This window comes from Lolium perenne, chromosome 2, assembly GCF_019359855.2.
Source record: "Lolium perenne isolate Kyuss_39 chromosome 2, Kyuss_2.0, whole genome shotgun sequence".
In the NCBI taxonomy this organism is placed as follows: domain Eukaryota; kingdom Viridiplantae; phylum Streptophyta; class Magnoliopsida; order Poales; family Poaceae; genus Lolium; species Lolium perenne.
In genome coordinates, this window is record NC_067245.2 from 43,328,723 (window position 1) to 43,400,811 (window position 72,089).

The following is a 72,089-nucleotide window of genomic DNA, read 5'->3' on the forward strand; positions in this document are numbered from 1 at the left end:
GCCTTGTTAGTTCACTCAAATTGTTCGTAACCGGGGACACGGCTAAAGGACAGAGGGTTCCATTTGCAAGCATATGCAAAAGGAATCACTCGAAAATGATATGTAGAACTCATTTTATGGTCAAATTACTCTATTTGTAATTCTGCAAAAACTGTGAATAACAGTTGTGCAGAAGTTACATGCAATGTGTTTATAATATTTTACACGGTTCACTGATTCCAGAGATATAAAATTTGTAATTTTTTGACAAGCAGAGCTCCTGTTATGAATTTCGCAAAGCGGACTGCAGAAATTCGATTTAAACGAATTCTAGGGTTGGTACTGGACATGTGGCACAACACGATTGGCCAGTACCTCTCTGTCTCGGATTAGCGCTCATGGCTCTTGGATCTACAATAAATTGAGTGACCAATATCTATTGACAGAAAAGGTTAAGAAAAACAAAAAGAAAAGGGGTGGACCTATGTGGCGCTGACTGGGCAGTGACGTGGCGACGACGTGGAGGTGATGTGGCGGCAGCGATGTTGGTGCGGCGGCGGCGAGAGTCGGTCGTCGATCGGCGGCAGCGTTCCCGGCTGCTCTGCGCGTGAGAGCGGCAGCTCTGCGCTGCGATCCCGGGCGGCGGTTTCTCTTCAATCGGCGGCGAGGCAAGAGGCGAGACGTCACGACGGTAGCTGGCCGAGCGCACGGTGAGGGCGCGAGCGCGGCGACGGACGCGGCAATTGCGGCGAGGCGACGAATGGCGCGGGCGGCAGCGATGCGACATCGGCGAGGGCGGCTTGACGACGCACGTCTGCTCGTCTTCGATCAGCGGCCGCGGCGTCTTCGAGAGAGGAGTCTGGAACTGAAAAAGAGCGGCCCTCGCGCGCGGTTTATATTTTCGGGTCTTTGTCGCGGTTGGCGATACAAATCAGAAAAATACAAATAATATATAAAAATATTCAGAAAAATAAAATCTTATAATATAAATCTTCCAAATGTTTGGTGTCAATTTTCCCGCCTTATTTCTTCTCGCCAATTCTTCCCACTGCTTCCCGCCTCTGTCTTCCCCCGCCTCTTTTTGTCCCGCCATTTCTTCCCACCGCTTCCCGCCATTTCTTCCCGCCACTGTCTTCCCGCCATTTCTTCCATTTCTTGCCGCCACTTCTCACTATATATATGTAGCCCGGCTTGGCCAGCATCATCATATCTCTACGATCACTCATCACTCTCCCATGGCTTCCACCGTACCCACTCTAACCTACGAGCAGGCGGAGGAGCTTTGCGCCTCGAACTACCCTTGCCCACCGGGCTATCGTGTCCCCGCCGGCTGGAGCCTAAACGCTGGAGGCGTGCCGGTCCCTCCCGTCCCTCAGGGTACTGCGCGCCGGGCGGCCATCACGAACCACTACTACCTCGACCTCACGCTGGAGCAGTGGCTGAATACCAGCAGGCATCCCGACAACCAGCAGACTTGGGATGCCTTCTTCATCAATCGGCGTGAGAGGACGCTTGCCAGGTATGAGGAGGACGGTCTGCCTCCTGGGAACTTCCATGAGGCCGGCCGTCAGATATGGTGGGGCGGCCGGACTCTACAGAGCGTCATGGACTACATCAGAGCCGGCGATATCCCCCGGATGCGCTACCCTCACTACCTATCGAGGTTTGAGCCATGAGCGCCTCCCGACGACAGCGACTTAGAAGGTGACCACTACGAGTACGACGACAGCGACTATGAAGACTACGAGTATGCATATTTTAGGCCTAGGAAGGAGTATGACTAAATCACTCCAACATTCCAAGATGTACTCGTAGGCCTAGACATGTCCTTCACATCATTGGCTGTAGTTCAAACTTCATGTATCGTTAGTGGTATCTTGAATCAATCGAATCATTCGAAAATGGACACCAAACACATCACAGATAATATAATTCACATGATCCGTAAAAAGTTTGAAACAAATTTTCCTCAACAAAGTTTGGTACAATAAATTATTGCACATCACTTTTTCGCTCGTGTCCCTTGCTTACGATTGTGTCGTAACCATGGAGTATCCTCATCAATTAAATTCATGCTTGGGTCAGTGTTTCACCAAACTTATTATAATCTTCTGACATGTCTGTCTTGTCCTCCACTCCCAAGATGTTTCTTTTCCCTGAAAGAACTATGTGGCGCTTTGGATCATCGCATGATGTACTCGTTTTCTTATCTTTCCTTTTTCTCGGTTTGCTACTCATGTCCTTCACATAGAAAACCTGAGCGACATCTTTGGCTAGGACGAATGGTTCGTCAAGGTAACCAAAATTGTTGAAATCCACCATTGTCATTCCGTATTGCTCGTCCACCTTTACCCCACCTCCTGTCAGGTTGAACCATTTGCACCGAAACGAAGGGACCTTAAAGGAGGGTCCATAGTCAAGTTACCCTATCTCCTCTATGTAACCATAATATGTGACCTTTTTCCCATTGTCGGTTTCTGCATCAAAGCGGACACCACTATTATGGTTGGTACTCTTTTTATCTTGGGTGATCGTGTGAAATGTATTCTCATTTATCTCGTACCCTTGGAAAGTCGATATAGTCGAATATGGTGACTTGGCCAACATGTACAACTGATCTTCAACATCATTGTCACTCATTAAATGTTTTCGCAACAAACTGCCGAAAGTCTCCATGTGGGCCTTTGTAATCCAGGAATCAGGCTTCCACGGGTTTTTTGAGCGTAAAATATTCTTGTGTTCCTCGAAGTACGGAACCACCAACCTGGAATTTCGTAGAACTGTGTGGTGTGCTTCATTCGTAGAATGGCCATCCATACATATTGTTGATTTCCTTCCAATCGTGCCTTTCCCACTTAGTCTCCCCTCGTGTCGCGATTGAGGAAGACCTATCGGTTTAAGGTCAGGAACAAAGTCAACACAAAACTAAATTACCTCCTCTGTTCCATAGCCCTTGGCGATGCTTCCTTCTGGCCTAGAACGGTTACGAACATATTTATTTAAATACTCCCATGAACCTCTCAAAGGGGAATATATTGTGTAGAAATACAGGACCGAGAATGGAAATCTCTTCGACTAGGTGAACCATGAGGTGCGCCATAATATTGAAGAAGGATGGTGGGAACACCAACTCGAAACTGACAAGACATTGGACCGCATCGTTCTGTAACGGTGGTAGATCTTCTGGATTGATTACTTTATGAGAGATTGCATTGAGGAATGCACATAGCTTCACAATGGCTACTTGAACATTTTCCGGTAGAAGCCCCCTCAAAGAAATCGGAAGCAATTGCGTCATAATCACGTGGCAGTCGTGAGACTTCAGGTTTTGGAACTTTTTCTCCGCCATATTGTATTATTCCCTTTATATTCGACAAGAAGCCAGACGAGACCTTGATACTGCTCAGGCATTCAAAAAAGATGATCTTCTCTTCTTTGGTAAGAGTGTAGCTGGCATGACCTTGAAACCGTTCTAGATGTCGGTCTTCTGGGTCATTCAAACGTTGTTGGTCCTGTCGTGCTTCCTTTGTATCATTTGTCTTCCCATACACGCCCAAGAAGCTTAGCAGGTTCACGCAAATATTCTTCGTAATATGCATCACGTCGATTGCAGAGCGGACATCTAGGACTTTCTAATAGTCTAGCTCTTAAAATATAGATTTCTTCTTTCACATGGGTGCGTGGCCGTCAACTCCCTGCGGAACTGATTGTCCACCAGGACCCTTTCCAAAGATGACTTTCAAATCCTTGGCCATATCAAATACATCAGCACCAGTACGTTCCGTAGGTTTCGGCCGCTGATCTGCCTTGTCGTTGAAATGTTTGCCTTTCTTTCTTAAGTTATGATGTCAGGCAAGAAATCGACGATGCCCTAGGTACACAATCTTCTTACAATTATCCAAATATATAGTTTCAGTATCATGTAAGCAGTGCGTGCATGCCATGTATCCCTTATTTGTCTGTCTCGAAAGGTTACTAAGAGCAGGCCAATCATCGATGGTTACGAAAAGCAACGCTCGTAGGTCAAATTCCTCTTCTTTGTGCTTATCCCACACACGTACACCAGGTCTGCCGCACAACTGTAAAAGTTTATCAACTAATGGCCTTAGGTACACATCGATGTCGTTGCCGCGTTGCCTCGGGCCTTGGATGAGCACTGGCATCATAATAAACTTCTGCTTCATGCACAACCAAGGAGGAAGGTTGTAGATGCATAGAGTCACGGGCCAGGTGCTATGACTGGAGCTCTGCTCGCCAAAAGAATTTGTGACATATGTACTTAGACCAAATTTTAAGTTCCTTGCATCACCTGCAAATTCTTTGAACTCTTTGTCGATCTTTCTCCATTGCATTTCATCAGCGGGGTGTCTCAACTCCCCGTCCGGCTTAAGGTCCTCTTTGTGCCATCGCAACAACTTGGCATGCTCTTTTTTCCTAAACAGACGTTTCAACCGTGCTATTATAGGAGCATACCACATCACCTTGGCGGGAACCCTCTTCCTGGGTTTCTCGCCCTCAACATCGTCACCAGGGTCATCTCCTCTGATCTTATAACGCAGTGCAGTGCATACCGGGCATTTATTCAAATTCTCGTATTCACCGCAGTAGAGGATGAAGTCGTTAATGCATGCATGTATCTTCTGAACCTCTAAACCTAGAGGGAAGACAACCTTCTTTGCTTCGTACGTACTAGCAGGCAACTCGTTATTCTTTGGCAATATATTCTTCATAATTTTCAGCAACTTTTCAAATCCTGAGTCAGATAGACCTTCATGTGCCTTCCATTTCAGCAAATCCAGTGTGCAGCCCAGCTTTTTCAGACCATTATCGTATCCTGGGTACATCGAATTTTTGTGATCCTCTAACATGCGATCCAAATTCTCCCTCTCCTTTTCAGTTTCGCAGTGTCTCCGTGCATCAGCAATAGTCCGACCAAGATCATCAACGGGCTCATCACGTGCCTCTTCTTCACCTTACCCTTCACCTTCCCCTCCTTCAGCATCCTCCATGAAAGTATCATCGAAATCAGGATAGTTGTCATCATCCCTTCTACATTATCTTCCATTCTAACCCTTCTTTCTTCATGCTTGGTCCAACAATTATAGCTTGGCATAAAACTGTGCCGAAGCAGGTGGACGTGAATGGTTCTTAAGAAAGAGTAACCCTTCTAATTTTTACAGACATCACATGGACAGACGATAAAACCTTGTTGCTTGTTCGCATTAGCCACAGCGAAGAAATCTTTCAAACCCGCAATGAACTCGTCACAAAGTCGGTTACCGTACATCCATTGCTGGTTCATCTGCATTCTTATTATATAAAGTAACCATCATGCATTTGTTAAACTAACTAGCTAGAAATAATAGAAATTAAACTATGAACTATACATGCATATTTATCAATGACACATGAAAGGTTCAAGTTGCTAACCGCGATCGAGGAGAAAAAATAAATGAGAAAGCTTAAGTGTGGCTCAGACACTTCATATCATGTTTGTTTTGTGTGAACACAAGTGCCATCATGCTCTTAGGCATTTCATCGAACACCTCTTGTGCATTAGAAGGTAAAAGCCAAACCCACCACCCCTTGTGAATAGAAGTGAAACACCAAGTGGCTCACACACAAGCCAAGTGTGCTGCAAGCATTATTTATAGTGGTGGGCCTTTAGTCCTGGTTGGTATGGCCAACCACGACTAAAGGTGCTCGGGCCAGGCCTAAGAACCATTAGTCCAGGTTGGCCAGAACAACCGGGACTAAAGGCCTGGCCATACACCCGTTGTCGATGGAGGCCGTTGGTCCCGGAGCTTTAGTCACGGTTCCCCAGCAGAACAGGGACTAAAGACACTATTAGTCCTGGGCCAAAATGTTTGGAGACTAATGGGTTGGGATGGAAGGCCTCTTTTATACTAGTGATAGATCAGAAGAAAAAGATAAAAAAAAAGAAGAGAAATCATGATGGAGTAAATCCATTGGTTAGCACTAGGGGTGGGAAAAAACCGATGACCGAAGATCGAAACCAAAAAACCGAGACCGATACGCAAAAATACCGATACCGAAATGACCGATGAAGAAATTGGGTAGAAAATTTTATAGACAAAATTTAGTTTGGTCAATCGGTTCATTTGTTCCAAGTAACCAAATAAAGCGACTAACCGAATTTTACGTGAGACTGTCCCAATCTTTAGAATTCTATGATATGCATGAGATGTGGTATTTTTGAATGTTGATCAAATTTCTCTAGGATTTCTACATTTTTGTTTAGATTGTTCAACATTTATTCCTGCCAACTGATAATAATATATGCAATGAAAAATGTCCAAAATACAAATTAAATGTTGCCACATTTTTAGTAAATAATGTCTAATATTTGTGTTGACAACATTGACCATGATGTTTGGTGATGTCTACGCACGCTTCTATTCCTGTAGAAAGTGTTGGGCCTCCAAGAGCAGAGGTTTGTAGAACAGCAGCAAGTTTCCCTTAAGTGAATGACCCAAGGTTTATCGAACTCAGGGAGGTAGAGGTCAAAGATATCCCTCTCAAGCAACCCTGCAATTACGATACAAGAAGTATCTTGTGTCCCCAACACACCTAATACACTTGTCAGATGTATAGGCGCACTAGTTCGGCGAAGAGATAGTAAAATGCAAGTGATATGGATGAATATGAGTGGTAATAACAATCTGAAATAAATATGGCAGCAAGTAAACATGCAGCAGAACAGTAAATAAACGGTAATTCGATATTTGGAAACAAGGCCTAGGGATCATACTTTCACTAGTGGACACTCTCAACATTGCAATCATAATTGAATATAAATATAAGCACTTCATCATACTACTCTCTTATTGGATAGAGAACTCAAATTCATTGGGCAAGTGTGCAAAAGCGCACCTCAAAGGCGTATTCCCAAGTACTAATAAACACCCCACACCGTCACCGTGAGCATTCATAGGAGGTACTAACACACCACAATTCATAACGGAGTTACACATGGCGCACACACTGTCACCATTACACCGAGGTCACAGTAACCCCAAAGTTCACATAATTAAGCACTGAATAGCATATGACATCTAGATTACAAAGCTCATCATATGGATCTCAATCATGTAAGGCAGCTCATGAGATCATTGTATTGAAGTACATGGGAGAGAGAGATGAACCACATAGCTACCGGTAGATCCCTCAGCCTCGGGGGAGAATTACTCCCTCCTCATCATGGGAGACAGCAATGGCGATGAAGATGGCGGTGGTGTCGATGGAGATGACTCCGGGGGCAATTCCCCGTCCCGGCAGGGTGCCGAAACAGAGACTTTTGTCCCCCGAAACGGAGTTTCGCGATGGCGGCGGCATGACAGTAACTTTTCTGGAGTTTCGTCAATCCGTGTCGAAGTTTTAGGTCACGAGGGGTCTTATAGGCGAAGAGGCGGCGCAAGGGGGCTCCTGGCCGGGGGTCCCACCCCATAGGGCGGCGCGCCCCCCCTCTAGGCCGCGCCGGCCCATGGTCTGGGGGCCCCAGGCCTCCCCTCCGACTCTCCTTCGGTGTCCTGGTCCGTCTCGGTGAATTATGATGTTTGGTCTTCGTTCGTCGAATTCCGAGAATATTGCCCGAACAGCCTTTCTGGAACCAAAAACAGCAGAAAACAGGAACTCGCACTTCGACATCTTGTTAATAGGTTAGTTCCGGAAAATGCATGAAATCATTATAAAGTGTGAGCAAAACATGTAGGTATTGTCATAACACTAGCATGGAACATCAGAAATTATAGATACGTTGGAGACGTATCAAGCATCCCCAAGCTTAGTTCCTACTCGCCCTCGAGTAGGTAATCGATAACAAGAATAATTTCTGAAGTGACATGCTACCAACATAATCTTGATCAATACTATTGTAAAGCATATGAGATGAATGAAGTGATTCGAAGCAATGGTAACGATAATGACTAAACAACTGAATCATATAGCAAAGACTTTTCATGAATAGTACTTTCAAGACAAGCATCAATAAGACTTGCATAGGAGTTAACTCATAAAGCAATAGATTCTTAGTAGAAAGCTTTGAAGCAACACAAAGGAAGATATAAGTTTCAGCAGTTGCTTTCAACTTGTAACATGTATATCTCATGGATAGTTGTCATCATAAAGCAATATAACAAGTGCAATAGGTAAACATGTAAGAATCAATGCACACAGTTGACACAAGTGTTTGCTTCTAAGATAGAAAGAAGTAGGTAAACTGACTCCACATAAAGTAAAAGAAAGGCCCTTCGCAGAGGGAAGCATGGATTACTATTTTTGTGCTAGAGCTTTTCATTTTGAAAACATAGAAACAATTTTGTCAACGGTAGTAATAATTCATATGTGTTATGCATAAGACATCCTATAAGTTGCAAACCTCATGCATAGTATACCAATAGTGCCCGCACCTTGTCCTAATTAGCTTGGATTTTCATGGATTATCACTGCATAACATTTGTTTCAACCAAGTGTCACAAAGGGGTACCTCTATGCCGCCTGTACAAAGGTCTAAGGAGAAAGTTCGCATTGGATTTCTCGCTTTTGATTATTCTCAACTTAGACATCCATACCGGGACAACATAGACAACAGATAATGGACTCCTCTTTAATGCATAAGCATTCAACAACAGATAATATTCTCATATGAGATTGAGGATTAATTTCCAAACTGAAACTTCCACCATGATTCATGGCTTTAGTTAGCGGCCCAATGTTCTTCTCTAACAATATGCATACTCAAACCATTTGATCATGATAAATCACCCTTACTTCAGACAAGACGAACATGCATAGCAACTCACATGATATTCAACAAAGGTGAAATAGTTGATGGCGTCCCCAGGAACATGGTTATCGCTCAACAAGCAACTTATAAGAAATAAGATACATAAGCGACATATTCAATACCACAATAGTTTTTAAGCTATTTTTCCCATGAGCTATATATTGCAAAGACAAAGAATGGAATTTTAAAGGTAGCACTCAAGCAATTTACTTTGGAATGGCAGAGAAATACCATGTAGTAGGTAGGTATGGTGGACACAAATGGCATAGTTTTTGGCTCAAGGATTTGGATGCACGAGAAGTATTCCCTCTCAATACAAGACTTAGGCTAGCAAGGTTGTTTGAAGCAAACTCAAGTATGAACCGGTACAGCAAAACTTACATAATAACATATTGCAAGCATTATAAGACTCTACACTGTCTTCCTTGTTGTTCAAACCCTCACCATAAAATATCTAGACTTTAGAGAGACCAATCATGCAAACCAAATTTTAACAAGCTCTATGGTAGTTCTTCATTAATAGGTGCAAAGTACATGATGCAAGAGCTTAAACATGATCTATTTGAGCACAACAATTGCCAAGTATCAAATTATTCAAGACATTATACCAATTACCACATGAAGCATTTTCTGTCTCCAACCATATAACAATGAACGAAGCAGTTTCAACCTTCGCCATGAACATTAAAAGTAAAGCTAAGAACACATGTGTTCATATGCAACAGCGGAGCGTGTCTCTCTCCCACACAAGCATGATATGATCCAATTTATTCAGAGAACTAAGATAACAAAACGAAAATAAAAGCACACAGACGCTCCAAGTAAAGCACATAAGATGTGACGGAATAAAAAAATAGTTTCACTAGAGGTGACCTGATAAGTTGTCGATGAAGAAGGGGATGCCTTGGGCATCCCCAAGCTTAGATGCTTGAGTCTTCTTGAAATATGCAGGGATGAACCACGGGGGCATCCCCAAGCTTAGAGTTTTCACTCTTCTTGATCCTATTGTATCATCCTCCTCTCTTGATCCTTGAAAACTTCCTCCACACCAAACTCAAAACAAACTCATTAGAGGGTTAGTGCATAATCAAAAATTCACATATTCAGAGGTGACATAATCATTCTTAACACTTCTGGACATTGCACAAAGCTACTGAAAGTTAATGGAACAAAGAAATCCATCAAACATAGCAAAACAGGCAATGCGAAATAAAAGGCAGAATCTGTCAAAACAGAACAGTACGTAAAGTCGAATTTTTCTGGGGCACTTACTTGCTCAGATGAAAATGCTCAGATTGAATGAAAGTTGCGTACATATCTGGGGATCACACACGTAAATTGGTAGATTTTTCTAAGTTACCTACAGACGGGGCTGCTCAATTTCGTGACAGTAAGAAATCTGTTTCTGCGCAGTAATCCAAATCTAGTATCATCTTTACTATCAAAGACTTTACTTGGCACAACAATGCAATAAAATAAATATAAGGAGAGGTTGCTACAGTAGTAACAACTTCCAAGACACAACAAAACAATAGCAAAATAAAAACATGGGTTATCTCCTAAGAAGTGCTTTCTTTATAGCCATTAAGATGGGCTCAGTAATTTTAATGATGCTCACATAAGGATGAGAGTTGAAGCAAAGAGAGCATCAAAAAGGAAGTATGAAACAAATTTAAGCCTAACCCACTTCCTATGAAAAGGAATCTTGTACACAAATAAATTCATGAAGAACAAAGTGACAAGCATAGGAAGATAAAACACGAGTAACTTCAAAATTTTCAGCATGTAGAGAGGTGTTTTAGTACCATGAAAATTTCTACAACCATATTTTCCTCTCTCATAATAATTTTCAATAGCATCATGAACAAACTCAACAATATAACTATCACATAAATCATTCTTATCATGAGTCTCATGCATAAAATAATTACTACTCCCAACATAAGCATAGTCATTCTTATTAATTATAGTGGGAGCAAATTCAACAAAGTAGCTATCATTATTATTCTCATCATCAAATATAGGAGGCATAGTATAATCATAATAAACTTTATCCTCCATAGTAGGTGGCACCAAAATACCACTATCATTATAATCATCATAAATGGGAGGCAAAGTATCATCAAAGAAAATTTTCTCCTCAAAACTCGGGGGACTAAAAATATCACAACCAGCTTCCCCAAGCTTAAATTCTTCCATAGCATTAGCAACAATGGTGTTCAAAGCATTCATACTAACAACATTGCCATTAGCATGCATATAAAGTTCCATAGGTTTTTTAATTTTCTCTTCAAACACCTCATGTCCTAACTCAAGATAAATTTCATAAAGATCTCTAATTTTTTTGTTGTTTTCCATTAAGCCTAACTAGTGAAAATAAAAACAAGAAACAAAAAGATGCAATTGCAGGATCTAAAGAAAATAGCTTCGAGCACTCACACACCGGCAACAATGCTAGGAAATAGCTTAGTAGTCGGAGGATGTGAATACCTTTTACCTTACCTCCCCGGTAACGGCGCCAGAAAATAACTTGATGTCTACGCACGCTTCTATTCTTGTAGACAGTGTTGGCCTGCAAGAGCAGAGGTTTGTAGAACAGCAGCAAGTTTCCCTTAAGTGAATCACCCAAGGTTTATCGAACTCAGGGAGGTAGAGGTCAAAGATATCCCTCTTAAGCAACCCTGCAATTACGATACAAGAAGTCTCTTGTGTCCCCAACACACCTAATACACTTGTTAGATGTATAGACGCACTAGTTCGGCGAAGAGATAGTAAAATGCAAGTGTTATGGATGAATATGAGTGGTAATAACAATCTGAAATAAATATGGCAGCAAGTAAACATGCAGCAGAACAGTAAATAAACGGTAATTCGATATTTGGAAACAAGGCCTAGGGATCATACTTTCACTAGTGGACACTCTCAACATTGCAATCATAGTTGAATATAAATATAAGCACTTCATCATACTACTCTCTTATTGGATAGAGAACTCAAATTCATTGGGCAAGTGTGCAAAAGCACACCTCAAAGGCGTATTCCCAAGTACTAATAAACACCCCACACCGTCACCGTGAGCATTCATAGGAGGTACTAACACACCACAATTCATAAGGGAGTTACACACGGCGCACACACTGTCACCATTACACCGAGGTCACAGTAACCCCAAAGTTCACATAATTAAGCACTTGAATAGCATATGACATCTAGATTACAAAGCTCATCATATGGATCTCAATCATGTAAGGCAGCTCATGAGATCATTGTATTGAAGTACATGTGAGAGAGAGATGAACCACATAGCTACCGGCAGAGCCCTCAGCCTCGGGGGAGAACTACTCCCGCCTCATCATGGGAGACAGCAATGGCGATGAAGATGGCGGTGGTGTCGATGGAGATGACTCCGGGGGCAATTCCCCGTCCCGGCAGGGTGCCGGAACAGAGACTTCTGTCCCCCGAAACGGAGTTTCGCGATGGCGGCGGCGTCACAGTAACTTTTCTGGAGTTTCGTCAATCCGTGTCAAAGTTTTAGGTCACGAGGGGTCTTATAGGTGAAGAGGCGGCGCAAGGGGGCTCCTGGGGGTCCCACCCCATAGGGCGGCGCGCCCCCCCCTCCAGGCCGCGCCGGCCCATGGTCTGGGGGCCCCAGGCCTCCCCTCCGACTCTCCTTCGGTGTCCTGATCCGTCTTGGTGAATTATGATGTTTGGTCTTCGTTTCGTTGAATTCCGAGAATATTGCCCGAACAGCCTTTCTGGAACCAAAAACAGCAGAAAACAGGAACTGGCACTTCGGCATCTTGTTAATAGGTTAGTTCCGGAAAATGCATGAAATCATTATAAAGTGTGAGCAAAACATGTAGGTATTATCATAAAACTAGCATTGGAACATCAGAAATTATAGATACGTTGGAGACGTATCATTTGGTCATGACCGAACCCGAACCCAAATTATTGGGTACCCGAATTTGTCGGCTAGTAAAACGAGCAAGTATATTTCAGTCTTCATTTTTTATGAAAAAATTCTAAATAGACCGAAATAAAAAAAAACCGAATTGTCGGTCATGATCAAATGCCCACGCCTAGTTAGTAGATAATACATCCATTCCAAAGCTTACAGCTTATATTATTTTAAGAAAGTTAAACTATGTCCAATTTGACTAAGAGTTAGCCAAAAATTATGAACATGCAAAATACAAAATTAATATCGTTAAATAGAAAATGAAATATATTTTCATATTGTGTCTAAAAATATTATATTTGGTGATAGATCGTTCTAAAACTTTGGTCAAACTTTGCTTGGTTTAATTTTTTTAATAAAAAAATATAAGCCTTAGGGTTTAGGATGGAGGTAGTACTAATATAGGTCATGTACAAGAATAGATGTCAGCGTGAGCATGCACTCGCATTAGTTGCAATTGTTCGCAATGGAATTTTAATAAAGAAACAAAATAAAAAAATAAATTTATAAGTCAAAAAGAGACTCATTACAAATGAAAGAAGTACTCTGAAAAATTATTCTCCTTTTTATTATATGTTAGATTAATTCTAAAAATTTGGATTTAAATTTGAAAACTCCAAACAAAATAATCATTTTTATTTGACTGTGTTGCAACATCTCTTTCTTAGAAAAAAATCTAGTCCGTAAAAATCAGGATGTTACAATTCTACCTCCTTACAAGAAATCTTGACCCCCGAGCTTTAGCCTAAGAGAAAAGATTAGGAAACACTACATGAAGAGCATCTTCACGTTCCCATGTCACTTTCTCCTCACTATGATTGGTCTATTGAACTTTGCAGAATTTGATCACATTCCTTCTAGTTGGGTTTAACTGCCCATCCTAAATATTAACGGGGCACTCTCTATAAGTCAAATCATCTTGAAATTATATGATATCTACATATGTTTTCTGAGCCTCTTGCGCTGGCATATCGAAAAATTTCTTCAACTAGGACGCGTGGAATACGTTATGCACTTTCAAAAGCTTCTCTGGTAGTGCAAACTCATAAGAAACCTCTCCACGCAGGGCGGTGATTGTAAAAGGTCCAATGTACCGAGGTGCCAACTTTCCATTGAGTCCAAAAATTCGCATCCCGCGAAGCGGGAATACCTTCAATACACCTCGTTACCTTTCTGAAATGATAACTAATGTCGATGTCTGTCTGCATAGACCTTCTGTCTACATTGGGTGGCTCCTAGCCTTTCCTGAATCATCTTCACTTGCTTATCAGCTTTCTAGGGTATCAGGTCCAAATACTTGGTTCTCTCCCACCTCATGCCAATTGAGTGGCCACTCATGTCCATATAAGGCTTCAAATGGAGACATCCGCACGCTTTCTTGGAAGCTATTGTTGTACGAGAATTCTGTGTATATCAAACTTTTGTCCAAGTGCGTTGATAGGTTAGAATGCATGTCCTAAGCATGTCTTCCAAAATCTAGTTCACTCGCTTAGTTTGTCCATCAGTCTGCGGATGGTAAGCGATACTGAAATTCAGCTGTGTTCCTAAAACGTCATGTATCTTCTTCCAAAACCTCGAGGCGATTTGAGTACCTAGATCAAACATAATGTTTTTAAGAACTCCATGTAGGCAAACAATTCTGGCTATGCAAAACTCAACTAATTTATCACCCTTAAAAGTAGTCTTCAATGAAAATAAAATTGGCTGACTGGGCCGATAGATCCACGGTGAACCAAATAGAATCATATCCTAACGATGTTCTAGGAAGGCCTATAATGAAGTACATCCTAATTTCTCCCCATTTGCACTCAAGGAGCTTGACTGGTTGAAGTATTCTTGCAGGCTTCTGATGCTCAGTCTTGACCCTTCGGCAATCATCACATCGTGTAACATACTCGGTAATCACATGTTTCCCGCTTTGCCACCGGAAACTATCTCGAAGATCATGATACATATTTGTACTTCTTGGGTGTATGGAGTATGCTGATTCATCCGTCTCCTTCATGATTGAATCCTTGAGTTCCTTTTGGTATGGCACCAATAAATGATCTTGAAACGAAATATTTCCCTTTTCATCCTCATTATAGTCAGGTACTTCTCCCGACTTGATCTTTGCTCGAATATTTTCGAGTCCCTTGTAGTTTTTCTGATCCTCCCTAACTTGATCTTTTAGAGTGAACTTGACATCTAGCACATCTTCATTCTGCTCACATTCAAGTTCAACTTCCTAAATTCTTCATGAAGATCTGGTTGACCTTCTTGAATCATCAGGTTATTGCAATAAACATTTCTATTCAACGAATTAGTTGCCACATACTAGGGTGATAATTTATGATATTATTGTAATCCTTAATTAATTCTAACCATCTCCTTTGTCTGAGATTTAAATCTGGTTCAGTGAAAACATACTGTAGAATCTTATGATCTATGTATATCTCGCATCGATTACCAGTAAGGTAATGTCTCAAGATCTTCAAAGCATGCAATACAACAGCAAATTCTAAGTCATGTGTCGGATAGTTCACTTCATGGGGTCGTAATTGTCTTGTTGCATACGATACAACCTTGTCTTATTGCATGAGCACACAACCCAAACCTTGTTTAAAAGCATCACAATAAACTTCAAAGTCCTTCCAAATATCTAGCAAAATTAGCAGTTGAGGATACGTCAGTCTTCTCTTGAATTCTTGGAAGCTGGTCTCATACACCGGTGTCCACTCAAACTTATTCTCCTTTTGTATCAACTGTGTCAACGGTCTTGCGATTCTTGAGAAACATTCTATAAAGAGACGGTAATATCCTGCAAGTCCGATGAAACTTTGTATAACTGACTCATTAATCAGTTGCTTCCAGCTAAGTAACGACTCCACTTTAGCCGGATCCACTGCTATCCGTTCAACTGGGATGTCATTACTAAGAAAGTCGACTTGTTTCAACCAGAACTCGACATAGAGTTGATGTTCTCTAAGCCTTTCCAAAACAATTCGAAAGTGTTTCTTGTGCTCTTCTTCATTACAGGAGTAGATCAACACAACATCAGCGAACATTACAACAAACATATCCAAGCAATCCATGAAAAGAAATCTTCATAAGATTCATGAAGTAAGATGGTGCATTCGTGAGTCCAAATGGCATCACCAAAAACTCATACAAACCATACTGAGTAACAAAAGTTGTCTTGTGTATGTCTTCTGATCGAATCTTCAACTAATGGTATCCTAGCCTGAGATCTATATTTGAGAAGACAAAAGCTCCTTTCAGTTGATCAAATAAACCATTGATCCTCGGCAAATGATATTTGTTTTTATGGTTACTTCATTTAGGGCTACGTAATCCACACACATGGGCATGGTACCATATTTCTTCTTCTTCACAACTAACACACCGGTGCTACCCAATGTAGGGTGCTTGGTCTAATATATCCCTTCTCTATAAGTTTATGAATTTGCTTCTTCATCTTAGCTATCTCATTTCTTTGGCAGTCTATACGATCTATTTGCAACAGGAGCGGTGCACAGGAACTGACTCGATGGCAAACTATATCTCACGATTTGGTGGAAGACTTGGCAACTCTTCCGCAAAAACATCTGGATATTCATTAACCCCTCTAACATATTCCACAACAATCTCCTTCAAGCTGTCGAGCTTCCTGTCTATTGCGGTATGGGTGATAATTCGGGCTTGTAGTCCACACCAGTTATTTCATTACTTGTTAGAGATACTGCTCTAAGACCACAATCTATCATAGTTTCTGGTTCCGTAATCAGTTCATGCTCATATACCATTTCTGTGAGAAGCGGAACTTAACTTTCTGACCCCCCCTGTGTTACTTGTCAATCCCAAGATCAAGTTGACGACATAGCGAAATGAATATCAATTCAGAACATTCAAAATAATAATTATTACAAAGTTTGAGGCATATAGTGAAATTTCTGTGACATTTATTACAATCACAAAGTCACAACGGATAAATAAACGCGAAGTGACTCCATCTCAGCCATAGGCAGTCGATGTTGTCCTCGAGGCCTCACTCCTCAGCATCGTCATATTCTCCATAGTCCTCGACATCTTCAAGGTACTCTAATTGTCAACAAAAGTATTGCCATGGATACATAAAGTACTCAACACACCGCCTCGATCGAAGACCTAATATATCTTCATGAAAGGTTGTATGGTTCTTTTGCATAAAATACAATTTTATTTGCAATATATTTTGTAAAAGCAGTTTTAGATGAAAACGTGTTTTATAATGCGTGTAATATTTCTCATCAATGTGATTGTCCTCTACAACTCACTCACGTATTCCATAGGATTCTAAGACAAGGATAGAGGTAAAGAGTGAAATAGTCAGAGAGGTTCATGTATGTCAAGAAGAATTCATGCATGATCGTGAGCATGGTTATTCGAATAGTTTTAACACTGAAGAGGTTGTACACTTTGCCTACACAACACAACCCCGTCATTCTGCCCACCAGTGGCCGCTGATTTAGTACATACCACTTGGTGTACCAGCAGAGGGATTGTGACAAGGTCTTCAGTGTAGCAACTGGATTGAATTATTCTCAACTTGATACACAAAATTATAGAAGTGAATCAATGGAATGATTAAAACAAGATAGATCAATTTCATTGCATCAATTTCATTGCATCAATTTTCTTGTATCTTGAGGGTTTTTGCATCACTAAAAGAATTCTTATGAGACAGCGGATCTTGCCCAACTCATTAAGATACTACATAAACATATTTTTGAAGTTAGAATATATACATACAAAACACATGATAACCAGAATTAAAATGTTTAAGTACAAGTGAAATGTGTTCTTACTTAGAAAGGAAGGAGCATTATTTAATCTATTGGACCAAATATTCCTATCAAATTCTTATGTGTCACCAAAATACCATGCACGTGATTTACTTCATAACAAAATCCGGTAATACACATCAATGTATAGAGCAAACAATACACTAATACATATATACAACATCTAACATGTAGATCTAACAATCTAATCCTAGCATACAACATAACATATAAATCACTTTTTTTGTCAATTGTCGATTATTTATCAAGAAAGAATCATAAAGTAAGTAGATCTGACTCCTTCAATTATTTACGTGTAAGAATCGTGTTCGATATTTGTCATCCTCCAAATTCCTTTCGCCTTCGTCTTTATCGAAGGACTTGCCGGGGTATGATGGGAAGGATCCGGGTTGATGGTCAATAGGTGGGAGGGCAACTCCTCCGTGACCGGAGATGCTTGTCCCTCCTCCGACACCAGATGTGCCTTGTCAACACGGCAATAGGGGCGAGCAGTCTTCTTGTTGCGAACCATGTCTAAGTGGTGTGTGTCTACTGTCGTGGTGGTGTGTTCCAACAGGGAGACGACAAGGGGCTTTATGTAGCACGACCGAGGAAGCCGAGTCGTAGGCGACGCGTACGTGGTACGCGGGAGGAAGGCGAAAAAGGCTACACACATCGACAAAATGCCAGGAGTCAATACACAAGACCTTTTGTTTGTTAGCATTTGGGATGAGTAGAAGAAAATGAGATGAACCCATTTAAAAAATTATCACAAAAAGTTTATGCGCGGTGCTAAATCATGCAGTCGCGTGCGATGCTGGACTTTTGTATTGACGCTTATTAAGGGTAAGCCGTGTGTGAAATTTCTGTTAAGGTCCGAAAATTATGTGCATTGTATGCCTTCCGGGATCTACCCGTTAATAGAAACCACACAAAAAAAATGGGAACAAATATTTGCCAACTGGTTAAGCGGCCCAGCAAATTGAGATGGGGTGGGCTGGTTAAGCGACTCGAAGGTTTCAGAATACTGGAACGGTTCGAGTTACACTGAGTAGAGAAAAACTAGACTGGTCCGACTAAACATGGAGAATATTGATTTTTTCTTTTGAGAAAAGGGTGCCTAGTGGCGATTTATTCATTTGAGAGGATAGTTACATCACGAATTACAAATGGTAGAATGAAATTACGGGGATCACCATCTGAACAGATAGTTTCTGCGACTCAAAGGAATTTCCTCGCCAATTCTTGCGCCACCTGATTTGCATCCCTTTGACAATGCTTGAAGAAGATATTAGATATATTACTAGTTTTCACAAAACATTCAGTCAAGATGGCAGCATAAAGGCTCCACACTTCAGTCTCTCCATTGCAGGCTTGAATCAGTCCCAAAGAATCAGACTAAACATGGGGAACATTGTTTGCTGGGTTCACGTGCTCAGAATACCGTTTCAAAAAAAAACGTGCTCAGAATACAGGCGACCAGTGTCGAAACATGCTTGCCGTCGCATTTTACTTTATTGCAGCAAGGGTTTTGTTTGCCCATTTCTTATTTATTTTCAGATAAATCTCAATCTCATTGCCGTTTCACATTACAAGGAATCACCAGGAATAGTCCGTATACCAAAGCAAAAGGAATAAAATACGAGTACTCGCCTATGTATATTCGTGCTGGACTGCAGACATACATTACATATAGCCGTATCCGTATACACCATTAGTATTAAAGAAACATAGAACGGTGGATTAGAAAACAATATGAGCAGGTGCAAGAACAGCACCAGCACCGCCACAAGCTAAATTTGAAAAATTAATTAAGCAACCACTGGTTGGGCGTTATAACACAACAAAATTCTGTACTAGGACAATTGGAGCTTCTACAAGACTGTGCCACAACTCTTCCCACACAGCAACAACAGCTGTAGCACATGTTGTTGATGCTTACACCCTGACAACGACATCAAGGATATGGTGCACTTATGAACAATAGTAAGTCGGTGTATAAAATTAAAACAAATGCTGATGTACACACAGATAGGTATAAGGCTAGATTAGTAGCTAAAGGGTTCAAAGAAATTGTTTTGTCTAGACTATGAGAATACTTTTAGCTGTCAGATTGATGTTGTTTATTTCTGTTTTCAAGGGATGTTGTCTTCGCCAATTGGATGTGCAGAATGCGTATCGTCCTGGCGTTCTTGACCATGAGGAAGAAGTGTACATGAGACAACCACCTACCTATAAGGACAAAACTAAGCCATATCATGTGTGTACGATTAATAAATCTTTCTATGGATTGAAATAGGCTCCTCGAGCATGGTACTCTGGATTGAGAATGAAGTTGCGAGAACTAGGTTTTAGTCCATCGAAAAGTGACACATCACGTTTTCTTCTATAGGAAAGGAAATATTATAATTTTTATGTTCATTTATGTTGATGATAAAAAATTTTGCAAGCTCATCTTGAGAAGCTACTGTAGCACTGCTAAATGATTTGAGAAATGAGTCTGTTTCTTGGTTATTGAGGTTAATAGAGTTGGTAGTGACAGTTTGCCAAGTCAGGAAAAAGTATGCCACGGATATGATGCCACATGTGGGAATGACAGGTTGTAAGGCTGAGATCACTCCACTCTGAACGACGGAGAAGCTATGTATGCATGAGGCAGAATTGTAGAGTCATGTGGATTCAAGTCGCTATAGGAGTATTTTTGTTAGAGTTTAGCTGTATTTCACTCTAACAAGGCTTGATGCATATTTTTCAGTTAATAAATACTACCTCCAATTCAAGGAATAAGGCGCCCTCATTTTACGACTAAGTATTACTTCAAATATATAAAGATTGTTTGTATAAAATTAACATCATTAGTGTTTTTCAATACGAATCCAACGATACTAATTACATATAATATAATCAAGATTTTATGCTCAATTTTTATGGTCAAAGTTCGTCTTGGAATACGCGTGCGCCTTATTTCTTGGGACGGAAGTAGCATTGCATGTTCTTACATTCTCGTACTACATTGCATTGGGAAACTTTAAAGAGGATTTGAGGTTTGTTCGATGAAGTGTAGCCACCGGCCTTAGGATTCGTAAATAATCATCCGCATTGGTGAGTTCTATTTCCGATGTTGATTGGGCAGAATTGTTCTAATGGTAGAAGATCAACAAGAGGTTTCACTGTGTTTTTTTTCGCAAACCTTTTATCACACAGTGCTAAGGAACAAGCCACGGTGTCTGGATAAAGCACAAACGCTAAATATAATTCTGTAGCAAATGGTGCTTATGTAATGTGGACAGAAAAACCCTTACTTGACGAGCTTGATATTGATCATCCTCAAATGTCGTGTTTGTGGTGTGAGAATTTAGGTGCAACCTATCTTTCTTCCAATCATGGGTTTCATGTAAGAACAAAACATATTGGGATTTACTTTCATTTTGTAAGAGAAACAGTTGCACAAAGATTGTTGGAAATTCGGTGATCAAGTTGCGTGTGTGTTACAAAGCCACTACATGTTCGACAACTAGAATCCTTCAAGAGCAACCCTCATCTAGACAACTTTATGAATCAGGTCGGTGGAGATATATGCCGAACCATTATCGCTTTTTGGTTTCTTCCAAGCTTGCAATAACTCAATCATGTACTTATCCGGTCCTTCACCGCCTATTCCAAGGCACACTTAAACGAATCTATTCAGTTTTCCTATACTGTTGTGTTGGTGTTCGATCAGGTGGGTTTTGCCCTAGTTGTATTAAATTTCTTCCGATTTTCCTCAAGTTAACCGGACATCCTTTTCTTAATTAATGAACAAAACAAAGCTTTTACACTAGTGGTACCAATAAATTTGGTAAAAAAGAGAGAGTGTGGAAGCGAATAGGGACAAGAAAACAATGTGAGCACCCCCAGAACAGCACCCCCACCGCCACAAGCAAACCTAAACAAAATTAATTATGCAACCACTGGTTGGGCCATAACACAACGAAAATCAGTACTGGGACAATTGGAGCTCTGCTACAAGCCGGTGCCGCAACTCTTCCCACACAGCAACAACAGCTGTAGTACATGTTGTTGATGCTTACACGCTGACACCGACATCAGGGATATATACAATTTCATTAAGGAAATAGATGGCTCTGAATGGCCGGTGGAGTGTGATCAATCAATTTTCCAGATATATTTATATCCTAACTGCTTGAATTTCTTGCACTGTAGTACAGTCTACATATATACATATCACTGCCGCGTTACAGCTGCAATACAGAACCGCGATTCTCTCTTGTATTCTCCGCAGAATGGTGGAGAATGATTGCGCGCCGGCCAGTTTAGCTACGCAATCAGACGCGGCTGGGCAAGCCGCTTGAGCAGGGAACCACAATTAGTATCTACGACGTGTACAACTGAGCATAATGCCATGTTCCAGTCTTTGACCTCACGTCCGTCGTAACGTGGGAGGAGACCCTGAACTGGCGGAGACATTCCGCGTACGCTCTCGTACCGCGCGCCCGGCCTCCCGGAGCTATATAACACACTTTCTGGTGCCTGGTTTGACGAAAATAAGGTTCAGAGATTACAAAGAGACTATCGATCTAGCAAAGATGGCCAAGCTCGCTGCCCTCACTCTGCTTGCGTTGCTCGGTACCGTGTCGTGCCAAAGCGTCCCTGCTTCTGTTCCCAGCGCAAGCCCGCAGAGCCCAACCCCAACCGTCACCTATCCACCAGGTGCGAGCCCTAGCCCGAGCCCGCTTGCTTATCCTCCTACGCTTGATGTAAGTGTACCAAGCCATGGCTCGCCGGCTTATCCTCCTGCTTCGATGGCACCGAGCAGCGCGCCTACGTACCTGCCTAGCCCTAGTCCAAGCGTGTCAACCCAAACTCCGCCCACATATCCACCCCGCGCAAGCTCACCTGCTTATCCTCGTAGCCCGAGCCCTAGCCAACACACATTTTCGCCTCTGGCGACCCCTAGCCAGCCATCATATCGTCCAAGCCCAAGCCCTCAGAGCCCGAGCCCTAGCCAACTAGCATATCCTCCCAGCCACAGTCCACGGAGCACGGACCCTGCCACCAATTCTCCTAGCTCTAGCCCAAGCTCCCTCAGCCCAGTTCCAAGCCCACACACCAATCCTCCTACCCCAACTCCGTCGTCTTATCCTCCTAGCCCTAGCCCTAGCCCGAGTGCATATGGCCCTGCGCCTGCCGTTTATCCTCCTACCTCAAACTCACCTATTGATTCTCCTAGCCCAAGTCCTGGACCTGATTCTGGTCTCAGTGTCGACCACTACAGCACTTCCTGCCCAAATGCGGAAGCAATTGTCAGGGAAGCAGTGAAGAAGGCCATCGACAGCAACCGCGGAACTGGCGCAGGGCTCATCCGTCTCTTCTTCCATGACTGCTTCGTCCGGGTAAATCTCACCCATCATCTCTCCTAATCATACATGAAAAGAATGAAATTTAACCATGACTCATTGCACAGCTTGATTATATCAGAGTCCATGAAAACGCGTCACATGCATGCATATATACAATGTATAACTGCAGAATTAGCATGCCATATTCTTACATGCTGTCACCATGTGATGATGCAGGGGTGCGACGCTTCGGTACTCCTCAACACGACTGGCTCCGACGAAGCGACGGAGCGGCTCGGCAGGCCGAACCTGACCCTCCGCGGCTTCGATGTCATCGACGCGGCGAAGTCTACCCTGGAGGAGCTCTGCCCGGGCGTCGTCTCGTGTTCCGACATCCTCGCCTTCGCCGGCCGCGATGCCACATACTTCCTCACCAACCTTACAGCAGACTTTGCCATGCCGGCCGGCCGATATGACGGTCGAATCTCCCTGGCCAACGAGACCGTCCCTAACCTGCCCGCACCCTTCTACGGAGTCCAGCAGCTCAACGACAGCTTCGCCGCCAAGGGGCTCAGCCTCGAGGACATGGTCACCCTCTCCGGCGCGCACTCCGTCGGACGCTCCAGCTGCTCCTCCTTCTCCGACCGCCTAACGTCCAACTCCTCCGACATGGACCCCGGGTACGCGGCGTATCTGCGCAAGCAGTGCAGCGGGTATGGCGGCATGGCGGCGCAGGACTACAAGACGCCCGATGATCTGGACCGGGAGTACTACAGGGACGTTATCAGCCATGACGTGTTGCTCGGCTCCGACGCAGCGCTTATGTCCTCGAACGAGACGGCCAAGATGGTGATGGATAATGCGTCTGTTCTTGGGTTGTGGGAGAGCAAGTTCGTGGCGGCCATGGTGAAGATGGGCGGCGTTGGGGCGAAGACCAGCGCCGACGGCGAGATTCGGAAGAAGTGCTGGATCATCAACTAGTGCGGAGACTAATTAGGTCGTTGATCTTTGTCGTGAGCCGATCTTATGAATTGGTTGGTGCCACATTTCGGCACATGCATGCTGTATTGCCGTTCGCAGGGAGTTGCCGAGTTGGTGATACTTTTTGTTACGTTTCCAGTGCATATATAGCTAAGATAGGTTCATAGTTCTTGTTGGATTTAGTAATTACTTTATTTTTTGGCGTATGTGCAATTATATATATATATATATATAAAAACTTGAAATATATAAGGTTTAGTATAGAGGGATCGTAACTTCGTATGTTCTATCCATTGTTGCTATGGGGCCGTATTTTTCTCCTTGACGGATCTTAACGATCATTAATTAATGGGTCTCTCTAGGGCCCAGTCAAATGACATCTGTTTTTTTGTGGATGTGAATTTAGCCTTGTTTCCCCTCCTATATAGTTGGGTCGTCTTCTTGTTCTGTTAATTTTGTTGGGCTTGCTGTCAAGTTCTTGGCTTTGTTGTTGAGTTGTTTGGGCTTGCCTTTAGATTGGGGCCTTATGCTGTTGCACACAATTTTGTCCATAAAATAGCTAACAAGAAACTTTTTTTTTGAGACAAGAAACTTGAAGGTGACAAATCTCAGTGTAAAGTAAGCAACGCAAAGCCTAGCCACTCAGTGTAAAATCGGCAAGGCAAAACTTCAAGGCTACAACCACCAGTAAACACACATAGGTTGCAAATGAGACCCTGAGTAATACCAACACAATTGCTCTATTGAAACTCAATTTCCTATATGTTCTGATAAAAAGAAATACAAAAGAGTTGAAGAAAAGCTTATTATGTGTGCTTTAATAAATAAGTGAAAACTTTAATAATTAAACTGACATGATAATAGATGTATGGCTTACTATTTGTGCTTCAAGGTCATTAATTGTTGTAACCAACTTTTCGATGATTTGGTAGAGATGATACCTTGGTTTCAACCTTGCTGCAATTGGGAGAAAAGCTCAGTTGCAACCCTTGTTGCAATTGAGAGAAAATTCTCTCAGGCGCAACCGTGTTGCAAGGGAGGGGATAACAGATAAATTGCCACCCTCTTGTGCAAAAAGCTCTCAGTTGCAACCATATTGCATATTTGAGACAAAAAAAACTCTCACTTGCAACTAAAAATAAAAAGCAAAAAAGTTGAGGAAAAGCTCTCGCTTGAAAGATGAAAAGGCTCTCGATTCCAACCCATGTTGCAATTACTCCAACTCATAGCATTGTGACTAATTTTCAGTTGACTTAGAATTAACTTAGTTCTGAGTCAAGTGATGTCATTCTCATAAGCTGATTTGTAATTAAAAAATCTTAGTTGCAACTCGTCTTTGCGACTGGAAAATATCTCAGTGGCAACTCGACTTGCAACTGAAAAAGATAGTTGCAACCCGACTTGCAACTGAAAAATCCCAATTGCAACCCCACTTGCAACTGGAAAATTCTCAGTTGCAACTCAACTTGCAACTGAAAAATTCCAGTTGCACCCCCACTTACAACTAGAAAATTCTCAGTTGCAACGCGACTTGCAACTTAAAAATTTGAGTTAAAACCCCACTTCCAACTAAAAATCACATTTGCATCTCCACCAGAAACTCATAGAATGCACAAATCACGATGCAATTCTATTGGTTTTCGATTTGACTGAGCAATGAGTTAGTTCTCCGCTAGGTGAGAACCTAGAGAGAAAGCTCCATATTACAATTGAGAGAAAATCACTCAGTCTAACCAGGTTGTAAGTGAGGAGAAAAATGCAAAAGCTACAAATTTGTGACACGGAGGAAAAAAGAGTTCATGGTTGCAACCCTGCTGCAATTGAGAGAACAACTCTTAGCTACAAATCTGATTCCTAGCATAGTATTCAGCTTAATGAACTAAAGCAAAAAAAACAGAAGACACATTAGAACTAAGGGGTTTTGTACACCATAATCATGAAAAATTCCATTCTAGCAACTAATCATGTGCCTAAGGAACAACCACAACAACTACTAGAACCCCCTATTGAAAGTTAAGGACAAAAAATAACCCTAACTACAAAAATACCTAGCTACCATTCACGTCATTACGAGGGAAGTAGAAGGCGCACGTGGGATTGAATGGATCTTTTCCTTTACCTCTTGATTGTAGAACTGATGTTGCTCGACGGTCACAAATCCGAGCTCTACTCACTTTGGCCTCCCGTGGCGACGAATATCCTCCGCCTTGTCGAGTGACCACGCACGCACGCTCCAGGCAAGCAGTGATACTTCTGATAGCTGGCGTCGGTGCACCGTCCGTTAGCCTCACCGTCCTCAATGTTTTCTCGTGGCCTGAATACCTGACCTGGCAGAAATGGGGAACGACTAGAACATTGTAACGCCTTGGACAACACAATCAAACCATGAACGAAAAACACTAAAGGCCCGATAATAATAATAAACGGCTCAAACACGCAAAATACAGGTCGACCAGCGACAAAACAAAAATGTTGGCGCGGGACAATCGGACCTTCATGCAATGGCTAGTACTCAGCTAGCTAAGAATCAGCTAATCCTTTAATTAATTCTTCTAGATGCTCATCGTCTTCTAAATTGCTAAAACTGAGGTGGGAAACAACATATTACATCACACGGAAAAAAGGAAAAATATACTCGCAAACAAGAGACTAGAACTATTTTTTGGAATGAAAGGAATAAATACTTACGATAGAACAAAGTTTCATGATACACTAGGGAACAAAAGAGAACATTGGAGGGAACAAGAAAAATACACATAGGAGCAAAATCATGTGTGGAACTAATTTTATCATACAAGTAGAACAAACATTTATGAACGCAACTCTCTATATACTAGTGGACAACAGCGAACATCAAAGGGAATAAGGAAAACACACCAGGGAACAAAAGTGTTTGTGAAACTAATTTTCGGAATGAAAGGAACTAATCTTTGACAACAAAGGAACAACTCACTATATATTTTCTAATTTTTTTGAAATAATTGGAAAACATATTTGTTAGCTAAGAATACCGATATTATTTTTGTTGTAACAAAAAGGTAAATCACAGGGAACAAAAGAAGAAAACAACCAGAAACAAAAAAATGTTGTGAAACTAGTTTTCGTAATGAAGGGGAGAAAATCTTTGTTAATGAAAGGAACACATTATTATCATCTGGGAACAAAATGGTACATCACATAGAACATAAATTAAAAATACTTTTAAAGGATTAAAAAATTAATAAAGATGAAAATAGAAAGAAAAATATGAAATTAATATATGAAAGAAAAAGATGAAAACAAAAATATTCCTAACCAGAAGGACCCTGGGTGTTGCATCAGTTAATCATCATCGGGTACAATTTTATATCAAAGTTCTTATAAAAAAAGATAAATACATCGCAACCCTGGACATTTGCACAAAGGACCCTATAATAAAAAAAGGAAAATACAGTTGAAACCCTGGTCCTCTCCACCGGAAACGAAACTGTGTCGCCGTCCACCTTGACCTCACCTGGAGGAAGCACATCGTGGAAACAAGGCGTGGAGCACCGATGAGAATCTTGAGAAGGGGCCTCCATCGTGGAGGTTGAAGACACATCGTGCAGGCGTCTGGAGAGGCTTCTGATACAGTCACAGATGATGGTTGCGAACATGGCCGCCATGTGGTACTCTCCAAGATGCAACAAGAATCTTCCAGTCATCTTCTAGTTGCAGATACCAGCACGCCGGTCCGCTTCCTCCCCTCACGTCTAACCGGCGGTCTGTGATGAGGCGTGGATGTACGTGGTTTGAGTGTCCGGTGTGAGACCTCACGAAATCTCATCCCGTAGGAACTGTGCATTCGTGGCTAGGTGGCCATGCATGGCTGGGCGAAGCTGGCTGGGCTTATCGGCTCGGTTGCCAAGTCGTGCGCAGCGTTGCCCGATGGTCATTAGTGTCTGAGCCAGGCTGGCCATTCGTGTACTAGCTTATCGGATTGGCTGTCGGACCGTGCACACTGTTGTTGAGTCCACGAAAACTATGCATGCATGTGGTGCTGGTACAAGCCATATTTCGACTAGCTAGACATGTCGGCTTCATGTCCTTCTTCGGCCTCTACCCTTGGGTTCATGTGTTTTATGGGCCGATGATGACCCACAAGTATAGGGGGTGTATCGTATTATTTTCGATAAGTAAGAATGTCGATCCCAACGAGGAGCAGAAGGTGTTGACAAGCAGTTTCGGTGAAGGATTCACTGTAGATGCTCACAGACAAGTATTCAGGGGGTTTTGATGTAGCAGTTGAATAAAGTACGAGTAAGTAAAATGCGAGAGTAACAATTGCAGCGAGTGGTCCAATCCTTTTTAGCACAAAGGATAAGCCGGTTTGTTTACTTATAATGACCAAACGTTCTTGAGGACACACGGGGATTTAGTCTAGTGCTTTCGCTTCATATAGCTGATTAATCTTCATTGTTTTGATAAGTGTTGTGTGGGTGAACCTATGTTAATGCATCGCCCTTCCTAAGACTAATACATACTTGTGATTATACCCCTTGCAAGCATCCGCAACTACAAGAAAGTAATTAAGATAAATCTAACCACAGCCTTAAACTCTGAGATCCTGCTATCCCTCCTGCATCGATATACCAACGGGGGTTTAGGTTTCTGTCACTCCGGCAACCCCGCAATTAGCAAACGAGTACAAGATGTATTCCCCTAGGCCCATAAAGGTGAAGTATCATGTAGTCGACGTTCACATGACACCACTAGAAGAATAACACCACAACTTAAATATCATAACATTGAATATTACTCAACCATAATTCACTACTAACATTTAGACTTCACCCATGTCCTCAAGAACTAAACGAACTACTCACGAGACATCATATGGAACATGATCAGAGGTGTTATGATGATGAATAACAATCTGAACATAAACCACGTATTCATAGCTGCATATTTTGCCTAACGTACTGGTTATGTGTATGTTCCATACTGCTGCCAGCTGTTCATTTATTTCTGAACGTATAGTTGATTTAGCATATACGGTCTGATTTTATGCTTAGCTATATGTATAGTTGCTAGACTTATTCCATTTCTTAGTAGCATCGGTTCATTTGTCTCTGTTAGTTTGTTATATTCAGTAAAGCATGCTAAGTTATTTGTAGATCTTGATTAAGCGTGTTTGCTCATCATACTTGTAGACTAGAATAATCGCAGGTTTTATTTTGTTGCCCGTTTGCTCATTAGGTTAATTTAGCATGTAATTCTTTTTGTTAGAACACTCATGTTAGATATTGCACTAATGCATGCTTTTGTTAACATCACCTTACTAGTTCATGCATGTTGGATTTTAGACATTTCTCACTGTCGCATGTGCAAGTTGTTCTAAACCTAGATTATTTTGCGTGCGCATGTATATGACTAGTTAGTAGGTGAATTGTTTGTGCATTACATACAAAGGCTAGGCCAACTATACATTTTTGCTTCAATTTTTTTAAATATTTTAGTTGTCAAAATGGAACGATCCCCACGCCATATGCCTTAGATAACCCAAATCCGGTACGAACTATTCCGGTCTTTTTCGTGTACTCTATGTATGCCGAACGACCGATACACTCCTTTTATTTGGACTTTTTATTTGGATCTTATTCATTTTTTATTTGCATCTTATTCGTTGTATTGCTTGTATTCATTTGTATTGATATTGCTTCGATACGGCGATTAGGAGGGAACGGAGAGTGGTAGAATCACCACCAAGGAAGTGGAGAGCAGGAGTTTGACAATGAAGGCATGCCCTCTCATCATATTTATCCCAGTTTTACAAATTGCATGCTATTTTATGTTTTACAAATATATATACTATTTTATTCCAGTAGCTAGCGTGTCGATTGACACACCAACCTTGATTCGCTTGTCGTCTTTTACTTGATACCCCGAGTAGAGATTATATAATAATCCTGATAGAGTAGAGATGCTTAGCATGCTAAATAATCATTAGGATACTTCATATTGCCTCTTTGGAGGAATTGATCGACCTTCGGGTCAAACATACCCTCTTGAAAGTTGTTGAGCTCGTTGAGCTAGGCTGCTTAGCCGTCGTTGCTTCCTCTACTCTCTCTTCTACTCTGGGTGAAACTTACCATCTAAACATGGCACGGGCGACAACTGAATCAAATGTTGAAGGAGCGATTGGCTGTCCTTCACCAGTTGGAGGGAGCAATCCGTCGTTCGTGCCGCATAAGGGTCCTAATAAGTCTTGGATTTGAAGATTGTGACAACCGTACAACCACATGCTATATGGGCACTGGCCTGGTTAAGTAAGTTAGTCAGCCTTAGGTGTTGATGTCGCCGTACCGCAGATGAGGTGGCTACCTACGGGAGAACCTTCGGCACAGATGGGGGGGCCAGTTTGGGGACGTACTCTCAGTACCGTGCACCATACCCGGTGGGCATGTCACATATATGGGGGATCTAGCTAAAAGACCTTGTCACGATCCCTCTGCCGGTACACCGATTGGTGTGTACTAAACCAGCGGCCACTGGTGGGCAACAAGACGGGGTTGTGTCGTGTGGGCAAAGTGTACAACCTCTGCAGAGTTAAAACTATTCGAATAGCCGTGTCCACGGTCATGGACGACACATGAATCCTTCTTGACATACAGGAACCTGTTTTGCTATTTCCCTCTTCGTCTCTCTCTCCTTTCCTTCTCTTTCCCCTTAGAATCTGAATCCTATGAGATACGTGAGTTGTCGAGGACAACCACATTGATGAGAAATATTACACTCATTATAAAACATGTTTTCGTCTAAAACTGCTTTTATCAAATCTATTGCAAATAAAATTGGCTTTTATGCAAAAGAACCTACAGCCTTCCTTTGAAGCCTCATGTAGATATATTAGGTCTTGCATCGAGGGGGCATGTTGAGTATGAAATGTACTCATGGCAAAACTTTTGTTGATATTCAGAGTACTATGAAGATGGTGAAGACTATGGCGACTACGACGACGCTGAGGAGTGAGGCCTCGTGGACTACATCGACTGCCTGTGGCTGAGATGGAGTTACTTCGCATTTTATTATCCGCTGTGCTTTCTGGTTGTAATAAATGTCACAAGACATTTCACTATGTGGCTCAAACTTTGTAATAATTATTACTCTTTGCACGTTCTGCAATGATATTTATTTCGCTGTATCGTCAACTTGATCTTGGGATTGACGAGTAACACAGGGGGGTCGGAATGTTAAGTTCCGGTTCTCACAGAAGTGGTATCAGAGCCGACATCGACCTAGTCACGTGGCCTTAGTTAGAATGGAAAACCTTTAGGACAAATTTTCTTTTGATAAAAAAAAATTATTTATAAAAATCCTGGTAGTCTAATTCTTGACTATTGCTATTCCTTGTCTCACCTTCTTCACCATTGTGTTTTGATTCTTCTTCCCTAGCCACTTCTTTAGTATATCATTTCCTATCTAGGAGAAGTCATCTCAAGAAAACATGGATTCAAGACTCTTATATCAAGCACTTAATTCTTCAAGGCTGAAGATGCTGAGAGAAGACAAACATATAGGATGAGTTTTTCTAGAACCCTTTAGATAGGTACTACGTATGTTAGAGAATTTTTTTATGAGTATCGACTACATTTGTTTGTTGTTTTATGTAGTCATACTAAAACCTTATTTTACAAAATAATTTGCTTGAAGTTTTTATTTGGATTTTACATGCATACTTTCTTATATGTTGGTTATGGGTTAGTTTATTTCCCTCTCGTCTATCCTAACTTTGAGAGACAACAGGATGAACGGAAACCGAGGTCGTGGTCGTGGAGGACGCGGAGGTCGCGGTCGTGGACGTGGTCGTGGACCCGCTTTTGAGGAGAACTTCTTCGAGGGTGAAGTCCAGGGCACTGACACGGACACTGAGGATGAGGGACATCAACCACCACCACCACCGCCACCGCCGCCACCACCGCCACCTGACATGGCGCAAGTGATGCTGATGCAAACACAGTTACTGCAGCAGATGGCCGCGAACCTGGCAAACCAGAACCAAAACCAGAATCAGAATCATCCTCCACAACAGTCCAAGCTAGCAGAGTTCATGAGGACAAAGCCACCCACTTTTGCGGGATCAGCAGCCCCTATAGAGGCAGATGATTGGCTGAAGGACATGCGCCGAAACCTCAATTTGGTTAATGTCAATGCTCAAGACCGTGTGAAGTTTGCTGCACACCAACTCAAGGGTGTGGCTGCAGATTGGTGGGAGAACTATTGCGAAGCGCATGATGATGCTGAGGGGATCACTTGGAATGAGTTTTCTGAAGCATTCCGGACTGCACACATTCCTGCTGGTCTCATGGAGCTGAAGAGGGATGAATTTCGAGCTCTAGTTCAAGGGAAGATGACAGTTTCTGAATACTGGGATCGTTTTACCCAATTATCTCGCTACGGAAGAGCGGATATTCCCACTGAGGCAGACAAGATTTCTAAATTTCTGAGGGGTTTAAACCTAGGTCTGAAGGACAGATTGGTGTCGCATGAGTACGCCAATTTCCAAAGCTTAGTCAACAAGGCTATTCTGCAAGAGAACTCTAAGAGGGAGTTAGATGAACATCGCAAGCGCAAAGCACCACAAGGTCAACATGGAGTAGGAAGCTCACGTCAAAAGAATAATAAACACCCAGGTTATCGAGGAGCAAGTACCAAATCTGCAAAACCTAATAACTTCCAGCACAATGCCTACCGTACCCCAATGGCTGAAGTTGGAGGAAATCATGCCAACACTGCAGGAAGGGCATGCTACCATTGTGGCATAGAGGGTCACTTTGTTGCTGGGTGCCCGAGCAAGAACATGGGGGTGACGCCAGTCAAGTTCAATTTAGGGTCGGCAGCTAAGACACCAGCAGCGGGACGTGGACGAGGCATACTGCCTACACCAGGAGGTGGACATCAAGCCTCAGGACAGCCTGGACGTGGTCAAGTCAACCACATCACAGCAGAACAAGCTCATCAAGCCTTAGATGTTGTTCTTGGTATGTTCCCGATCAACTCATGTTATGGTCCAGTACTATTTGATTCTGGAGCTTCCCATTCATTCGTTTCAAAGAAATTTGTTGAAAAACATCATTTGAAAACTGAGGGTATGAGTCGGGCAATGGCGGTACAATCACCCGGGGGAATTCTTACAATGGGTTTAAAATGCCCTAACGTGATCATAACGATCGAAGGAGTAGAGTTTCTAGCAAACCTCATAGTGTTAGACTCTAAAGGGTTAGTTGTCATTCTGGGCATGAACTGGTTAGGAAAACACAAGGCAATGATAGATTGTGGCCTTAGGGCGGTCTCGTTAACCAGTAATAAAGGAATTGTTGTGGACTACAAACCCAAGTCAACAAGCCATACTGCAGCTGAAAGCTTGTTGAACAGCTTGAAGGAGATGGTTGTGTCAGATGTTAGAGTTGTTAAGGAATACCCAGATGTCTTTCCGGATGAGTTACCAGGTCTACCACCAGACCGTGAGATAGAGTTTGCCATCGAGTTACTCCCAGGCACCGCTCCTATAGCAAAGAGACCGTATAGAATGCCAGCAAATGAGCTAGCTGAGATGAAGAAGCAAATTCAGGAGTTTATAGAGAAAGGATATATTAGACCGAGCACCTCACCTTGGGGAGTACCCGTGTTGTTTGTGAAGAAGAAGGACGGTACCATGCGAATGTGTGTGTATTATCGTGTCCTAAATGAAGTAACCATTAAGAACAAATATCCTTTGCCGAGGATCGATGATTTGTTTGATCAGTTGAAAGGAGCTTCTGTCTTCTCAAAGATAGATCTCAGGTCAGGATACCATCAGTTGAAGATCCGACCAGAAGACATACCCAAGACAGCCTTTGTTACTCGGTATGGTATGTATGAGTTTCTGGTGATGTCATTTGGACTCACGAATGCACCAGCTTACTTCATGAATCTCATGAACAAAGTGTTCATGTATTGCTTGGATAATTTCGTCATTGTGTTTATTGATGATGTATTGATCTACTCCCGTAATGAAGAAGAGCATGAGAAACATCTTCGAATTGTTTTGGAAAGGCTTAGAGAACATCAACTCTATGCGAAGTTTAGTATGTGCGAGTTTTGGTTGAAGCAAGTGGACTTTCTTGGTCATGTTATCTCAGCTGAAGGAGTAGCAGTGGATCCAGCTAAAGTGGAGTCAGTACTTAGCTGGAAACAACCAAAGAATGTGTCAGAGATACGCAGTTTCCTCGGACTTGCAGGATACTACCGCCGCATCATAGAAGATTTCTCAAGGATTGCAAGGCCGATGACACAATTGATCAAGAAGGATAACAAGTTTGAGTGGACACAAACTTGCGAAACGAGTTTCCAAGAACTCAAGAGAAGATTGACATCTGCTCCAGTGTTAATACTGCCGGATATTCGAAAGGACTTTGAAGTTTATTGTGATGCTTCTAAACAAGGGTTGGGTTGTGTGCTCATGCAACAAGGCAAGGTTGTAGCCTATGCATCAAGACAATTACGTTCCCATGAAGTGAACTATCCTACCCATGATTTGGAATTGGCTGCCGTGGTACATGCTTTGAAGATTTGGAGGCACTACCTTATTGGTAACCGTTGTGAAATATATGCAGATCACAAAAGTTTGAAGTACATTTTCACTCAACCGGATTTGAACCTCAGACAAAGGAGATGGCTAGAATTAATTAAGGACTACAATATTGGCATCAATTACCACCCTGGTAAAGCGAATGTCGTAGCTGATGCGTTGAGCAGAAAAGTTTATTGTAATAACTTGATGATTCAAGAAGCTCAACCAGAACTTCATGAAGAATTCATGAAGTTAAACTTGAATGTGAGCCTCGCTGAGAATGAGGATGTGCTAGAAGTCAAGTTCACTCTAGAGGATCAAGTTAGAGAGTCTCGGCAAAATGATAAGGGAATCGAAGAGATTCGAGCAAAAATCAAGTCAGGAGAAGCGCCTGAATACAAGGAGGATGAAAGTGGAAGCATTTGGTTTCGAGATCGCTTATTGGTGCCCGACCAAAAGGAACTCAAGGATGCAATCATGAAAGAGGCACATGACACATCATATTCCATACACCCGGGAAGCACAAAGATGTATCACGATCTCCGAGATAGTTTCTGGTGGTCTAGCATGAAGCGAGAGATTGCCGAGTATGTATCTAGGTGTGATGTATGTCGCAGAGTCAAGGCGGAGCATCAGAAGCCTGCGGGACTGCTTCAACCACTCAAAGTCCCTGACTGGAAATGGGAAGAAATCGGGATGGACTTCATTACAGGACTCCCGAGGACGACAGCAGGATATGATTCTATCTGGGTCATCGTCGATAGGTTGACCAAGTCGGCTCACTTTATCCCGGTGAAGATGACTTTTAAGGGGGAGAAATTGGCCGAATTATACATGGCTAGAATTGTTTGCCTACATGGAGTTCCTAAAAAGATTGTATCTGATCGAGGTACTCAGTTCACCTCGAGGTTTTGGAAGAAGATACATGAAGTTCTAGGCACACAGTTAAATTTTAGTACCGCTTACCATCCGCAGACTGATGGACAAACCGAGCGAGTGAACCAAATCTTGGAAGACATGCTTCGGGCATGTGCTCTAACTTGCCAGCGCACTTGGGACAAGAGTTTGCCATACGCAGAATTCTCTTACAACAATAGCTTTCAAGCAAGCTTGCAGATGTCTCCATTTGAAGCCTTATATGGACGGAAGTGTCGTACCCCACTCAATTGGCATGAGGTGGGAGAGAACCAAGTCTTTGGACCCGATACTTTAGAGGAGGCAGATTAGCAAGTGAAGATGATTCAAGAAAGGTTACGGGCTGCCCAGTCTAGACAAAAGGTCTATGCTGATAGACGTCGACATGGGTTATCTTTTGAGAAAGGTGATGAAGTGTACTTGAAGGTATCCCCACTTCGCGGGATGCGACGTTTTGGACTCAAGGGGAAGTTAGCACCTCGATACATTGGACCTTTTACAATCACCGCCCGACGTGGAGAAGTTGCTTATGAGTTACCATTACCCGAGAAGCTATCGAAAGTGCATAATGTATTTCATGTGTCTCAGCTGAAGAAATGTTTTAATAAGCCGGAGGAAGAGGCTCGGAAAACCTCATTGGATGCCATAGAAGTTCAAGATGACTTGACTTATGAAGAGTACCCCGTCAAAATTCTCGATGAACAGTTGAGGACAACTAGGAGGAATGTGATCAAGTTCTGCAAAGTTCAATGGAGCAACCATAGTGAAGAAGAAGCGACATGGGAACGGGAAGATGCCCTTCGGGAGGAGTTTCCAAATCTTTTCTCTTAGGCCGAATCTCGGGGTCGAGATTCCTTTTAAGGGGGGTAGAATTGTAACATCTAGATTTTTTTTTGGGAGCCGAAATCTTTTTAGGCAAAGGATGTTGCAGTGGAATAAAATAAAATAATTTTATTAGGAGTTCTTAAAAATTAATTCTTCGGAATTAATTCACTAGTTGAAGGGATATTATTTCCTTTTTCTATTTGAATTTGAGGTCAATTTGCATATTTGCTTCTTATTGGTTCTTGGTGCAAAGATCATTGGTTAACCACATGCACGTGCATGTATGCCATTCTAGGTTGCCCACTTGCCCCTGCACCAACACGTCGTGTGCTCTTCATTTCTTTTATTTCCCTGTATACGTACTAGTACGGTAGTACCTCTTCTCCATTCTTTTTCTTTGATCGAATGGCAGCCTAGGGCCTTAAGGCTATTTGATTAGCAGCACCGCCCGACCAGCCCAGCCGAGAGACCCGTACAGGCACGCACAGGACAGTCACACGACTTCGACCGAATGAGGCGAATATCTTTCCAGCACATGAAGAGACGAGCTCCCCTCATCTTCTCGCATTCACGGATGAAGGAAACACCAGCGAAAACGCCTCCCACTAGAAACTGCTGCTTTCAATCTCTCTTTGATTCTGCCCATTAAAATGCACACAGTTTTGCTCCTATTTAGTCCCGGTTAAATGCCCAGACCTCTCCTTTTCCAACTCGCACTTTCATCTGAGCCTAGACTCTCCATCCAATCCAATCTCGTGAGAGCTCCGGTTGGACGCCGCTCGCGTTCCCGACGATCCGGTGCACGAGGGACGGAGCTACTACGCCAGGAGGATCACCGAGACGAGGGGAGTTCATCCACGGAACCAGAAGGCCGAGCTGCTGACCACCGAGGACGCCCACGGCAACGCCCTCAACTCTGACCGCCGACTTCAACCACGAACTGCGTCGCGCTCGGTGAGCACTAGCAGAAACCTTTGCACACACACTTTAGAAATCCTTAAGCTTACCTCCTAGACATGGTCGCTAGCCGTAACCGTGTAGTTTACCGCGTTGCCGGTGAACCGAATGCTATCCGGTGACATCGTCAGTTTAGTCCACGTAGAAGAGTTTGCTGATCTCGAGCCCAACTTAGAAAACGTGCCGTATGACTTGAGAAAACCAGCAGTCCTTTTAGTTGGCTAATAGTTGGATGTTTAACAAATCTATTATATATTAAAAGTAAATTACGGGTACTCCATCAAAAAACAAAACCTAATCTAAGACTCTCGTAGCGCATACTCACGCCGCCGCCCGCCGTATTTTCCTTTTCGTCTCCGAACCAGCCGATCTCCTCGAAGTGCATACCTCCTAGTGCATGTTCACGCCGCCGCCCGACGTATTTTCCTTTTCATCTACGAACCAGCTGATTTCCTCCAAGTGCAGTGCACATGGATTATACATCAGTGCCTAAGGTTTGGATCTCGCTGGGAGATGCATACAATAGACCACACTATTTGAGTCCATGGCTTTGATTGTATTCTATGGATCTTGCTGGTAGAGCGCCACCGGCCCAGTACGTATTCCAATCTTATGGTGTCATATTTGTCGTGATGCGCTCAGTCCGTGGAATCTACTTAAGCATCTACCGTATGCAGGTTTCAATCTTTGCCTCATATAGATAACATGCAGCCGTGCAGCCAGCAACATGAATCGATCCATATAATTTGATTTGGCTCATGCATCCAGCCCGGACGAACAGCCCAAAGCCAAGGTATACATGAGTCATGTGTAACATGAGGTCCACCAGCATATATGCATATGTGCTTTCAGTAAGTCTTTCATATGTACACCTTGCATCGTGGTTCGAGACTTGCCTCATGCCGCACCATTTTTACCAGCATGCCATCGCCAATTAACGGCGATGTGCCAGCCCAACGCTTTTCCTGCTATCTTAACAGCTGAACCAGTATATATGGATGCAAAGAAAGGAAGACGCCAAGATGACATGGCTTCCCTAGCGTCGTCGCGCCATCTTTGCCGAAAGACTACCGTTGCGCTACTGTCAGATGACGTGCACCAGCCAAACATCATTCATCCTCTCTTGGTACGTGAACTGATTGACGGATTCGGCAGAAAGACGCCAAGATGACATGGCTGGGCGTGGTTCGAAAAGAAACTGACATTGCTCGAAGGCACGGGCAAGCCCTGATGGCTCACACAGTTGCAGTTGCAGCGCAGAGACAGTTGCTTAAATTGGTAGGTTCCCTCAAATCATTCAGATCTCCCACAAGTGTATATATGTTCCTTGCATGTATACACTTTTTTTTGGGCGGGGCACATGTATAACTTTCTCTTTGATTCATGAAATCACATCGCAGGTTGCATGGTGTATATATGAAGGACCACGTTGCATGTTGGGGTAATTACATCACATCGCAGGTTTGGGTGATTTCCCATTCAGTGTAACATGAAGCAGCTATACAATGAAGAGTCATGAATTAATTGTTGTCCAAGATGAGGCTGGTATACCAGCATGTAAACATGGTATCTAGGTATAAATCTTTATTTTGATTTCTCCTTGCAATTTTCTTTTTATTTTGTGCATGAAGTAACTTGTGGTTTGCATGGCTCATTACAATTGAACGGATGCCACCGAAACATATTAATTTATGGCACTGATATATTTGCATCGCAACTATACTTTTTTATAAAACAATTCGCTCACGATTTGACACATATTTGCATTATGACAAATCTTATCAACAGATTTTGAATGAAGCAGTACAAAATAATGTACAACATGTCATCGTCATTGCGACATCAAGTGCTTCACATGTCTCCTCGAAAAATCTCCATTTGAATTGGGAAGGTCCCTTTCCCATCGCTTTTACAAGGTGAACGCCAGCACCCAATCACCTCCAATGTGTACCATCCACATTGTAGAAAAATATTCTGATTGATTCATGGTTTATCAGGTCGGGGCTACTTTATTGAATGGATCGGTGATAGTTTAGTCATTATAATTGACAGATCAATGGTTGCTTCAGTTTTTAATCAGTTAATTATTTATTATATCGATAAAATTAATGAACGATACTTCAGATTACTTCTAATGGATGGTTGAATGATACTTCAGTTGCTTCACAAAGATATATTGTCCACAAGTTGTTAATTTTTCGCTTTACTAATTAGCATATATTTTTCTAAGCCTTGACATATATAGCACCTGTATTGTACAATGATTTGACCAGAAGAAAGAAACATACACAATAAAGGTGATTTTGAGACACACTTAATCTACTGAGGAATATTATTTGCACCAATATGATTTTAGCAGATATGGTGTGATTATAACGTGCATATCATGGTATTACTTTTACATATTCAGTTATTGCATTATATAATCTTTCTACATTGGCCAGTGCAATATATATGCATCTACGGGAAGAAAAATGATGCATTTAAGCCAATTATTGAAGATGAGTCCATGTACATGCCTGAGATCTTCAGTGATTGCGAGCATAAATCAATTTCGTCTTGATACAATAGTGTAGGAAGTTGTTGAAGAAAAGTCAGATTCTTTGGACTATTGCTCGAATTTACTGACTGCCCTGGAGAGTAGAGTAAACATCGATAAACAAACTTACGAATTGGTTTTTTCGTATATAAAAAGTTGAATTTAGAAATATGGTTTTGTGTTGATATCATTGGCCTGCTGACCCAAATGAAACCAACAAAGCAAGTAATATAGCAAACAAAACAAGTGATGAGAAATCTAAAAACAAAAATTAGATAATTCAAGTCCTTTTATATGATGCTTTTTGAAAAAGTTTAATTATGAAGATTTGACTGTTGCAGAATATGCTCAAATAGGAGGATATCAATGATTAGGACCACCATAGTGATGTCGATATGGTGATTAAAATTATAATCAAAGGAATTTTCTAAAGTTACGTAAAAATAAAAAATTAAATGATGCTTTTTCGGCTACATATTACAAAATTACCATTGAAATAATCATGAATGCATACAAAACATCAGTTTAGTTCAATGCAAATTAATTTTTATATAGAACTAGCAAACTTATTCTTTGTTTGAATCATTTTTTATGCAATGTATGGAATTATAGATATGGTCTTCTATTGTATATTACTGGAAACATGGTGACCAAATGATGGAGATAATTCAAAAAAATGTTATAAGCTTTGAACACGTTCAATTTCTTTGATTATCATGTGATTTGTTAAGATTATGGTTCCTTATAAGTGTTGATATCTATACCGGATGATAGTTTTAGATCGATTCTTATTGTGATACAAAAAATCATCAATGTTATAAATTATCCGATATTTTCTTTCTAGAAAAAAGTAAAGCCACCAAATTTTTTACTATAAGATTTAATGTTTATATTCGTTCCTAAAGTTGTAGATGATGATTGATATGATGCCAATAGAAAATAAAGAGTTTTGTTAGAATATCTCCAAAAAAACTATGATCGTCGATTTGATATCATCTTTTTTATTAATACACCACCACCATTAGATCTATATAACTATATCTAAAATACCTAAATTGTGTGCACCTATTAGAGATTCACACCTGCACCTAAACAAATGGAATTTGTTGGATATTCATATTTATACCTTAAAATATCATAATGGTAATTTTTTGACAGATTAAAGATGACGCCCTCGCATTGCGAGGGCCACCTTGCTAGTTAGTTTGAAAACTGTTCGATGCATTGCTAGAAGCATATATAAAGAGACACGTCTTCGTAGCTGCATATTTTGCCTAACGTACTGGTTATGTGTATGTTCCATACTGCTGCTAGCTGTTCATTTATTTCAGAACGTATAGTTGATTTAGCATATATGGTCTGATTTTATGCTTAGCTATATGTATAGTTGCTAGACTTATTCCATTTCTTAGTAGCATCGGTTCGTTTGTCTCTGTTAGTTTGTTATATTCAGTAAAGCATGCTAAGTTATTTGTAGATCTTGATTAAGCGTGTTTGCTCATCATACTTGTAGACTAGAATAATCGCAGGTTTTATTTTGTTGCCCGTTTGCTCATTAGGTTAATTTAGCATGTAATTCTTTTTGTTAGAACACTCATGTTAGATATTGCACTAATGCATGCTTTTGTTAACATCACCTTACTAGTTCATGCATGTTGGATTTTAGACATTTCTCACTGTCGCATGTGCAAGTTGTTCTAAACCTAGATTATTTTGCGTGCGCATGTATATGACTAGTTAGCAGGTGAATTGTTTGTGCATTACATACAAAGGCTAGGCCAACTATACATTTTTGCTTCAATTTTTTTAAATATTTTAGTTGTCAAAATGGAACGATCCCCACGCCATATGCCTTAGATAACCCAAATCCGGTACGAACTATTCCGGTCTTTTTCGTGTACTCTATGTATGCCGAACGACCGATACACTCCTTTTATTTGGACTTTTTATTTGGATCTTATTCATTTTTCATTTGCATCTTATTCGTTGTATTGCTTGTATTCATTTGTATTGATATTGCTTCGATACGGCGATTAGGAGGGAACGGAGAGTGGTAGAATCACGACCAAGGAAGTGGAGAGCAGGAGTTTGACAACGAAGGCATGCCCTCTCATCATATTTATCCCAGTTTTACAAATTGCATGCTATTTTATGTTTTACAAATATATATACTATTTTATTCCAGTAGCTAGCGTGTCGATTGACACACCAACCTTGATTCGCTTGTCGCCTTTTACTTGATACCCCGAGTAGAGATTATATAATAATCCTGATAGAGTAGAGATGCTTAGCATGCTAAATAATCATTAGGATACTTCATATTGCCTCTTTGGAGGAATTGATCGACCTTCGGGTCAAACATACCCTCTTGAAAGTTGTTGAGCTCGTTGAGCTAGGCTGCTTAGCCGTCGTTGCTTCCTCTACTCTCTCTTCTACTCTGGGTGAAACTTACCATCTAAACATGGCACGGGCGACAACTGAATCAAATGTTGAAGGAGCGATTGGCTGTCCTTCACCAGTTGGAGGGAGCAATCCGTCGTTCGTGCCGCATAAGGGTCCTAATAAGTCTTGGATTTGAAGATTGTGACAACCGTACAACCACATGCTATATGGGCACTGGCCTGGTTAAGTAAGTTAGTCAGCCTTAGGTGTTGATGTCGCCGTACCGCAGATGAGGTGGCTACCTACGGGAGAACCTTCGGCACAGATGGGGGGACCGGTTTGGGGACGTACTCTCAGTACCGTGCGCCATACCCGGTGGGCATGTCACATATTTGGGGGATCTAGCTAAAAGACCTTGTCACGATCCCTCTGCCGGTACACCGATTGGTGTGTACTAAACCAGCGGCCACTGGTGGGCAACAAGATGGGATTGTGTCGTGTGAGCAAAGTGTACAACCTCTGCAGAGTTTAAACTATTCGAATAGCCGTGTCCACGGTCATGGACGACACATGAATCCTTCTTGACATACAGGAACCTGTTTTGCTATTTCCCTCTTCGTCTCTCTCTCCTTTCCTTCTCTTTCCCCTTAGAATCTGAATCCTATGAGATACGTGAGTTGTCGAGGACAACCACATTGATGAGAAATATTACACTCATTATAAAACATGTTTTCGTCTAAAACTGCTTTTATCAAATCTATTGCAAATAAAATTGGCTTTTATGTAAAAGAACCTACAACCTTCCTTTGAAGCCTCATGTAGATATATTAGGTCTTGCATCGAGGGGGCATGTTGAGTACGAAATGTACTCATGGCAAAACTTTTGTTGATATTCAGAGTACTATGAAGATGGTGAAGACTACGGCGACTACGACGACGCTGAGGAGTGAGGCCTCGTGGACTACATTGACTGCTTGTGGCTGAGATGGAGTTACTTCGCATTTTATTATCCGCTGTGCTTTCTGGTTGTAATAAATGTCACAAGACATTTCACTATGTGGCTCAAACTTTGTAATAATTATTACTCTTTGCACATTCTGCAATGATATTTATTTCGCTGTGTCGTCAACTTGATCTTGGGATTGACGAGTAACACAGGGGGGTCGGAATGTTAAGTTCCGGTTCTCACACATTATAAGACTCTACACTATCTTCCTTGTTGTTCAAACCCTCACCAGAAAATATCTAGACTTAGAGAGACCAATTATGCAAACCAAATTTTAACAAACTCTACAGTATTTCTTCACTAATAGGTGCAAAGTACATGATGCAAGAGCTTAAACATGAGCACAACAATTACCAAGTATCACATTATTCAAGACATTCTACCAATTACCACATGTAGCATTTCCCGTTTCCAACCATATAACAATTTAACGAAGCAGTTCAACCTTCGCCATGAATATTATGAGTAAAGCTAAGGACGTATTTGTCCATATGCAACAGCGGAGCGTGTCTCTCTCCCACACAATGAATGCTAGGATCCAACTTTATTCAAGACAAAACAAAAACAAGAACATAAAGACGCTCCAAGTAAAGCACATAAGATGTGATGGAATAAAAATATAGTTTCACTAGAGGAACCTGATAATGTTATCGATGAATGTCAACACCCGGATTTTTAAGTCCAGATGCCTATTATGCCGTACATCGCAATCCCAGGAATAATGTTTTTGCGAGACATAATAGTAAGTAGCATAGAGTCATCATTTATTACAACACATATTGTCTTACAACCATAGATCACATGATCCAATATTACACGAATATATTGTTCAACATCACAAATAGTAGCGGAAGCGAAGTAGTAGTGGACTATCTATTCCACAGGCAACGCTTGACGTTAGAAGACGATCCTAGTTATCGTAGACGTCCTGTTGTCCGTCATCCTGATACTGGTGCTCTCCTTCATAGTCTGGCATTTGAATAGCCAGGGCAAAGCCATGAGTACTTTAAGGTACTCGCAAACTAACTCTAGAGTAATTACTTATGAAGTGTAAATAAGGGGGTGCTAAGCTCTAGGTTTATTTGCATAAAGCCAAGTTTTAGTTTGATAAACATTTAGTAAAGCCTTATCATGTGCTGGACTAACTCAAGTGGGAACATTAGTGTCATTCCCACAACTCATTATGGTTCACCTCAAAATCACCTTTCAATTCATCATTCCTTTTTAAGATCAAAATTATGATAACGGAGATAGTATGGCCTTTCCAATCGTCTGTAACCGTGGACACGGCTATTCGAATAGGTTTAACACTCTGCAAAGGTTGTACTCTTGTGCCACAACTTTTGATTACATCCGTCGAGGATATCCCCGAATCATCGTAACACAGTACGCGGATCATCAACCATAACCTTTCACTTATATATGCTAGTATGAGCACCTCTCCCCATGAACTTGGCCTCCCGGTGAAAACCGCAGTCAACCCGGGAACTGCACAGGGCTTGGGCCGTACATTCACCTCATATTAACATCATTCCACACTTAACGGAGGCAGCCTCGGCGTAACCCCTATGATGCTTGTTTAGAGGGAATCCATACTAAAATACACAAGTTTCTGGTTAAGCCCTACCCATAATCAGGTATTGCGGGGGTACTTGTATAATTGGAAGGGTATCGCATTCAAACCCAATCATCAATTTTATCAAAAATCACCATCTTCTCTTGTTCAAATCCACCTCCACTTTACTTTCTTTCAAAGTCATTTCACTTCACCCTGTTCCCATCTAGAGTAGTCAATTTTAATTGATTAGCACTAGCAACTATATGAGGCGTGCTATCTAGCTTTGAGTTGTGCTAATCTAACTTCAAGTATTGTTCTACTCTAGACCAAGTGAATCATAAATCAAAAAGTACCTTGAAATAAATAAGCGAAAGTAAATGTAAGTAAAAACATGGGATAGGTAATACATAGAATGAAGTGTGATGGTGCCTTTGCTCTTGTAGAGCTAAGCACTGGTGTTTAGCAAGGGTTAGCTTGCCTTGAGCTGAGTAGTTATCGAAGTTCTCTTCTTCTTCCTGAGAGTAGGCCTCCTCCTCTTGGTATTCCTCGTTACTAGCGTCTATATACGAATACGAGGTATAAATACGAAACCAAGCTCACATACTAAACTAGAAACACTCAAAAGAGTTTACACACTAATCCTATCATCAATCAGACATGGCATGGTAGATTATTTGATTAGTTCTTATTTAAGAGAAAAATAATTCCCTCTCACTAATCCTACTCGAGAAGCAACTCTGTTTACACATCGCACCATGCAATAGGCCTTGCATATTTGGAAACAAGGCCTAGGGATCATACTTTCACTAGTGGACACTCTCAACATTGCAATCATAATTGAATATAAATATAAACACTTCATCATACTACTCTCTTATTGGATAGAGAACTCAAATTCATTGGGCAAGTGTGCAAAAGCACACCTCAAAGGCGTATTCCCAAGTACTAATAAACACCCCACACCGTCACCGTGAGCATTCATAGGAGGTACTAACACACCACAATTCATAAGGGAGTTACACACGGCGCACACACTGTCACCAGTACACCGAGGTCACAGTAACCCCAAAGTTCACATAATTAAGCACTTGAATAGCATATGACATCTAGATTACAAAGCCCATCATATGGATCTCAATCATGTAAGGCAGCTCATGAGATCATTGTATTGAAGTACATGGGAGAGAGAGATGAACCACATAGCTACCGGCAGAGCCCTCAGCCTCGGGGGAGAACTACTCCCGCCTCATCATGGGAGACAGCAATGGCGATGAAGATGGCGGTGGTGTCGATGGAGATGACTCCGGGGGCAATTCCCCGTCCCGGCATGGTGCCGGAACAGAGACTTCTGTCCCCCGAAACGGAGTTTCGCGATGGCGGCGGCGTCACAGTAACTTTTCTGGAGTTTCGTCAATCCGTGTCGAAGTTTTAGGTCACGAGGGGTCTTATAGGCGAAGAGGCGGCGCAAGGGGGCTCCTGGGGGTCCCACCCCATAGGGCGGCGCGCCCCCCCTCCAGGCCGCGCCGGCCCATGGTCTGGGGGCCCCAGGTCTCCCCTCCGACTCTCCTTCGGTGTCCTGGTCCGTCTCGGTGAATTATGATGTTTGGTCTTCGTTTCGTCGAATTCCGAGAATATTGCCCGAACAGCCTTTCTGGAACCAAAAACAGCAGAAAACAGGAACTGGCACTTCGGCATCTTGTTAATAGGTTAGTTCCGGAAAATGCATGAAATCATTATAAAGTGTGAGCAAAACATGTAGGTATTATCATAAAACTAGCATGGAACATCAGAAATTATAGATACGTTGGAGACGTATCATTTGGTCATGACCGAACCCGAACCCAAATTATTGGGTACCCGAATTTGTCGGCTAGTAAAACGAGCAAGTATATTTCAGTCTTCATTTTTTATGAAAAAATTCTAAATAGACCGAAATAAAAAAAAACCGAATTGTCGGTCATGATCAAATGCCCACGCCTAGTTAGTAGATAATACATCCATTCCAAAGCTTACAGCTTATATTATTTTAAGAAAGTTAAACTATGTCCAATTTGACTAAGAGTTAGCCAAAAATTATGAACATGCAAAATACAAAATTAATATCGTTAAATAGAAAATGAAATATATTTTCGTATTGTGTCTAAAAATATTATATTTGGTGATAGATCGTTCTAAAACTTTGGTCAAATTTTGCTTGGTTTAATTTTTTTAATAAAAAAATATAAGCCTTAGGGTTTAGGATGGAGGTAGTACTAATATAGGTCATGTACAAGAATAGATGTCAGCGTGAGCATGCACTCGCATTAGTTGCAATTGTTCGCAATGGAATTTTAATAAAGAAACAAAATAAAAAAATAAATTTATAAGTCAAAAAGAGACTCATTACAAATGAAAGAAGTACTCTGAAAAATTATTCTCCTTTTTATTATATGTTAGATTAATTCTAAAAATTTGGATTTAAATTTGAAAACTCCAAACAAAATAATCATTTTTATTTGACTGTGTTGCAACATCTCTTTCTTAGAAAAAAATCTAGTCCGTAAAAATCAGGATGTTACAATTCTACCTCCTTACAAGAAATCTTGACCCCCGAGCTTTAGCCTAAGAGAAAAGATTAGGAAACACTACATGAAGAGCATCTTCACGTTCCCATGTCACTTTCTCCTCACTATGATTGGTCTATTGAACTTTGCAGAATTTGATCACATTCCTTCTAGTTGGGTTTAACTGCCCATCCTAAATATTAACGGGGCACTCTCTATAAGTCAAATCATCTTGAAATTCTATGATATCTACATATGTTTTCTGAGCCTCTTGCGCTGGCATATCGAAAAATTTCTTCAACTGGGACGCGTGGAATACGTTATGCACTTTCAAAAGCTTCTCTGGTAGTGCAAACTCATAAGAAACCTCTCCACGCAGGGCGGTGATTGTAAAAGGTCCAATGTACCGAGGTGCCAACTTTCCGTTGAGTCCAAAAATTCGCATCCCGCGAAGCGGGAATACCTTCAATACACCTCGTTACCTTTCTGAAATGATAACTAATGTCGATGTCTGTCTGCATAGACCTTCTGTCTACATTGGGTGGCTCCTAGCCTTTCCTGAATCATCTTCACTTGCTTATCAGCTTTCTAGGGTATCAGGTCCAAATACTTGGTTCTCTCCCACCTCATGCCAATTGAGTGGCCACTCATGTCCATATAAGGCTTCAAATGGAGACATCCGCACGCTTTCTTGGAAGCTATTGTTGTACGAGAATTCTGTGTATATCAAACTTTTGTCCAAGTGCGTTGATAGGTTAGAATGCATGTCCTAAGCATGTCTTCCAAAATCTAGTTCACTCGCTTAGTTTGTCCATCAGTCTGCGGATGGTAAGCGATACTGAAATTCAGCTGTGTTCCTAAAACGTCATGTATCTTCTTCCAAAACCTCGAGGCGATTTGAGTACCTAGATCAAACATAATGTTTTTAGGAACTCCATGTAGGCAAACAATTCTGGCTATGTAAAACTTAACTAATTTATCACCCTTAAAAGTAGTCTTCAATGAAAATAAAATTGGCTGACTGGGCCGATAGATCCACGGTGAACCAAATAGAATCATATCCTAACGATGTTCTAGGAAGGCCTATAATGAAGTACATCCTAATTTCTCCCCATTTGCACTCAAGGAGCTTGACTGGTTGAAGTATTCTTGCAGGCTTCTGATGCTCAGTCTTGACCCTTCGGCAATCATCACATCGTGTAACATACTCGGTAATCACATGTTTCCCGCTTTGCCACCGGAAACTATCTCGAAGATCATGATACATATTTGTACTTCCTGGGTGTATGGAGTATGCTGATTCATCCGTCTCCTTCATGATTGAATCCTTGAGTTCCTTTTGGTATGGCACCAATAAATGATCTTGAAACGAAATATTTCCCTTTTCATCCTCATTATAGTCAGGTACTTCTCCCGACTTGATCTTTGCTCGAATATTTTCGAGTCCCTTGTAGTTTTTCTGATCCTCCCTAACTTGATCTTTTAGAGTGAACTTGACATCTAGCACGTCTTCATTCTGCTCACATTCAAGTTCAACTTCCTAAATTCTTCATGAAGATCTGGTTGACCTTCTTGAATCATCAGGTTATTGCAATAAACATTTCTATTCAACGAATTAGTTGCCACATACTAGGGTGATAATTTATGATATTATTGTAATCCTTAATTAATTCTAACCATCACCTTTGTCTGAGATTTAAATCTGGTTCAGTGAAAACATACTGTAGAATCTTATGATCTATGTATATCTCGCATCGATTACCAGTAAGGTAATGTCTCAAGATCTTCAAAGCATGCAATACAACAGCAAATTCTAAGTCATGTGTCGGATAGTTCACTTCATGGGGTCGTAATTGTCTTGTTGCATACGATACAACCTTGTCTTATTGCATGAGCACACAACCCAAACCTTGTTTAAAAGCATCACAATAAACTTCAAAGTCCTTCCAAATATCTAGCAAAATTAGCAGTTGAGGATACGTCAGTCTTCTCTTGAATTCTTGGAAGCTGGTCTCATACACCGGTGTCCACTCAAACTTATTCTCCTTTTGTATCAACTGTGTCAACGGTCTTGCGATTCTTGAGAAACATTCTATAAAGAGACGGTAATATCCTGCAAGTCCGATGAAACTTTGTATAACTGACTCATTAATCAGTTGCTTCCAGCTAAGTAACGACTCCACTTTAGCCGGATCCACTGCTATCCGTTCAACTGGGATGTCATTACTAAGAAAGTCGACTTGTTTCAACCAGAACTCGACATAGAGTTGATGTTCTCTAAGCCTTTCCAAAACAATTCGAAAGTGTTTCTTGTGCTCTTCTTCATTACAGGAGTAGATCAACACAACATCAGCGAACATTACAACAAACATATCCAAGCAATCCATGAAAAGAAATCTTCATAAGATTCATGAAGTAAGATGGTGCATTCGTGAGTCCAAATGGCATCACCAAAAACTCATACAAACCATACTGAGTAACAAAAGTTGTCTTGTGTATGTCTTCTGATCGAATCTTAAACTAATGGTATCCTAGCCTGAGATCTATATTTGAGAAGACAAAAGCTCCTTTCAGTTGATCAAATAAACCATTGATCCTCGGCAAATGATATTTGTTTTTATGGTTACTTCATTTAGGGCTACGTAATCCACACACATGGGCATGGTACCATATTTCTTCTTCTTCACAACTAACACACCGGTGCTACCCAATGTAGGGTGCTTGGTCTAATATATCCCTTCTCTATAAGTTTATGAATTTGCTTCTTCATCTTAGCTATCTCATTTGCTGGCAGTCTATACAGTCTATTTGCAACAGGAGCGGTGCCTGGAACTGACTCGATGGCAAACTATATCTCACGATTTGGTGGAAGACTTGGCAACTCTTCCGCAAAAACATCTGGATATTCATTAACCCCTCTAACATATTCCACAACAATCTCCTTCAAGCTGTCGAGCTTCCTGTCTATTGCGGTATGGGTGATAATTCAGGCTTGTAGTCCACACCAGTTATTTCATTACTTGTTAGAGATACTGCTCTAAGACCACAATCTATCATAGTTTCTGGTTCCGTAACCAGTTCATGCTCATATACCATTTCTGTGAGAAGCGGAACTTAACTTTCTGACCCCCCCTGTGTTACTTGTCAATCCCAAGATCAAGTTGACGACATAGCGAAATGAATATCAATTCAGAACATTCAAAATAATAATTATTACAAAGTTTGAGGCATATAGTGAAATTTCTGTGACATTTATTACAATCACAAAGTCACAACGGATAAATAAACGCGAAGTGACTCCATCTCAGCCATAGGCAGTCGATGTTGTCCTCGAGGCCTCACTCCTCAGCATCGTCATATTCTCCATAGTCCTCGACATCTTCAAGGTACTCTAATTGTCAACAAAAGTATTGCCATGGATACATAGAGTACTCAACACACCGCCTCGATCGAAGACCTAATATATCTTCATGAAAGGTTGTATGGTTCTTTTGCATAAAATACAATTTTATTTGCAATATATTTTGTAAAAGCAGTTTTAGATGAAAACGTGTTTTATAATGCGTGTAATATTTCTCATCAATGTGATTGTCCTCTACAACTCACTCACGTATTCCATAGGATTCTAAGACAAGGATAGAGGTAAAGAGTGAAATAGTCAGAGAGGTTCATGTATGTCAAGAAGAATTCATGCATGATCGTGAGCATGGTTATTCGAATAGTTTTAACACTGAAGAGGTTGTACACTTTGCCTACACAACACAACCCCGTCATTCTGCCCACCAGTGGCCGCTGATTTAGTACATACCACTTGGTGTACCAGCAGAGGGATTGTGACAAGGTCTTCAGTGTAGCAACAGGATTGAATTATTCTCAACTTGATACACAAAATTATAGAAGTGAATCAATGGAATGATTAAAACAAGATAGATCAATTTCATTGCATCAATTTTCTTGTATCTTGAGAGTTTTTGCATCACTAAAAGAATTCTTATGAGACAGCGGATCTTGCCCAACTCATTAAGATACTACATAAACATATTTTTGAAGTTAGAATATATACATACAAAACACATGATAACTAGAATTAAAATGTTTAAGTACAAGTGAAATGTGTTCTTACTTAGAAAGGAAGGAGCATTATTTAATCTATTGGACCAAATATTCCTATCAAATTCTTATGTGTCACCAAAATACCATGCACGTGATTTACTTCATAACAAAATCCGGTAATACACATCAATGTATAGAGCAAACAATACACTAATACATATATACAACATCTAACATGTAGATCTAACAATCTAATCCTAGCATACAACATAACATATAAATCACTTTTTTTGTCAATTGTCGATTATTTATCAAGAAAGAATCATAAAGTAAGTAGATCTGACTCCTTCAATTATTTACGTGTAAGAATCGTGTTCGATATTTGTCATCCTCCAAATTCCTTTCGCCTTCGTCTTTATCGAAGGACTTGCCGGGGTATGATGGGAAGGATCCGGGTGGATGGTCAATAGGTGGGAGGGCAACTCCTCCGTGACCGGAGATGCTTGTCCCTCCTCCGACACCAGATGTGCCTTGTCAACACGGCAATAGAGGCGAGCAGTCTTCTTGTTGCGAACCATGTCTAAGTGGTGTGTGTCTACTGTCGTGGTGGTGTGTTCCAACAGGGAGACGACAAGGGGCTTTATGTAGCACGACCGAGGAAGCCGAGTCGTAGGCGACGCGTACGTGGTACGCGGGAGGAAGGCGAAAAAGGCTACACACATCGACAAAATGCCAGGAGTCAATACACAAGACCTTTTGTTTGTTAGCATTTGGGATGAGTAGAAGAAAATGAGATGAACCCATTTAAAAAATTATCACAAAAAGTTTATGCGCGGTGCTAAATCATGCAGTCGCGTGCGATGCTGGACTTTTGTATTGACGCTTATTAAGGGTAAGCCGTGTGTGAAATTTCTGTTAAGGTCCGAAAATTATGTGAATTGTATGCCTTCTGGGATCTACCCGTTAATAGAAACCACACAAAAAAAATGGGAACAAATATTTGCCAACTGGTTAAGCGGCCCAGCAAATTGAGATGGGGTGGGCTGGTTAAGCGACTCGAAGGTTTCAGAATACTGGAACGGTTCGAGTTACACTGAGTAGAGAAAAACTAGACTGGTCCGACTAAACATGGAGAATATTGATTTTTTCTTTTGAGAAAAGGGTGCCTAGTGGCGATTTATTCTTTTGAGAGGATAGTTACATCACGAATTACAAATGGTAGAATGAAATTACGGGGATCACCATCTGAACAGATAGTTTCTGCGACTCAAAGGAATTTCCTCGCCAATTCTTGCGCCACCTGATTTGCATCCCTTTGACAATGCTTGAAGAAGATATTAGATATATTACTAGTTTTCACAAAACATTCAGTCAAGATGGCAGCATAAAGGCTCCACACTTCAGTCTCTCCATTGCAGGCTTGAATCAGTCCCAAAGAATCAGACTAAACATGGGGAACATTGTTTGCTGGGTTCACGTGCTCAGAATACCGTTTCAAAAAAAAAACGTGCTCAGAATACAGGCGACCAGTGTCGAAACATGCTTGCCGTCGCATTTTACTTTATTGCAGCAAGGGTTTTGTTTGCCCATTTCTTATTTATTTTCAGATAAATCTCAATCTCATTGCCGTTTCACATTACAAGGAATCACCAGGAATAGTCCGTATACCAAAGCAAAAGGAATAAAATACGAGTACTCGATCGCCTATGTATATTCGTGCTGGACTGCAGACATACATTACATATAGCCATATCCGTATAAACCATTAGTATTAAAGAAACATAGAACGGTGGATTAGAAAACAATATGAGCAGGTGCAAGAACAGCACCAGCACCGCCACAAGCTAAATTTGAAAAATTAATTAAGCAACCACTGGTTGGGCGTTATAACACAACAAAATTCTGTACTAGGACAATTGGAGCTTCTACAAGACTGTGCCACAACTCTTCCCACACAGCAACAACAGCTGTAGCACATGTTGTTGATGCTTACACCCTGACAACGACATCAAGGATATGGTGCACTTATGAACAATAGTAAGTCGGTGTATAAAATTAAAACAAATGCTGATGTACACACAGATAGGTATAAGGCTAGATTAGTAGCTAAAGGGTTCAAAGAAATTGTTTTGTCTAGACTATGAGAATACTTTTAGCTGTCAGATTGATGTTGTTTATTTCTGTTTTCAAGGGATGTTGTCTTCGCCAATTGGATGTGCAGAATGCGTATCTGTTAGAAATAATCTAAACTTTGAGTTTGGGTTAATTTCCTAATGATCTTTGTGTGAGTTTGTCCGAGTCAATGTAGGTCAAGCTAGCTATGTGCATAGTTGTTTTCTGCCATAGTTGGCTTAGGCTAGGTTAAGTGTCCTAGTCTGATTAGGAGTAGTACTTGGTATTGGTTTGTACGTGAGTATAGTATAGAAAATAGGAGTCCTAGTTTGAGTAGGGAGCACTAGTTCATGTAGGACTGGTTGTCCATGTCGGTTTAGAATAGGTTTATCAGTACGTGTAGGTTTAGGCCAGGTCTTGAGTCGGTTGAACGTCCGTGTATATATACACGTGAGGTTCTACCAGATTGTACCCAGAAGAAAATCAGAAAATTAATAAAGAATAGTTTAGAGGGTGCGACACGCACCCTTGGCGATAAATTTTGTGTCGCGTGTGTTCATCTAGTCTGATGTGATTGATTCGTGGGCAAATCCCAACAATTGGTATCAGAGCGAGGTCGTAGTTTTGAAGCTACGCTTGCCCCGGGGAGGCGACCCGTACTAGCGCCTCGGGGCGGGCGATCGTCGTTCGGCGGAACGACAAGGAGGAGACGGCGGAGAGTTGTCGTCGCAAGGTGGCGGAGCTGCGGATGATCGTTGACGGGAGAGGTGGTGCCGAGGTGCGGTGCCGGGAGTCTCGTCAAGATCGTCTTCGGAGGAGTCGGATGAGTCAAAGAGTCAAGTGTGTGCAGGTCTACACGTGCGGTCGTCGCTGTGTCAGTGAGTCGTCGTTGTGTCCAAGTGCTCGTCTCCGTGAAGATTTGTTGCAGTTGAAGCGCGTCAAGTGTGTGAGGTGTGTACGGTGTTCCGTGAGTTATGTCCATGTCCTCGTGGAGCGTCCTGGTTGCGGCTAGCAGGGTTCGGTGCGATGCCGAAGGCGGACGGTGGTAGGGAAAGCTACCGTAAAGCGAGGAGGTGTGTGTGCAGTAGGAGGAGAAGCTACTGTGCGCAAGTACAAGAGGAGTATGGTGCGAACCGAGTGTGAGGACCGCAATAGCGCTGGCACATATGTGCGAACCGAGTGCGGGAGGCCGATCAATAGCGGTGGCAAAGCATATCAGAGCAGAGGTGCACTGCATGTTTCCTGCGTGGTCATACTGACTGTACGGATATGACAATGAAGACTATGAAGATGTGACGTGAAGCTGCGAGAGTCGAGATCGGGAGGAGCATGAGGAGACGTCGAGTTTAGATTAGGAGGAGATTGTTAGAAATAATCTAAACTTTGAGTTTGGGTTAATTTCCTAATGATCTTTGTGTGAGTTTGTCCGAGTCAATGTAGGTCAAGCTAGCTATGTGCATAGTTGTTTTCTGCCATAGTTGGCTTAGGCTAGGTTAAGTGTCCTAGTCTGATTAGGAGTAGTACTTGGTATTGGTTTGTACGTGAGTATAGTATAGAAAATAGGAGTCCTAGTTTGAGTAGGGAGCACTAGTTCATGTAGGACTGGTTGTCCATGTCGGTTTAGAATAGGTTTATCAGTACGTGTAGGTTTAGGCCAGGTCTTGAGTCGGTTGAACGTCCGTGTATATATACACGTGAGGTTCTACCAGATTGTACCCAGAAGAAAATCAGAAAATTAATAAAGAATAGTTTAGAGGGTGCGACACGCACCCTTGGCGATAAATTTTGTGTCGCGTGTGTTCATCTAGTCTGATGTGATTGATTCGTGGGCAAATCCCAACAGTATCGTCCTGGCGTTCTTGACCATGAGGAAGAAGTGTACATGAGACAACCACCTACCTATAAGGACAAAACTAGGCCATATCATGTGTGTACGATTAATAAATCTTTCTATGGATTGAAATAGGCTCCTCGAGCATGGTACTCTGGATTGAGAATGAAGTTGCGAGAACTAGGTTTTAGTCCATCGAAAAGTGACACATCACGTTTTCTTCTATAGGAAAAGAAATATTATAATTTTTATGTTCATTTATGTTGATGATAAAAAAATTTGCAAGCTCATCTTGAGAAGCTACTGTAGCACTGCTAAATGATTTGAGAAATGAGTCTGTTTCTTGGTTATTGAGGTTAATAGAGTTGGTAGTGACATTTTGCCAAGTCAGGAAAAAGTATGCCACGGATATGATGCCACATGTGGGAATGACAGGTTGTAAGGCTGAGATCACTCCACTCTAAACGACGGAGAAGCTATGTATGCATGAGGCAGAATTGTAGAGTCATGTGGATTCAAGTCGCTATAGGAGTATTTTTGTTAGAGTTTAGCTGTATTTCACTCTAACAAGGCTTGATGCATATTTTTTAGTTAATAAATATTACGTCCAATTCAAGGAATAAGGCGCCCTCATTTTACGTGTTTTTTGTTTGACTAACACTACAGGAATGTTACTCTACGCCGACGGCCGGCTGCCCTCGGCGTAGCCACGCCTTGCCCTCGGCGTAGGCTACGCCGACGGCAGCCCTCGGCGTGTCGCCTCGGCGTCTGGGTCCCTCGGCATAGGTAGGTGGGCCGTCGGCGTAGAGCTAACCCTCGGCGTCCTGGCTTTATGCCGACGGTGAAGAAGCCCCTCGGCGTTGACGCCGTCGGCGTAGCGTGGCGGCGCGCCGTCGACGTTAACGGAGCGGCCAGAGACACCGACGGCCCAACCCCTCGGCGTAGAGAGACGGGAGAGGCGACGTGGCGCACGGAGGCGCACCCTAGCCAGAGGCTATGCCGAGGGCAACCCCCTCGGCGTATGCATGCCCCATGCAGCGCCACCGTGGACACGCGGCAGCACCTGGCGCGTCGGGCTACGCCGAGGGCAACCCCCTCGGCATAGACCTGACCATATGGCCCTATGTCAGGGTCTATGCCGACGGCATTACCCTCGGCATAGGAGCCTGCCATTTTTTTTTTCTGTTTTCCAGTTCCAGTTCCAGTTGCAATGCAATCCAGTTCCAGTTCATATAATCGACCAAATTCGACCAAATTCACATAAATATCATATAATCGACCAAATTCATCCAAAATCGACCAAATTCATCCAAAATCAACCAAATGTACCATAATTCATCCAAAATCACCATAATTCACATAAATAGCATGAAATCCACATAGTAGCATACATGGTGCATGTAGTAGCATACAAGAGGAGAGTGCCATGTCATCCAATACATAGTAGTAGCTAGCAAATGATGGCAAGCAAGAAGCCCGGTGCTGACTAGCGGAGGAAGGACCCGGGCGGGGTGTGTCCGCCCACATCGTTGGCGAAACGAGCAGCCCGGGGTTTCGCTCCGGTAGAAGCTGCAGAAGAACCACCTGGAGAAGGACCGGTAGCACGCCCAGGAGAAGTCGACGGAGAGGCACCGGGAGTAGTCCCAGGAGTAGTCGACGGAGAGACACCAGCAGAACGCCCAGGAGACCGACCACCTTCATGAACCGGTATGACCTCGCGCCCACCCGGCGATGCCTCGGTTCCCCGGACCATCCCGTTCCCTACGTGTTCCCTACATGTTAGCAACTTGCGAGGCAAAGGAAAGTGGTAACTACCGGTTTGGCAAAGAACTTACCTCCGGTGTGGATCCGTAGTAAGTCGCAGCGAAAGCTGCCCTCGATGGCATGATAGGCATGTCCCCCGCCACGGTAACTCGAGCCGGTGGCGGTGTACCAGTAGACATAGAGATCATCATTTCCTGCAAGATAGGTTACAAGTTAGGCTTTGCAGAAATAAAGCATCAAACTGAGACTTGTCATCTACTTGCGCGAGAAGGAAGATTCAGACTTACTGATATATACGTCATATAGGCCGTATTCTGCCTATTCCACTGGGCAGCGGCCTGCTGATACGCTTCATTGCAGGCTTCGAAGGCCGCCTCGAAGTCAGGCTACAATTTCAGAAACAATGAATCTCGTAAACACTTAGCCATGTAGGAAGGAAAACCGGAAAGAGGATGAAAATGAGGAAACTTACATCGTAGGCGGGTGGACGAGCAGGCCGTGGACGAGGCTGGGGGCTGTCGGCGGTGAGGGTATGCTTGAGGCGCGTGTAGCTCGTGGAGTGGGTAGGCTTGACCGCCTTATTCATCCAAGGGAAACGGCCATGCGGACGCCCGTGCCCCGACAGGACCAACGACTCCTCGTCGACCGGAATGGTCAAGGGGTCATCCACCTCGGGGTGACGAGACTTGACCATGTCGCAGTAGTCCTCCTTGGCGGCCTTGGCATTGCCGTAGTACTGTGGCTGAGGCAATGCGGGATTGGGCTTCTGCTTCGTCCGCATCATGTCATATATCTGGGCATCATGAAGCACCACCCCAGGTGGTGCCTCGGCCACCTGCATCGCGAAAAGAAAAGTTAAGCGTACCACAAATGAGACATGGCGGGAAATGAATGAAGGTCGTTCCATGTATATACATACCTTTTTCCCCTTGAAGCGGGTGTAGTCGCGGTTTCCCGCGCAGTGTGTGCCACCGGTGCCTCGGTTCTCCATGTTACGCCTCGACACGGCTGCAAACTCCTCGTCCTGCCTGAGCCACCTCGCCCTAATCAGCTCCTCCCATGCCTCCCTATGCTGCTCGGCCCACTCCGGACAAACCTGAAAACGCAATACTCAGCTCAAGATAATTCAATGAAAACTTAGCAGCAATGTAGAATCTCATTGACATTTTACTCACCGACATGTACTCCTCAATGGTCATTGCCCATTCCTCCGTAGGCTCGTTACCAACATAGTACTCCTTCTTGACCCTCTTACCCTTGTTAGCCCAGAAGGCACTAGCGCTGGTGAACTTTTGGTTGTACCACTGCTGCGGTGTCAACCTCTCGCAAGCGCCACGCAAAGTGAGACGCGCCTGCGTGTCATGTTCCGGGTCCACACGATAGAAGCACTTCAATCATGCATAAATCAGTTGTGAAAGTCATGAGTTAGCACATTAGGGTCATCAACTATGAACGGTGCTCGAGAAATATATGCCTTACCCAGAACTTGGTGGTCACAGCCTCAGCAACTGTCGCGAAGCCTACGGCAGGGGCATCCTCATAGTCCGCCCAAGTAGTGGCTAGCTTCGTCGGGCCACCGGGGACCGTGCTAAGGGGAGTGTATCTGCCGGGCCAGAACTTCTTAATCAGAGCCCCAAGCAAGCTGTTAGGCATGCGGGGGGGCTTGGCATCCCATGTCCAGTTGCTGCAAATAAATCACACATTAGTACACATGCCAAATTGTTTATTATGCCCAAGATGAAAATACATGTTCGAAATTTCTAAAGTAGTACACTTACTCATCGCTCGAAGGAATGATAAGGGCCTTGTCATCATGGGTCTTCGGCTCCTTCCTCGCATCGGGGACTCTAGCTTCTCCACGAAGCTTCAAGGGCTTCGGCGCACCCCCATCCTCCATCACCTCCAACTCAGCCCTGTGTAGACTCCGTCTCCATCTCCACCTCCCCACTAGACGGACCCTCTAGGTACAACTCAGGAGCCACGTCACCAGAAGCGGAGGGTGGCTCGTCAAAGTCCATGTGTACCCCGCCGCCACCTCGTCCTCCACCTCGTCCTCCTCGTCCTCGTCCTCGTCCTCCTCGTCCTCGTCCTCCATCGGTACCATCGGCGTAACGCGGATTTTGCACCGGGGCTCGATCACTCCGTCTAGTGGGTCTAGGAATATTCCTCTTCACCTGCGCCAGCGTCTTAAGCAAGCTCTCGGAGTCTGCCTTGCCGCTGCTCATATTGTCCGATCACTGCATTGAGAAGAATAAAACAGTTTAAGCACAAAGACATATTATATGAAGATACTAAGAATAAAAGGCACAATGCAATTAAGAAGCATGTTGACATAATAAAATGAAGATACTAAGAATAAAAGGCACAATGCAATTAAGAAGCATGTTGACATAATAAAATGAAGATACTAAGAATAAAAGGCACAATGCAATTAAGAAGCATGTTGACAAATAAATACTAAGAATAAAAGACCCTCACCAGCCATCATCGCTCTCACGCTCACTCTCATACTCCATCTCTTTCTCTTTCTCTTTCTCTTTCTCTGGCCCACTATCACTATCACTATCTTGTGAGTACAAAGTTGAAGGGTCGACGGGTGGAGGCTCATCATAATTGTCATTCGCCTCAAGTAACTTCTCGAGCATAGATATGTCCTTTAGATCCACCACTGACTCACCACGAGTTTCTGCATCGTTCCCGAGGTCTTCTTGAACAAACGGTTCTAAAATATATTCCCCGAAGTCCTGTTCCTCTTGATAGAAAATCCCCTCGTATGTCACGGGGTCAATGTTGTTGTAATCATCCTCAGAGGGAATCGGTAGGTTACCATGTGGCGATACCTGGAAGACGACTTCCCAACCCTTGAGTTCCGCTTTCTGGCATGGGTAGGGCAAATAATAAACTTGCTTGGCTTGGTGAGCCACAATAAAGACATCGGCTCCGCTATAGGTGGTTGAAGGCTTAACTTCAACTAACCCAATGGACTTATCACTTCTCTGTCCACCTATTGGGTCGAACCAATGACACTTGAACACGACGATATTGAGTTGCACGTTCGTACGATTGAATGTCAACTCGTATACACTTTGGAACCTTCCGTAGTAATCAAAGTTGTTGGCTCCTTTGGTGAAGACCCCAGTATTTATCGTTTTGGGATTCGCCCGGCCCTTCTGGTGCGTCTCTGTGTGGAAGCGAAACCCATTCACATCATACTTCTCATACTTGGTCACCTCACGGCTACAACCTTGGGAAACACATTTCAACTCATCTATCATATCAACGTTTCTCTCACGGCCCTACAAGAACATTTCAAATTTGTTGTGTGCATTAGTTACGTGTAATAAGAGGGACAAGTCACGTGTTGCAATGTAAGAGGAAAGGTTAGAAATTACTTTTTCCATGAACCATGTCACAAAGTTTTTATTAATTCCGGGAGCACCGTCTTTCAGTAGAGTGTCCATCTCCGAGGTTTCGGGTAATTCATCATACGGCCACATTTCATCCGTGAATTCGCTGAAAGGAGAAAATAAGCATTAGACCGAGACGAGGTTACTAGCTGCAAAGTAATTTGTTCACCATTTTACCTTACGAATGGGATCACTTCCTCCATGTTCATAAGCACATATAGCATTATACAATCCTTCTCTTCGTTCTCCAATTTATATTTTGTTCCTTTACCAGCCTTGCCACCGGGGAATTGGAATAGTTTTAGCTTGGGGTCATTCTCGGGCACGTCGACATTGTAACGAGTGACTGGGTTATGCTGAGTGGGAACATCATCGGGATAGTACGTTGTCGCGGCATCTGCCATCTCCCGAAGGCATATTGCCTCAGCTATGCATGCTTCAATCTTGGCCTTGTTTCCAGTTATCTTTCGAATATACTTAAACTCTCTCTCAATACAGAACTGCCAACGAAACTGCACCGGACCACCCAAGAGTGCCTCGTTGGCTAGGTGCACAATGAGATGTGCCATCGGAGTAAAGAAGCCTGGCGGAAATATCATCTCCAAATTGCATAGCAACTCCGGCACTATATGTTGTAGCTTTGCAATAACCTCGGGACATATCTGCTTAGCACAGAGCGTGCGGAAGAAATGGCTCAACTGCGCAAGCACTCGCGTACTTTCTCGGGGATATACCCTCGAAGCATCACCGGCATGAGCCGCTGAATCCATATATGATAGTCATGACTCTTGAGCCCGGTGACTTTTCCCGTCGAAAGATTAACTCCCTTACTCATATTCGAGCAATAACCATCCGGGAACATCACGACGTATTTGAGCCACCCGAATGCCTCCTTCTTTTGGATGGAATCAAGGCAGAAGTTGGCATGCGGCTTGAACCAATTCTTTTGATGGCCAATAGGACGCTTCATGTGTAATTTTTCCCTATCACAGAGGATCTCAATATCGACTCTAGCCTTGACATTATCCTTTGACTTCCCGGGAATGTTCAGGCATGTGTGAAAGACGGACTCCGCGACATTCTTTACAGTGTGCATCACATCGATGTTATGGGGAAGTTCGAGGTCCTTGTAATACTCGAGCTTCGTTAAAGCCGCCTCGTGAGTCCGGTTGTGCGTTACACCATATCCCTCAAATTGATGGCCACATTGGCGTCGCTGCCGGCACGAGAGCACGTAGCTCGGCTTCAACAAGTGTACCATCAAACTTCGGCACATCTTTTTTTCATGCACAACTTTGCTCTTCTTGAAGTTCTTTTTGTCTTCTCTAAACGGATGCCTCCTTTTGAGGAACTGTCGATTCGTGTCAAACGCAACATACTTGCGACCCTTCTGTAGCCAAAGGAACTCAAGCCGATGCCTGCACACTGGGCATGGCCACTTACCAGCTGTACACCATCCACATGTTAGGGCGTACCCGGGCATGTCATGCATGGTATACTGCAACCAAACTCTCATGCAGAAGTTTGTCTTCGATGCTCGGTCGTACGTCAATGTCCCGTGGTGCCAAGAGTGGTTCAAATCTTCCACAATCGGCTGCATGTAGACACTCAAATTCTTCCCCGGGTAATGAGGGCCTGGAATGATCAGCGACAGAAACATGGTCTTCCTCGTCATTAGGACTCCGGGAGGGAGATTGAGCGGAATAACAAACACGGGCCAGCAACTGTAATTGGCATTGGACATACCATATGGATTGAAACCATCTGTTGCTATCGCAATTCTGACATTCCGAGCCTCGGCTGCCTTAAGGCGGTGTTTTGTATCGAAGTTCTTCCATGCCGTACCATCGGATGGATGTCCCATCTTCAACTTCTTGTTTTCGTCCACGAATCTCTTCCCATACTTGTGCCACGTCATCTGTTTGGCTGTCTCCTCGTGCATGTAAAGCCGCTGGATTCTTTTTATGAATGGGAGATATCGAAGAATCGACTTTGCGGTGCTTGACTGCCTCACCTGACCATCCTTTCCCGTTACCTCTTCATACCTAGGCGCTTCTGAGATGGGACAAAGATTTGTCCTCCGCATACTGTCTCCAAAATAGAACGCAGCCTTTCGGACAACAGTCTATCCTTTGATAATCCATGTTGAGGTCCTTCATAATTCTCCTCGTCGCGTGCAGGCTTTGAGGCAGACAATGATCTTTGGGCAACATGTTACCAGTTGTTTTCAGACTTGCTTCAAAGCCCTCACGGGTGGTGTTGTACCGGGTCTTGTCGGCTAGACATTGGGAGATGGCATCGAGCAGAGAAATCGCGGCGCCCTCGTACAGAGGCCTCTTAGCCGCGGCAATCATATCATAGAAGGCCTTCGCGGTTGGCTCTGGTTCCTCCGGTTCTGGCGGCGCCTCCGGTTCTGGCGGCGAATCCGGGACATCGGCATGGACGAGATCATCTAGAAAGTCTCTAACTCCATCGTACGCATTGCCATTGAGCCGCTGCCGCATCACCTCACCTCTGTCACGTTCGCGCTCATCAAAGTCGATTTCCGTGACGTACCCATGCATATACCCATATTGCAGAAGGTGTCTATACATTTCATCCTTCCCACGACGTTGACGCTTCACGCAGCGAACACAGGGGCAAAGTGCCCGAACCAGCCCCTTTGTACCACGCGCTAACTCATTCACTAGAAAATGGGTCTTCCTTGTCCACTCATCTGTTTTCTCAGTCGCACTAACACGCTCATTGTACATCCATCCATTATCAGCCATCCTCTGCTTTATTGGGAGCCAAACCACAGACATAGCATTTATATCAAATAGGAAATTAAATGCATCATATTTTTATTTATTTTACCGGGCGAAACGCATGCATCAACCTACATCTCTACTAGGTGGGCTCCTAGCAGCCGCCGGATCCGTAGTTGGCTACGTTCTCCATGCTCTACCCCGGTCCAAGTCAGAATTTCGGCAGCACCTCCCCGCTGCTCTCCCGATACACGTCTCGGCAAAAAGCCGAGAGGATGTGCATCCGGAGAACAACGGGGAGGCGCCGCCGAAATCCTGACTCGGACCGGAGTAGAACATGGAAAACGTAGACAACTACGCATCCGCCGACTGTCCCGTAAATGCCGCAAGCGTTACGGTTCAAAATATGCGGACCACTAATGCATATTTATCCGCGTAACGCTCGCGGACGGGAAGTGACACCTAGGTTACGCAACTGGACTTGGAAAATGAATCTAGTGACATAAGAAAATGCGGAGAAGAAGTTGGAAATTTAGCTCACCCTCGGCTGAAGAGGAAGTAGTCCAACAACGGAGTGTCGATGTTGGCGAACGTCGAGAAGCGCGTCAAAGATCCGGGATCGTCACGCCGGGGTGCTCCTGACGAGGCGGTCACCACATGGCCTATTACAAATTCACATTATTAGAACAAATTCACATTTGCATTTCTATTTCCATTATTAAACAAATTCATTTCTATTTCTATTACACATTTCCATTTCATTTCTATTTCTTTCCAATTTTCAAATCAATTTCAATTTCAATTTCTATTTCTTTCAATTTCAATTTCAATTTCAATTACTATTTCTTTCTTTCTATTTCAAATCAATTACACATTTCAATTACTATTTTCTTACACATTTCAATTTCAACAACTAAAACCAATACACAAATAAAAAAAAAATCTTACCGTGGGCGGGGGCGCGAGGAGGAGGCCGGCCAGGGAGCTCGGTGGGCGGGGGCGCGAGGAGGAGGCCGTCCAGGGGACGGCGGGCGGGGGCGTGAGGAGGAGGAGAGCGGCTGCTGGCGGCGGCGTGAGGTGGAGGGGAGCTCGGGAGAGGTGGAGGCGGCAGCGGCGCGAGTTGGAGGAGGAGCCGGGGAGGGCAGCGGGGTGGGGTAAGGCGCAGGCGGCGTCGCGGTGAGGAGATGGCGGCGGGCAGCGGCTCGGGAGGCGCAGGCGACGGCGGGCGGGCTGCTCGGGAGGCGCAGACGGCGGCGGGCAGGCAGGAGGCGGCGGCGGGCAGGCGGGAGCTCGGGCTCGGGGGAGGGCGCGTGGTGGTTAGGGTTAGGTGCTGGTCTGGCTCGACCAGCACATAACTGACCCGGCCGACCGACCGTCCCTATGCCGAGGGCCAGGCATATGCCGAGGGCAGCCCTCGGCATAGCCCCTTTTTTTATTTTTCAATTTTTTTGTATTTAAATTTTATTAATGTCAATTATATTTATTAAATTATATATTTCCATGCAAATTTGTTTTAATCTTCTACATTCCCAAGCTATGCGTATAAATATTTTTACCATATCTTAACTTAATATTCCCCCTGGTAGACGAAACCCTAATCCGGGAGCCCCGAAGATCTACCCCTTTGACCGACCTCCGATGATAGCTGACCCATGGACTTTTCTCTTCCCTTGTGTTGTGTTAGGTCATCGGAACATGTAGTATCAATAGTTACCCTATCGGCGCATCAATATTCCCACCGGTGGAAGAAACCCTAATCTGGGAGCCCCGCAGATCTACCCCTTTGACTGCATCCCATCGGGGGTCCCCCGGTGGGCATATGCCTCCACTTGAGCTTGGTTAGGTCATAGGTACATGTGGAAACAAGGATCATCCCATATGATCTCAAGTTTCTCTCCGGTTCAACTCCGAGGGAGTTCCCCCCTGTACATGCAGAATCTGCCTAAGTGTAGGAACCCCCTGTCCGAGAAGCCGGACACACCTGGGGGGGTAGCCTTGGATATAGAACCATCTCAAATCACTTTTGTGCATTCCATGTGGACACACACAAGTTTTGGGGCCATTCCCTTGATCCGATGCTCGATTTTCGATGAAACCCTAGTTCTGTTGACCGCGCGGTCTACCCCTTTGACTGCATCCCATCGGGGGTCCCCCGGTGGGCATATGCCTCCACTTGAGCTTGGTTAGGTCATAGGTACATGTGGAAACAAGGATCATCACATATGATCCCAAGTTTCTCTCCGGTTCAACTCCGAGGGAGTTCCCCCCTATACATGCAGAATCTGCCTAAGTGTAGGAACCCCCTGTCCGAGAAGCCGGACACACCTGGGGGGGTAGCCTTGGATATAGAACCATCTCAAATCACTTTTGTGCATTCCATGTGGACACACACAAGTTTTGGGGCCATTCCCCTGATCCGATGCTCGATTTCCGATGAAACCCTAGTTTTGTTGACCGCGCGGTCTACCCCTTTGACTGCATCCCATCGGGGGTCCCCCGGTGGGCATATGCCTCCATTTGAGCTTGGTTAGGTCATAGGTACATGTGGAAACAAGGATCATCACATATGATCCCAAGTTTCTCTCCGGTTCAACTCCGAGGGAGTTCCCCCTATACATGCAGAATCTGCCTAAGTGTAGTAACCCCCTGTCCGAGAAGCCGGACACACCTGGGGGGTAGCCTTGGATATAAAACCATCTCAAATCACTTTTGTGCATTCCATGTGGACACACACAAGTTTTGGGGCCATTCCCTTGATCCGATGCTCGATTTCCGATGAAACCCTAGTTCTGTTGACCGCGCGGTCTACCCCTTTGACTGCATCCCATCGGGGGTCCCCCGGTGGGCATATGCCTCCATTTGAGCTTGGTTAGGTCATAGGTACATGGTAAAACAAGGATCATCCCATATGATCTCAAGTTTCTCTCCGGTTCAACTCAGGGAGTTCCCCCTATACATGCGAGACCGCTGCCTAAGTGTAGGAACCCCCTGTCCGAGAAGCCGGACACACCTGGGGGGGGTAGCCTTGGATATAGAACCATCTCAAATCACTTTTGTGTATTCCATGTGGACACACACAAGTTTTGGGGCCATTCCCTAGATCCGATGCTCGATTTCCGATGAAACCCTAGTTCTGTTGACCGCGCGGTCTACCCCTTTGACTGCATCCCATCGGGGGTCCCCCGGTGGGCATATGCCTCCATTTGAGCTTGGTTAGGTCATAGGTACATGTGGAAACAAGGATCATCACATATGATCCCAAGTTTCTCTCCGGTTCAACTCCGAGGGAGTTCCCCCCTATACATGCAGAATCTGCCTAAGTGTAGGAACCCCCTGTCCGAGAAGCCGGACACACCTGGGGGGGTAGCCTTGGATATAAAACCATCTCAAATCACTTTTGTGCATTCCATGTGGACACACACAAGTTTTGGGGCCATTCCCTACATCTGATGCTCGATTTCCGACGAAACCCTAGTTACGTTGACCGCGCGGTCTACCCCTTTGATCGCATCCCATCGGGGTCCCCGGTGGGCATATGCCTCCATTTGAGCTTGGTTAGGTCATAGGTACATTTGGAAACAAGGATCAACACATATGATCCCAAGTTTCTCTCCGGTTCAACTCCTCGGTAGTTCCCCCTATACATGCAGAATCTGCCTAAGTGTAGGAACCCCCTGTCCGAGAAGCCGGACACACCTGGGGGGTAGCCTTGGATATAAAACCATCTCAAATCACTTTTGTGCATTCCATGTGGACACACATAAGTTTTGGGGCCATTCCCTAGATCTGATGCTCGATTTCCGATGAAACCCTAGTTCTGTTGACCGCGCGGTCTACCCCTTTGACTGCATCCCATCGGGGGTCCCCCGGTGGGCATATGCCTCCATTTGAGCTTGGTTAGGTCATAGGTACATGTGGAAACAAGGATCATCACATATGATCCCAAGTTTCTCTCCGGTTCAACTCCGAGGGAGTTCCCCCCTATACATGCAGAATCTGCCTAAGTGTAGTAACCCCCTGTCCGAGAAGCCGGACACACCTGGGGGGTAGCCTTGGATATAGAACCATCTCAAATCACTTTTGTGCATTCCATGTGGACACACACAAGTTTTGGGGCCATTCCCTAGATCCGATGCTCGATTTCCGACGAAACCCTAGTTCTGTTGACCGCGCGGTCTACCCCTTTGACTGCATCCCATCGGGGGTCCCCCGGTGGGCATATGCCTCCATTTGAGCTTGGTTAGGTCATAGGTACATGTGGAAACAAGGATCATCACATATGATCCCAAGTTTCTCTCCGGTTCAACTCCGAGGGAGTTCCCCCCTATACATGCAGAATCTGCCTAAGTGTAGTAACCCCCTGTCCGAGAAGCCGGACACACCTGGGGGGTAGCCTTGGATATAAAACCATCTCAAATCACTTTTGTGCATTCCATGTGGACACACACAAGTTTTGGGGCCATTCCCTTGATCTGATGCTCGATTTCCGATGAAACCCTAGTTCTGTTGACCGCGCGGTCTACCCCTTTGACTGCATCCCATCGGGGGTCCCCCGGTGGGCATATGCCTCCATTTGAGCTTGGTTAGGTCATAGGTACATGGTAAAACAAGGATCATCCCATATGATCTCAAGTTTCTCTCCGGTTCAACTCCGAGGAGTTCCCCCTATACATGCAGTAACCGCCTAAGTGTAGGAACCCCCTGTCCGAGAAGCCGGACACACCTGGGGGGGTAGCCTTGGATATAGAACCATCTCAAATCACTTTTGTGCATTCCATGTGGACACACACAAGTTTTGGGGCCATTCCATAGATCCGATGCTCGATTTACGATGAAACCCTAGTTCTGTTGACCGCGCGGTCTACCCCTTTGACTGCATCCCACCGGGTTAGAGTCAGGGTTAGGTTAGGGTTAGAGTTAGCAATGTATGTGGAAACCCTAGGGTTAGGGTTAGGGCTAGAGTTAGGGTTAGGGTTAGAGTTAGCAATGTATGTGGAAACCCTAGGGTTAGGGTTAGGGCTAGAGTTAGGGTTAGGGTTAGAGTTAGCAATGTATGTGGAAACCCTAGAGTTAGGGTTAGGGCTAGAGTTAGGGTTAGGGTTAGGGTTAGAGTTAGGGTTAGAGTTAGGGTTAGAGTTAGGGTTAGGGTTAGGGTTAGAGTTAGGGTTAGGGAAACCGTAGGGCGGGGACCCCGCGGATCTACCCATATGTACATCGATAGCAAATGTTGGGCCTAGTGGCTCCGGTTGACCCGTCTGCGAAGAGCGTCACCCGTGGGACCTACATATGCCATCTACGAATTCTTAAAAAATAGAACCATTTTTTACATAATTCATACTAGTAAATAAATAATAGAAACATATTATAAAGTAATATGAGAGAGAAAAAAAATTAAAAAAAACCCTATATGCCGAGGGTGGCCGTCGGCATAGGGTGGCCATGCCCTATGCCGAGGGTGGCCCTCGGTGTCTGGCTGACGCCGTGAGCGGGCGGTGACGACGCGGACTGGGGCAGGGGCGATGCCGGTGCTACGCCGAGGGCCAAGTTGACGCCGACGGCTGCCCTCGGCGTAGCCTCCTCTACGCCGACGGTATGTGTACGCCGACGGTCGTGTTCCGGCGGTGCCCTGGCGAGGAGGTACGCCGACGGCCCCGATAAAAAGCCCTCGGCGTAGAGCTTGGCCGTCGGCGTCTGGCTCCATTCCTGTAGTGTAAGTATTACTTCAAATATATAAAGATTGTTTGTATAAAATTAACATCATTAGTGTTTTTCAATACGAATCCAACGATACTAATTACATATAATATAATCAAGATTTTATGCTCAATTTTTATGGTCAAAGTTCGTCTTGGAATACGCGTGCGCCTTATTTCTTGGGACGGAGGTAGTATTGCATGTTCTTACATTCTCGTACTACAGTGCATTGGGAAACTTTAAAGAGGATTTGAGGTTTGTTCGATGAAGTGTAGCCACCGGCCTTAGGATTCGTAAATAATCATCCGCATTGGTGAGTTCTATTTCCGATGTTGATTGGGCAGAATTGTTCTAATGGTAGAAGATCAACAAGAGGTTTCACTGTGTTTTTTTTTCGCAAACCTTTTATCACACAGTGCTAAGGAACAAGCCACGGTGTCTGGATAAAGCACAAACGCTAAATATAATTCTGTAGCAAATGGTGCTTATGTAATGTGGACAGAAAAATCCTTACTTGACGAGCTTGATATTGATCATCCTCAAATGTCGTGTTTGTGGTGTGAGAATTTAGGTGCAACCTATCTTTCTTCCAATCATGGGTTTCATGTAAGAACAAAACATATTGGGATTTACTTTCATTTTGTAAGAGAAACAGTTGCACAAAGATTGTTGGAAATTCGGTGATCAAGTTGCGTGTGTGTTACAAAGCCACTACATGTTCGACAACTAGAATCCTTCAAGAGCAACCCTCATCTAGACAACTTTATGAATCAGGTCGGTGGAGATATATGCCGAACCATTATCGCTTTTTGGTTTCTTCCAAGCTTGCAATAACTCAATCATGTACTTATCCGGTCCTTCACCGCCTATTCCAAGGCACACTTAAACGAATCTATTCAGTTTTCCTATACTGTTGTGTTGGTGTTCGATCAGGTGGGTTTTGCCCTAGTTGTATTAAATTTCTTCCGATTTTCCTCAAGTTAACCGGACATCCTTTTCTTAATTAATGAACAAAACAAAGCTTTTACACTAGTGGTACCAATAAATTTGGTAAAAAAGAGAGAGTGTGGAAGCGAATAGGGACAAGAAAACAATGTGAGCACCCCCAGAACAGCACCCCCACCGCCACAAGCAAACCTAAACAAAATTAATTATGCAACCACTGGTTGGGCCATAACACAACGAAAATCAGTACTGGGACAATTGGAGCTCTGCTACAAGCCGGTGCCGCAACTCTTCCCACACAGCAACAACAGCTGTAGTACATGTTGTTGATGCTTACACGCTGACACCGACATCAGGGATATATACAATTTCATTAAGGAAATAGATGGCTCTGAATGGCCGGTGGAGTGTGATCAATCAATTTTCCAGATATATTTATATCCTAACTGCTTGAATTTCTTGCACTGTAGTACAGTCTACATATATACATATCACTGCCGCGTTACAGCTGCAATACAGAACCGCGATTCTCTCTTGTATTCTCCGCAGAATGGTGGAGAATGATTGCGCGCCGGCCAGTTTAGCTCCGCAATCAGACGCGGCTGGGCCAGCCGCTTGAGCAGGGAACCACAATTAGTATCTAGGACGTGTACAACTGAGCATAATGCCATGTTCCAGTCTTTGACCTCACGTCCGTCGTAACGTGGGAGGAGACCCTGAACTGGCGGAGACATTCCGCGTACGCTCTCGTACCGCGCGCCCGGCCTCCCGGAGCTATATAACACACTTTCTGGTGCCTGGTTTGACGAAAATAAGGTTCAGAGATTACAAAGAGACGATCGATCTAGCAAAGATGGCCAAGCTCGCTGCCCTCACTCTGCTTGCGTTGCTCGGTACCGTGTCGTGCCAAAGCGTCCCTGCTTCTGTTCCCAGCGCAAGCCCGCAGAGCCCAACCCCAACCGTCACCTATCCACCAGGTGCGAGCCCTAGCCCGAGCCCGCTTGCTTATCCTCCTACGCTTGATGTAAGTGTACCAAGCCATGGCTCGCCGGCTTATCCTCCTGCTTCGATGGCACCGAGCAGCGCGCCTACGTACCTGCCTAGCCCTAGTCCAAGCATGTCAACCCAAACTCCGCCCACATATCCACCCCGCGCAAGCTCACCTGCTTATCCTCGTAGCCCGAGCCCTAGCCAACACACATTTTCGCCTCTGGCGACCCCTAGCCAGCCATCATATCGTCCAAGCCCAAGCCCTCAGAGCCCGAGCCCTAGCCAACTAGCATATCCTCCCAGCCACAGTCCACGGAGCATGGACCCTCACTACAGGAATGGCTCGCTGCGCCGACGGCCGTGGCGTACGCCGACGGCCAAATGTCGGGGCCGTCGGCGTACGTCCGGTCCATGGCAGCGGCCCATCTAGCCCCTCGGCGTAGACATACCCTCGGCGTAGAGACGGATACGCCGACGGCCACCCTCGGCGTACTAAAGGCCGTCGGCGTAGCACTAGCATGTGCTCCGGTCCCGCTCCGGCCGTGACGGCCCGGTCACGGCGTCAGCGAGGCGCCGAGGGCCACCCTCGGCATAGGGCATCACCCACCTATGCCGACGGCCACCCTCGGCATACACTTTTTTTTTTCTTTTTTTCTTCTCGGTCATTAACTTTATATTATGTTTGTTTTATTTATGTACTAGTATGAATTATGTAAAAATAGTTACTTTTTTAAAGAAAAAAATGGTAGATGGCTTATGTAGATCCCACGAGTGACGCTCTTCGTAGACGGGTCGACGGGATCCAGTAGGCCCAACATCTGCTATCGATGTACATATGTCCTAAAACAAAGGAAAAAAGTCCATTGCTAACCCTAACTCTAACCCTAACCCTAACCCTAGGGGTAGATTTGCGGGGTCCCCGCCCCCTAGGGTTTCCCTAGATACAAACCATCGGAGCGTCCGAATCGCTGGAAACTCCTGCTACGGCTCATCCGGGGCCTATTTCATTCCAAACCTATGGTTTCCATGTGCATATGTCCTAAACAAAGCAAAGAAATTAAAAAAATCCATTGGTGAACCCTCGCACGAAAAAAGCTATAGGAGTAGATCTGCAAGGTCCCCGGCCTAGGGTTTCCCAAGATACAGATCACCGGAGCATCGGAATCGCTTAAAAACTTGCATTTGTCCCTAACATATGTGTACAAGTGTGATGTAAGGTTTGTCTAACCTTGCATGTACCCGGCGTTGACGATTTCCGCATACATGGGCCCACACTTGGTAAAATGCAGGATTTGTATGTGGAAACTCCTGCTACGGCTCATCCGGGGCCTATTTCATTCCAAACCTATGGTTTCCATGTGCATATGTCCTAAACAAAGCAAA

At 43.5% G+C, this 72,089-nt stretch overlaps 2 protein-coding genes across 2 annotated transcripts; one reads left to right on the forward strand and one right to left on the reverse strand.

Moving 5' to 3' along the window:
• The first annotated feature begins 22,108 nt into the window (after nucleotides 1–22,108).
• On the forward strand, nucleotides 22,109–24,067 carry LOC127331948 (peroxidase 2). Its single transcript, XM_051358182.1, has 2 exons — nucleotides 22,109–22,941; nucleotides 23,125–24,067. Exons 1-2 carry the CDS (start codon nucleotides 22,135–22,137, stop codon nucleotides 23,866–23,868), a joined length of 1,551 nt encoding a protein of 516 aa, XP_051214142.1. The 5' UTR covers nucleotides 22,109–22,134; the 3' UTR covers nucleotides 23,869–24,067.
• A 32,865-nt stretch (nucleotides 24,068–56,932) lies between these two features.
• LOC139835146 (uncharacterized) lies at nucleotides 56,933–58,280 on the reverse strand. Its single transcript, XM_071825107.1, has 5 exons — nucleotides 58,099–58,280; nucleotides 57,843–58,019; nucleotides 57,396–57,758; nucleotides 57,211–57,309; nucleotides 56,933–57,117 (listed from the first exon to the last, which is right to left on the reverse strand). The coding sequence occupies exons 1-5, from the start codon at nucleotides 58,120–58,122 to the stop codon at nucleotides 56,971–56,973; spliced, it is 810 nt and encodes a 269-aa protein (XP_071681208.1). The 5' UTR covers nucleotides 58,123–58,280; the 3' UTR covers nucleotides 56,933–56,970.
• Nucleotides 58,281–72,089: the final 13,809 nt, after the last annotated feature.

What these genes read in the sequence shown, in the direction of transcription:
- LOC127331948 (XM_051358182.1), top strand. Translation starts at nt 22,135, where the DNA reads ATGGCCAAGCTCGCTGCCCTCACTCTGCTTGCGTTGCTCGGTACCGTG. An exon ending in TCCATGACTGCTTCGTCCGG is followed by an intron (nt 22,942 to 23,124) that starts GTAAATCTCACC and finishes GTGATGATGCAG; the next exon opens with GGGTGCGACGCTTCGGTACT.
- LOC139835146 (XM_071825107.1), bottom strand. Translation starts at nt 58,122, where the DNA reads ATGACCATTGAGGAGTACATGTCG. An exon ending in CTCGTCCACCCGCCTACGAT is followed by an intron (nt 57,310 to 57,395) that starts GTAAGTTTCCTC and finishes CTGAAATTGTAG; the next exon opens with CCTGACTTCGAGGCGGCCTT. An exon ending in CCTATATGACGTATATATCA is followed by an intron (nt 57,118 to 57,210) that starts GTAAGTCTGAAT and finishes CCTATCTTGCAG; the next exon opens with GAAATGATGATCTCTATGTC.